This window comes from Henckelia pumila, chromosome 4 (assembly GCF_033568475.1).
Source record: "Henckelia pumila isolate YLH828 chromosome 4, ASM3356847v2, whole genome shotgun sequence".
NCBI lineage: Eukaryota > Viridiplantae > Streptophyta > Magnoliopsida > Lamiales > Gesneriaceae > Henckelia > Henckelia pumila.
In genome coordinates this window covers 77,951,896-78,023,984 of record NC_133123.1, presented here as the reverse complement: position 1 = coordinate 78,023,984, position 72,089 = coordinate 77,951,896, and the positions used below count along the sequence as shown (strand labels likewise).

Sequence of the window (72,089 nt, the reverse complement as noted above, 5' to 3'; positions counted from 1 at the left end):
TGTTTATACATAGAGTCATCAAAGCCCTTAGCCACAAGTTGGCTCACCGGGCACCCACTCTTTCAGATTTGGTATCCTTTCATACTGAATATCAGAATTGTCTTCTGAAGAATTTTAGCAGACGACAACCAGCAGTAACTCCTTCGACTGATTTAGATCGTACCACTAATGCCCTGGTAGATGTCACTCTGACATCGATAGGAGTTCTACCGAGGAAGTTTTAGTCGTTTATGTTACCGAATTTGAAGAGTACCAAGAATGCTGTTGGATGTGGGAGTTGAATAGAAGGGATCGATCAGTTGGGTGATTCTCCGAACTACACAGACGATCGGAGAATTCGGTTAGTGTGGTACCAACTTAGAGGATCGATAAAAGTTGGTAGAAATTGGAGAAGATAGCATTAGGAAATCAAGGTTCGATCACTTTTTGGAATCCGCTTTCATCCAAATTTCTTCGACAGATTCCTTTTCACCGTGTGATTAGAGTTAGAGGGACTTAGAGATCATCTTTTATCGAAGGATCTCCGAAGAGAATTTCCTTGTGTCTCTAACTCCGACAAAGATACTAGCCGTTTCATTGCTCCTTTTGGCCACAATAACAGAATTTATGAGAACTTAATCACATGACGAATCAATCTTCGAGGCAATAGATTCTAGTTGTACTCTTTTCGAGGATCAGATTTAGATTTCACCGATGACGACTGCAGGAAACAGTAGAGTATGATTTCTATTCTTATTGTGATATGATCGGTTACACACCTTATCTTTCTTCTTATTGATATTTATTGATGCATCCCAATTTGTTGAAATTTGATTATCAGTATTCGCAATTCTTTGAATTGATGGGATGAGTTAGAACCGAACAGTATTGTATTTCAGATTCTGATTTGATTGAGATTTTGATTTGATTGTAACTGAGCAATATCGTACTTCAGTTATCAGATTGTGATTTGACTGTCTGTTAGTTGCTTTATTCAGTACAGGACTACTGTGGATTGTTTCAGGAAGTTGACAGATTCAGATCCGAGTCAATAGACGAACGGAAATCCTCCGCTGATGTCCTAGAATCTAGCTTGAATTGGTTGATAAACCAGTGGTTAGAGAGTTGCTGTTATCATCCAGATGAGATTTCTGGATTACCTCTGAGTCATGAGGTTAGATTCAGCAATGACTTGAGATCAGACATCATCAGCTGAGAGTTGGATAGAAAGAAGTACTGAAGACTGAACTTGGATCGAGGTATGACTGCTTTGGAGTTTGGTCGTACTGTTTGTAGTGAAACTCATCTACAGTATTGTAGATCTTCTGAATTGAATCTATCAGAGGTATTTAGATGGAATTAAAAATTCTTATCGATCTTTTTGGTTTTGTTCGAAGAATAGTACTGATCATACAGAGTATTGGAGGATGGTCTTACAGAATTGTGTGCCGAGACGTTTCATGCTACGCTATTGAAGTCTGAATTTTGATTGTATTGAGATGTCCTTTCCTCGATCATATTAATTTTAGATCTGGAATTTCTGTGATCATTGCTAGACCGAAGCTGTTTTGATTGAAGCCAAACCAACATCTGTACCTGAGAATTGAATATTTTGAGTTCTATAGCAGATTTTCGAGAGATTCTTATCGTCATGGAGCCAATTTCTCATCTAACTCCAGAGAATGCACTTGTACCTGAATCGAATCTTATGAGATCAGTTTGTTTGTCATGAAGAAAAGATCGACCCGAGCTTCAGTATTTTTCTTATTTTCCTCTGTACTGATAATCTTCAGTGCATTGCATCGTCTTATCCAGATTCGGGAGGTATTCTTATTCAGAGGAAGTCTGTGATAGCTCAGTCATAGTAACAGCTGAAGCAGTATGAGACTCAACATCCGATTCATGATATTGAATTGGCAGTAATCTTATTATTTGTTAGATCAAACATCTCTATCTCCAGTGAAATTTTCGAAGTCTTTTCTGAACTGGGAAGTCAGAGTATGAGTTTCGCAACCAAACTGATTTTGAGATTGAGGAGAAGATTGGATATGATGAAGAATCTGATGGTGAATTCTAGTATGATCCGAAGTAGAACAGTGCAACAACTGAAGTTGAACAGAATGATCTATTATTATTTTATCTACTACCGTTATTCTCTTGAGCCGGTGAATCTGTTCTTATTTTATCTACTATCCTTGACTTCGCCGACCGATGAATGTTGCATTTCTGATTTAGAGTCTGAAACAGATAGGAAGTATATCAGAATTCTCTTATCCAAACTGAGCCAGAATTTAATTAGAAGATGGAGATAGTGCAGAAACAGATCGAATTGGAGAATTTAATGAAGAAGAGTCAGAACTGGGCACAGTCTGAGTTTCGGGACAGTGACGATACCTCAAGTTTTGAGTAATTGCTTTGTCGTGCCAGAGATTTTGATCGAGACAGAGTATCTTGAGATTGACACTTTGCAGTTATTCATTATTCTTTCAGACGACCGAAAGATATTAGAGGATTGAGAAGTCGACCTTTATAGGAACAGATGAAGAATGAGATTCGAAGTTTGATTTCGTAATTGCTAGTCTGTCCACTTTTGATAGCTGATAGAGAGAAGGAACCGACTGTCTGTGGTACAGTTAATTGTCAGAATGGAAAGAAGATTATTTTGTGACGAATACCTTTCTGAAGCTATCGATCAGTCTGGAAATTAGAAGTCATCTGAGCTGTTGTTAGACCGATTGCAGAATCTGCTGCTGTATTCCATATGGAATGAACTCCAGACTCGACCCAATGTTGATAAGTTAGTCAGAAAGAGTTTCAGATTGTTTTGCTCTGTCGCAGTTTTATCCGTGCAGAGTAGAATTGGGAGCGTTCGACATGTGGTCACGGAGGTATAGAACTGTTTGATTTTGAGATGCTATCTGACTATAATCGAGGTTTGGCTGTAGTCTGCTTCTGTTTCAATACAGAATGAATTTCAGACACGACAATATGAATGAGATTTTTGTCAGGAAAATTTTTTGATAGTTGATTTGTCAAAGTCTGTCCTTTCAGAATGAGATTTTGAGTTAACTCTCACCTTGAACTTAGCCTTTAAGAGACTTTAATTATTGGATTATAATTGAGTTTAGTTATTATTCTCAAAACGACGGACAGCCAAGAATAAGCGATATAGACCTTAAGAGGATATGTTGAGCTGTAGTGATTGATTTTGGCACTAGCTGGATGGTTTTCTCATCTTTTGCGAAGTTTCTGTACAACAGTTATCAGACGAAGATCTTGATATCAATTTTGCCAATCCGTTGTACGAGAAGGAATGAGAATCCCAGTTGAATTGGGATGATTTTCTGAGTTCTCTGACTTGGGATCGGATTTGATTCGAGTTTCGATAGACGGATGAAGATTTTCTGTCTAAGATGAAGACGACTTGAGAAGAAGGATGAACGAAGTATTTCGATTTCCAACGCAAATCTCTGTACTTATTTTCAAGGAGTTCTAGTAATTCAGAAGATTCCTCCGTTTAGAGGCTGTGGCAATTATGTTAAGAGAGAGAACTGTCTCGATGAACTCTCGAGCTCCTTTGAGATTCTAAAGGAGATAGGCGATCTCGCCTACCGACTTTTACTCTTTCAGTTCCCCTTGCAAAACTTTGATTCTCCGTATTCTTCGGGTATTCTCGACATGCTTCACGTCTTTTGTTGCTAAATTCACAGATTTTCTTTGATGTTGAGACGAAAATTGATGAGTCGCCAGTTTTGTTTGAGACGACCGATTCAGAGTTGACCGAACATAGTAACAGCTCTTTAGCGAGACCGAATCAGATGAGTTTGTGCAGTTGAGCCGATACGAATTTGAAGAAACGATACTAGTACCGGAGTTTGATTAGAACCGAGATTTCAGAGTTAATTGAAAGAAGAATTATTATAGCAGTCCTCGAACTGTATCTTGTTTTCTGAGATGGAACTGCTTTGATTTCGAGGACGAAATCTATTTTTAGAGGGAGAGAATTGTAAGGCTCTGAAATTAATTATTTTGGGATTAGTGGAATTTATTAATTTTTAGAATTGAATTGATGGGAATTAATTGAGCCGGAATTGAATCGATTTAATTTGGAGCTTTCAGGGGCCGATTTGCAATTAGATGGTTGGACTTGGTCAAAGCAAGACTATTTTTATTATTATTATTATCATCTCATCACCATCCCTCCCTCATTTATTCCTCCCTCCTTCACGTCGACCGAGAGAGAAGCCATGGCCAACGACATTTCGAGCTTTTCTTTCGTTCGATTCGCGCGATTCGACCGTTAGATTTTATTTCCGAGTTGAATTTCACGATCACCGCATCGAGGGCTTCATTCTGACGTAAGTTTTGCTACGATCCACAAACTTTGAATTTTGTTGGGTTGTTAGAATTTGATATTTCGAGTATAACGTTCTTGAGCTAGCATAGATCGTGTATTCGAAGTCTGTTCGGAAAAAGATCAAAGTTTGGATTTTATATGAATTTTTAGGCTTAAATTCGAAAATGGGTCTTTGGATTTTGTTGGATTTTGGTTGTTTTTGATGGATTGGAAGATGATATGAGATAGTTTGAGTTGTTTGATGATGTTGTTGATTTTTGGATTGACCGTTTATAGCCGTTATGCTGTCGAAATCGAGTTTTGGATTATCGATTGTTTATTCGGTTTGATTTCTGGGTTTTGTTTGAGTTAGAAGATTTATACCGAATCCGTATTTCACATTTCAGATTTGAGTTGAAAGATTCGGGTTTGGATCGAACTTGGAAGTTGAATCGATTCGAGGATCGAAGACGGTATAGTATTGAATTTCTTGTATGGCTTGTTTTGATTCGATTTGATTTTGATTGAGTTCGTTGTTATTTTCAGATTTGACTCTCCGACGAACTTGAAAAGGTAAGAAGACGACAATTGAATGATTGGGACGATTAACTCGAATTTGATTTAATTCGAGTGCCCAAAAGAAATCACATACTTGTATGCTATTTGAATTATTTGATTTTTTTACTTGGATGAGTTTATTTTCACTTGCATACATCTTGAGCCGAAGATTCGATTCGTTTTGAACTTAGACGATTTAGGGAGCTATATTGAAGTGACTTTGGATTTCGAGATTTTTCAATTGCTAGAATACTTCTTATAGTTGCTCTGAAGTCTAGGGGTTTGAGTTGAGCGACATCCACCCCGAATGGGTTGTGTCGGTGAGTTGTTCGTGAAAACTTGACCCTGGGATCCCAACTGTATACCTATTGATATTCGATTATCCGATTAGATAATCCCGAGTTTTGAAGTCATGCATTGCATTTTAATGCATTTTGAGTTGAGTGCTGATATGCCTTTTTGAATTGATTGACTCGTGGTTTTATATAGCATGATTTGTTACATTATTTGGAATTGCTTTATTTGTCTCTTTTACTGGGAATTATATTCTCACCGGATTATCCGGCTGTCGTTTTGTTTGTATGTGTACTTGACGGCAGGTGGGGCAAGATCGAGTCAGAAGCTGCATGATTAGGTCGAGTTGGAAGTGATAGAAGTGAGACACCGTGAGTCGTAGGGTTGTGCTTTTGGACTTGTATTGTTTCGTTTAATCGATCGAATTATGTTGTCGAACTTGTATTCTTAATTGTTTTGATGGTATTTCGAATCCCTTATTTCATGTATGAGCTATGGATTGAACCTTGGTGGCTTGGATTGTTGATTTTGAGTTTGTAAAGATTGCTCTTGCCCTGGTTTTTCTGCAGCTCGAATGGACGGCGCGGGCGCGCTGTGGTTCCGCGAGGCGTGAGCACGGGCGCGCTGTTCCTGGCGCGGGCGCGCTAGCTCTTGCGAAGGATTTTAAAATAATTTGCCCATATAATATTTCATTTCCACTTTTTTTTAATATTATATATATAACACATATATATACAACTTCTAAGTTCTTAAAACTTATAAGCTGGTTTAAGAACTTATAAGCTGTCATGACTTATTTTAAAAATAAATTATTAAAGTGTTTTCTATTGAACTTATTTTAAACGAATTAAAGATGTTGATGTGTTTGACATTGTAATATTTTTTATTGTCAAAATTATCAAAACAAGTATAATACTATAAATGTAAAATAATTTTTAAATTTTATCATAAACATTAAACCTATATTAAAAAAAAATTTAAATATTTCATATTTTAATTTTAAAAATTGATATTCTTTGAAAATTTCATGTTTAAAAGATATTTAATATTTAATAAGTGGAGGACATATCATGGATTTATGAAAATATAGAATGTTATTTTGGATAATTAAAATTTTAAAATAATATTTTTTTAAAAAAAAAAAAGATAGGGTCACACCAGCTTTTTTAACAACAACGTATATAAGCTGTCAAACAACTTATTTTGACTGCTTGTAAACTGTTTGATCAAATTATTGCCAAACAAATTAAAAAAAACTTATATCTTTTTTAGCTCAGCCAAAAACTCAGTATTTTAATTCAAGATGCACGATTATAAAAAAACAAATATATGTCGAAAACAAAAAAAAAATCATTGATTTGTTTCATTTTTGATATATTTAATCAATTATGTACATATATTCTAGATCACAAAAAAAAAAAATCAAAATTATGTGTTATGTTATGGATTCAAATTTTGGAAGATTTAAATTTCAAAATACTAAAGTAATTCAGGGACGTCGACGGAGTTATTTAAAGTTGAATTTGGATAAAATAATTTCAAAAATCCATACATTTTATTTATAAATTTATTATTGACAATGAAACAATATATCAAATCACTATTCATGCAATCATCCACTACTTATATTTCGCACACTAGTTATGTGAGGTATAATTGATTTCAAATGATCCACCAATTACTTATAACCTAAAAAATACATCTTCGCAAGAATTAATGGAACACAAAATCTATTTCGTACATTCTTCATGAACCCATAGTTATTAATACATCGATGGAAAGCTAGCATGTGTTTATGTGTGGAAAGTTGAAGCATACTAAATTTGAAACTTTGCATAAAAATTAAACAAAATTTACGGCGATCTCTCAAAATCAAAATAACCATGATATATGAGAGAATATATCATGCATGTTGCGGGCAAAAAACACATACAAGAACACGAAATATTCATCAACTAGCTAGTTAGCTCTTCGTGGACGATCCGATATTCCGATCGGGCGAAGATTGTATATAGATCCTATTCTTCAAATGAATGATGAAAGCTTGAGTAGTACGTGCGACTCACATAGAACGACTCCCCACTGGGGGATGCAAATTACAAGGGAATTTCTTTGGTAGAATCATTATTGACAGCTTGTATGCATGAAATCTTAAACAGTTATCTCCATTTGCAAATATATATGTTGGTATGATGCCATGCAAGAACCCTTTTTTCTTCTATTTGGGAGATATGTGTTGAGTTTTTACTCTTCCTGCAATCCTTGCTTTAATCATTCAAAAGCGTACTTTTGTTCCCAGCCTTGACACTAGCTTGCATGATACCACTAAAAGTGAAACAAGATTCTAGCGACGTCGTTTGAACGTTCATCAACTGGATTATCATAGTATTTGAAAAGAGCTTTTAAAAAATAATTCTCAGTTTTTTTTTTCACCAAATGTGAAAATTTCGAAGAACGATTCGTTAAGTACAAAGGAGAAATGAATGTTAAATCGCTGAAATAATTAGAATATGACGTCTTCTAGTGAAGATTTGCACCCAAATTATTAATTATTAAAGAAATATTTTAATGTATATATATATATATATATATATATATAAATAAGAGGTGGTTGGCAGTAAAATAATTGTGATGTCATGATTATAGAAAGTGCAATGATGTGTATCTCTGCTAGATCTTTGGTGAATCTTGAAAGTAACCTAGTAATCTGACTATTATGGGTTATTTTTGTTTGGAATTTTTCTCCCTCGAATATCTTTTAGGATTTTTTTTTTGTTCGAACTCTCGATCGATTTTAATATATATTCACATTTATAATTTCAATGTGTATATATTTAATGCAAGAAATATTGAAATATTCCATCTCGTCGCAATGACGCATAGGGGTGGTTCGATATGATATATCGTGGTATTAATCGTATCGAAAATTTCGGTACCGATATTGTACCGAAAATTTTGGTATGACATAAATTCATATCGTTTTTATCGAAAAATTTGATATACCGAAATTCGGTATATTATCGGTATGATACCACGTATACCGACATTTTAAAAAATTAAAATGTCAATATACATGGTATCATATCGATACCGTGTATACCGACTTTTTTTATATTTTTTTCGGTATACCGAAATTTTGCAAATCCTATACCGATACCGGTACCAAAAATTTCGGTTCATACCGTATCGAAATTTTTGGTATATCAAAATTTTCGGTATATACGATTTTTTTTGGATACGGTATAGGCGGTGTGATGACATTTTGGTATTTTTCCCCAACCCTAATGATGCATGAGTGGACGCTTCATATTTACTACAGTACAATAAAAATTCACGAAATCATAAAATTTTTTCTATAAAATGAATATTAATCATTTAATTTTTTTTTAATATTTTTCAGAATCAGATACATTTGCAGCAAACAAATATATGTATATATAAGTTAATTTTTGTTGTGAAAAAGTAAAAATTTATGGTAAAAAGTAAAAACTCCAAAACTCAAAATATATCAAACTCTACACTTCACAATATTTTTCTCTCAATTCAATTGTATTTTTCATCACAAATGAAGACCTATTTATAGATCCATATTTGAGATTAGTCCAAAAATAAATACATCATCATCTACATCATCACACACTAATTTTCCACATTTTACAACTCAATATTCAACATTCAACATTCAATATTCAACATAATATTAATAATAATAATATTTTTCAACACTCCCCCTTGTGATGATAATCGTGATATGATGATTGTCTTCATTACGTATTTTATACTGCCTCGTTAAAAATCTTACTAGGAAAAACCCAGTGGGATAAAAACCATAGTAACAAAAAAAGAGTGCAGCCACGTAAAATCCCCTTCATGTTAACATGAGTGATTCTTCACATATTCCGCAGATTGCGCATCCCAATGTTGTATATATGCTTTTTGAATATCTTCGTGGGAAGTGCCTTTGTGAAGAGATCTGATGAGTTCTCACTTGATTGAATATAACAGATATCAATATCTTTATTCTTCTCAAGCTCTTGAGTGTAGGCAAAGAACTTTGGGGGTATATGTTTTGTTCTGTCACTTTTGATATATCCTTCTTACATTTGAGCAATACATGCAGCATTGTCTTCATACAACGTCACAGGCTTCTTGTCTACTGATAATCCACAAGAAGTTTGGATATGTTGTGTCATTGATTTTAGCCAAACACATTCACAGCTTGCTTCATGTAGCGCAATAATCTCAGCGTGATTTGATGAAGTTGTTACGAGTGTTTGTTTCTGTGAACGCCAAGAAATTGCGGTGCCTCCATGAGTATATCCAGCATCAGCATAACCAATGATACTTTGATTGGTGTCTTTTGAGTACAAAAGTCCCAAATCTGTTGTTCCTCGTAGATAACGAAATATATGTTTAATTCCGTTCCAGTGCCTCTTTGTTGGATATGAACTGAATCTTGCCAATAAATTTACAGCAAAAGATATATCAGGTCTAGTGCAATTTGCAAGATACATAAGGGCACCAATGACACTTAGATATGGCACTTCTGGACCAAGAATAACTTCATCATCTCCACATGGACGGAATGGATCCTTTTCTATGTTTAATGATCTTACAACCATTGGAGTACTTAATGGATTTGATTTATCCATATTAAAACGTTTAAGGATCTTTTCTGTATAATTTGCCTGGTGAACAAAAATTCCACATTCTTTTTGTTCGATTTGCAAACCCAGACAATACTTGGTTTTTCCAAGATCCTTCATTTCGAATTCTTCCTTAAAGTACATCATAACTTCTTGAATTTCTTTATTCGTTCCAATGATGTTTAAATCATCAACATATACAGCAATAATTACACATTCGGATGTTGTTTTCTTGATGAAAACACAAGGGCATATTGGATCATTTACATATCACTTTTTCATCAAGTGCTCACTTAGCCGATTATACCACATTCGGCCGGATTGCTTTAACCCATATAATGATCTTTGCAATTTTACAGAATAAAATTCTCTGGGTTTTGAACTTTGTGCTTCAGGCATCTTAAATCCTTCAGGGATTTTCATGTATATATCACTATCAAGTGATCCGTATAAGTAAGCTGTAACAACATCCATAAGACACATTTCCAAATTTTCAGGCACTGCCAAACTAATCAAATATCGAAACGTAATTGCATCCATAACAGGAGAATACGTTTCTTCATAATCAATTCCAGACCTTTGAGAAAAACCTTGTGCAACAAGTCTAGCTTTATATCTGACTATTTCATTTTTCTCATTTCGCTTTCGAATAAAAACCCATTTGTATCCAACAAGTTTTACACCTTCAGGTGTGAGGACTATAGGTCCAAAAACATTGCGTTTATTCAGCGAATCCAATTCAACCTGGATGACATCTTTCCATTTGACCCAATCATGACGAGTTTTACATTCACCAAAAGATTTTGGTTCATGATCCTCATTTTCATTTACGATGTCACAAGCCACATTATAAGAAAATATCTCATCAATATCTTCTATGTCTTTTCGGTTCCATATTTTTCCAGTATTAATATAATTGATAGAGATTTCACGATTCTCGTCAGTTTGTGGTTCTGACAGAATATTTTCATCATCAGGTAATTCTTCTGGAACACCATTTTCTATTTTATGATCGTTGTGTTTCTCTATGCCTTTTATTTTCCGAGGATTTTTATCCTTGGAACCGATTGGTCTTCCACGCTTCAAGCGTTTTATGACATCATGAGTGTCTTCAATTTGTTTCTTTGGAATTTCAATTCGAGCAGGGGCATTTACAGCATGTATATATGATTTTGTTACCCCTTTTGTGTCTGCAAATGCATCTGGCATTTGATTTGCAATTCTTTGCAAGTGCACAATTTGCTGTACATCTTTCTCACATTGTTTGGTCCTTGGATCCAAATGTAACAATGATGGTACATACCATGTGATTTCTTTTTCGATGTGTTTCTTTTCTCCCCCTAACATTGGGAAGATTTCTTCATTAAAATGACAATCAGCAAAGTGTGCTGTAAACACATCGCCTGTCTGAGGCTCAAGATATCGAATGATTGATGGACTATCATAACCGATATAAATACCAATTTTTCTTTGTGGACCCATTTTTTATCGTTGAGGTAGTGCAATAGGCACATACACCATACATCCAAAAATTCTCAGATGAGAGATATTTGGTTCTTTACCAAATGCAAGTTGCAATGGGGAGAATTTATGATATGCACTTGGTCTGATGCGAATTAATGCCGCAGCATGTAAAATTGCATGTCCCCATATAGAAATAGGGAGTTTTGTTTTCATAATCATTGGTCTAGCAATCAGTTGTAGACGTTTAATCAATGATTCAGCTAATCCATTTTGCGTATGAACATGAGCTACAGGATGTTCAACAGTGATTCCCATTGACATACAATAATCATTGAAAGTCTGGGATGTAAATTCTCCAGCATTATCAAGTCTTATTTTCTTGATTGTATAATCGGGAAATTGATTTCGCAATTTTATTATTTGAGCCATCAATCTTGCAAATGCCACATTCCGAGTTGACAATAAGCATACATGTGACCATCTGCTAGAGGCATCGATCAATACCATAAAGTATCGAAATGGTCCACATGGTGGATGAATTGGCCCACAAATATCACCCTGAATACGTTCAAGAAATATGGGTGATTCAGTTTGGATTTTAGCTGGCGATGGTCTTATAATAAGTTTTCCAAGAGAACATGATTTACATTGAAACTTATTATTCTGAAAGATCTTCTGGTCTTTCAATGGATGACCATGCGTATTTTCAATAATTCTTTGCATCATTATTGAACCAGGATGTCCCAATCGATCATGCCAATTTGTTAATATTGAAGAACTATTAACCACCATATTTGATTCGATTGGCCTTATATGTGTATAATGCAATCCAGTAGGGAGCATTGATAATTTTTCAACCACATATTTCTTTCCTGATTTATATGTGGTAAGACACATATATTTCTGATTTCCATCAGTTATCGTCTCAGTATCATACCCATGAGAGTATATGTCATTAAAACTCAACAAATTTCTTTTCGATTGTGGTGAATATAAAGCATCATTTATGAGAAATTTTGTACCATTAGGTAACAAAAAATGTGCTTTTCCACAACCTTCAATCAAGTCTACAGGACCTGATATGGTATTCACCATTGTTTTTGTTGGTTTTATTTCCAAGAAATATCTTTCATCTCGCAGAATAGTGTGTGTTGTACCACTATCTGGTATGCAAATTTCCATGATATTATTTCCATGTTTGCTCATAGCATTTTCCATATCAAACTTCACAAAAAATGCAATAAAGAAAAATTAATTACAATACAAATGCAAAATATAACATGCTTTATAATACAAAAATGCATGAAAAATACAAATTTGTTACAATGTAGTCCCACCAATATTTAATCAATGTCTTCGAAATCATTCAAAAAATCTGCAGCATTGAAACTAGTTGAACCAATTAAACGGTCATTATCTTCAACAAAATTTGTCTCTTTTCCTTTCCCCTTTGTCGATTCTTTATAGAGCTTACATAGGTGTTCAGGGGTTCGACAAATATGTGACCAATGTCCTGGAGTGCCACATCTATAACAAACACTCTCAGATCTTTTTGAGTGATTTTCATTTTCACTCGTATTTTCATGCTGCCTTTTTGGTGGGTGATTCGTGACGTTCTTTTGAGATGAGTTATTGAAATAACTACCTCGATTATTTTCATATCCACGGCCACGACCATGACCGCGATAATTTTTACGTCCACGTCCACGTCCACGCCCATTTCCTCGACCTCGTCCACGACCAAAATCTGGTCTATGCCTTTTATTTTGGTTTTCATTTTTCATTACGACATTTGCTTCAAGAAATGCCGTTGATCCAGTGGGTCGGGATTGATGATTTCTTACTAACAATTCGTTGTTCTTTTCCGCCACAAGAAGACATGCGATTAGTTCGGAATATCTCGAAAATCCACGCACTCTATACTGTTGTTGTAGAGTTATATTCGATGCGTGAAAAGTGGAAAATGTTTTCTCAAGCATTTCCATCTCTGTGACTTCAAGTCCACAGAATTTCAATTGTGAGACTATTCGATACATCGCTGAATTATAATCACTGACTTTTTTAAAGTCTTGGAATCTTAACATATTCCATTCATCACGGGCGGTCGGGAGTATAACTTCCCTTATATGCTCAAATCTTTCTTTCAGTCCTTTCCATAAAATCATTGGGTCTTTTTCTGTGAGATACTCACATTTCAATCCTTCATCAAGATGTCTACGTAAGAAAATCATAGACTTTGCCTTTTCTTGTGAGGATGATATATTATTTTCTTTTATGGTATCACTTAGACCCAATGACTCAAGATGCATTTCTACATCGAGAGTCCATGGCATGTAATTCATTCCGGTGATATCGAGCGCAACGAATTCAATCTTTGTCAAGTTTGACATGGTGGTACTAGAAAAATAACAATGCATTTTATTAATTAATTTCTATTAGTATGACAATACAAAATAATGGAAGAACGTAGATTACAAGTGCGTATATAAATAGATAAAAAATCTGTGGTGGAAAATCGCCGGTGAATACAAAACTCGTGAGCATGATGATCATAGTCGTTATGAAAAATATCCTTATAAATGTCATCATCTCCATCTTCGAAAAAAACCGAGGATAAAATTTTTTGAGAGAAAGAATAAATTTTGGTGTGATTGAAAATGAGTTTGAGTGAACATATTTATAGGCAAAAAACTAGCCGTTTTGTGACCATTTGTGACCGTTGGGGGTAAGAAAAATCGAGTATGTGTTGAATAAAAATTTTGTGATAATGATGCAATGCATATAATGATAATCATAATTAAATAATTATGTATATCATATCACATTATTATAAGGTCGGTGTCGTAGACAACCTTTTATATAATATTGTGAAATTATACAAATATGATTATAATGTTTAAAAAACTTTAGAGGCTTTTATACTTGTCGTATCCTTTACCGGGAGTGTGGGATGTCGTCTTAACATCCTCCCAGGATTTATAACAAGTTTTTTAAAAAAAACATAACATGATATTATATATTAAATATATACACAATAAAAATATATAAACAGTAAAATAAAAATTCTTACATGTTGAATATTTTTATCTTCTCTTTGTGTTTTGGAGCGTCGGAAATCTTCGAGCGATCGTGCTGATAACGTGTTGTGAAAAAGTAAAAATTTATGGTAAAAAGTAAAAACTCCAAAACTCAAAATATATCAAACTCTACACTTCACAATATTTTTCTCTCAATTCAATTGTATTTTTCATCACAAATGAAGACCTATTTATAGATCCACATTTGAGATTAGTCCAAAAATAAATACATCATCATCTTCATCATCACACACTAATTTTCCACATTTTACAACTCAATATTCAACATTCAACATTCAATATTCAACATAATATTAATAATAATAATATTTTTCAACAATTTTAACATTTTTGGGGTCTGGGGATAATTTTGTTATTTTCATTTGCTTGTGTATTTTATTTCTGAATTTTTTTTTTCAAAAATGGCCTTTAGATATATTTCCTAATTAAATACAATTTTGTACTTGTATATAATAGAGAAAATAATTTATTTTCAAATTGAAAATAAAATTAAAGTGCCATATGTTTTTTTTGTTTTGAAAAAAAATCACAACATACTTTTTGAAGAAATTTTTTTAAACACAAAATACAAAATACAAATTGATAGAAATATGTGCGGGAAAAATAGTTTTTAGTCTATTGGCTAGTCCATTTTTACTTTTTTTGGTTTTGATCTATTAATATTTTAAAGTTTGGTTTTGGTACACTAATTATTAATTAATTTTTGGATTTTTTGGTCTACATATTAATGTTACACCGAAAAATGCTCATGTTTCAACGGACAATGATGATTTGACCATAGAAATGCTACATGTTAAGTTGTGAGGTCAAAAATGGACCAAAATAGCCAAAAACTAAAAATTAATGTACTAAAACCAAAACTTTAAAAAAATTAATGAACTAGAATTAAAAAAATTGACAAATTAACGGACACAAATAATTTCCCCACAAATTCGATACGATCAAGTATGGCTTGGAAAACGATATCTTTTTTCTCATTGTTTTATTTATTTTTAAGAAAGAAGATTAATGAGGTCTAAAATTATATTGACGAAGCTAGGTGTTAGAGTAGATGCCTTGCAAGCCAACTGTTGGCTAGAGATTTTATTGACTCAAGTGTAATAAACAATCTTTATTTTAATATAATTATTTTTTTATTCAATTTTGTCATTTACTTTATCTGCATACCCATGCAAGTTGTATAGACAAAGACCTTGGATATACTATAGTAAAATAGTGACTGCAGCACATGCTTTGCGTGTGCAATATAATATATATTAGCGATCGTGACACATGATTTTTACGTGCTTGATAATTCGATATATAAATTAGATAGAAGTTGAAAAAAAAAATTTAAATAATTTAATAGGAATTGATAAATGATGAAATTTGAAAAAAAGAGATAAAAATAAAAGAAGATAAGACTGTTAGAGAAAAGTGAGGATAATTTAGTCATTTAAGATCTAACATAAAAAAAGATGTGTGTTAAATTTAAAGGTAAAATGGAAAGAATTTTTGGTGTGATTTAACACTCCAAAATCGATTAGTCTAAGAGGTTGAAGTATTATAATATAGTATAGATAAATATGAGTTTATACATGTGATGACAATCATGAAACACATTTTAAATTATTATATATTCTAAATCGAGTTTCTAGTCGATTTGGCCGTCCAAAATAAGGATAAGGTTCGCTCGAGCTTGAGACTAGAATCTGTGATGTGTTGTACCACGTTTCATTGGAATAGAAATATAAATGTTCAATCATACAGATTGGTGCTCATACGATGAGTTCACTGAACTACCTTTCCTCGAACTTTTCAAGTGGTTATCATTCATCGAGTGGATAAGTATGTGGTTATGGTTATACAGCATTAGTCCTTATGACCCGAGATAATACCGAGGCTAGCTCTACATGCTAGGTCTATGCTTTGACTCATTTACCGATTCCATGAGAGTCATCAGGTGGCGAGATTGGGTATAATTACGACACACATAGGAGCCAGTGCATTGTAGTCCGGAATTCACCGCTCACCAATGGGTGTGGATATCCTATGTGATCTTATGAGATAGTAGTGCATGGAATCTCTGGCCAAAGTATAAGATATGCAGTAGGGTAAAGTGGTTCCTAGTTGCACATGTGATGCCACTATATATTCTCTAATATGCATCACAATATCGTTATCGAACTTCACATGCCACCCTAGATGAACCAATGGTTGCAGATTCGATCGGGATATATAAGATGAAGGGACCGTACTGTATGATAACTATAATCGATTGGTTCTTGTAGGCATTATCAGTGATACATAGGAAATCATGGGGCGATGCGACTAGACGCTCTTATCATGATTTGATGGGTCCAATCAGAAATGAATTCTGACATTCTTACGATCAAGGTGTTGATGCATAGAATGGGGCGAGTTAGCGTAAGTCCGTATAAAAAACAATGTCCTAAATCACAAAGAGTTGAGAACTCACGGGTATCCCTGAACCATTGAGGGTCACAGAAGCACTAGTTTCTATGTTCCTATTGAGATAATAAATTCAAATAGTTGAATTTATAATAAATAAGTTTGATAAGATCAAACAACAGGCTTATAAATAAGTTCATAAGAGCTTATAGAATTTTTAGTGCACTTCCCTAATTTTAGTGAAAGTGTTCCAAAATTAGCAATTGCCCTTCAGTGATTTCGAAAATTAAAATATGTATCATAATAACAAGCAAGTTAAAGTTTTTACATCGGTGATATTGGATCATTGTTCGGGATTATGGTGAAAGCACTATAATTAGTGCATGATTTATGGACTTGTAAGATTACAAGTCCATCATGCAAAATAATTGAAGTCTTAAAGAGATTTAATTAATTTTATCCTAGTTGAATTTGGATTAAAAGGGCCCATGATTCATACATATACATGCATGTATATATATATGGATATATATATATGTAATATGTAGTAGCCCGTAACCAATTAAAGAGATTAAAGAACTAATCGCATTTGCTAAACTTGAGTTCGGACGATCCGAAGTGGAGGATCGGAGGCTCCGAACGGGATCGGACGATCCGAAGGCAAGTTCGGATGCTCCGATCGTTCTGCCGACAGACGTCATGGATGACGTCATTGTGCTGACGTAAGCAATGATATATTATTGGGTTCGGACGACCCGAAGTCAAGATCGGACGGTCCGATCGTGTTCAGACGCTCCGAAGTGTGGTTCGGACGGCCCGAACTCCGTCTATAAATAGGAGGGCCGAGTTTCACTTTCAGTCGCACCATTCACCTATTCTCTCTCGATTCCTTGGTCTTCCAGCTTAGATCTAGGGCATTCTAGGCGTTCAATTGGGAATCCGACAGTGGCATAGCGATCCAGGCGTTGTAGCGGAGCTGTGGCCTAGTTTTGAGGCAAGCGACAGCAAAGGGCTGACGACGAACGCAGGTATAGCTTTTGCTTCCTAAAAATATTTAGGAGTATGCAATAGCCTAGTTAAGGCTTTTAGATCACTATAATGATATCAGTATCTTTTGGCATTGTAGTGCGGATTATAGGCGTAGACTTAGAGTTGGTAGAGCGCGCCTAGCATTTGAGATACGAAAGTACTGTTCGAGATATCCTGACTGAGTATGCATGTATTATGTGACTGCATGATTTATATGCCATGATTTTATGCTGCATACATTTGCATCTTGAACTATCTCTTTTGAGATGTCTGTTAGTAGGGTTTTACCCTATCCTATTAGTGGATGGACTTCCATCGATTTGGGTCCCGCGTATCCACTGGTATTTCGGTATGTGAGTAACCTCCTGAAGCGACGGCATAATTTGCTACATACCAGAGCCCGGTCTGTCTCTGTTATCTGATCCTTGACCTCGATTTTATAGGGAGTTCACTTTGCATGCATGTATACTCATACTCTCGTACTGAGCCTTTTATGCTCACGTCTCGTACTCTGTGTTTCTGGACACCCTATTTCATGGGGCAGGTTTGCGATTGGATGAGGCGGGTGGATCCAAGAGGGGCTATACCGTGGTTGACCAGCTGGATCTTCGTCTAGGTTTATTCTTTTGTATTGGGTTGATACAACGTTCGATTTGATTGTATAATATTTGGGTATTGCAGATTCCTTTTCTTGGGATTGTATTTAATTATTGTTTTCGCAGCTTAGTTCTGATTACTGTTTAATTAAGTTAATTGCATGCCTAAGTTTTGTTTAGTTGGTGATCTCGGTAAGAGTCACTATATTTATGGTATCAGAGCATGCATAGTATTCTTGGGATTTAGATTCTGCATAAGGTAACCGTGAGGTAATTTTGTAGATGGCGAACTATGATGACCAGAGTAGCCATGGTAGTGGAGGTGGACGCTGGGGAGATGATGATCGTGAGCGTCGTCGGGAACGTCATCATCATCGTCGTGATGAGGATCATTTTAGCGTGCGCCGATTCTTGCAGATGGGTCCTAAGCCCTTGGTCGGAGGAGAGTCTCCGGAGGATGCGGAGAACTGGTTAGACCGCATGGAGATGACTTTTCGGACGTTTTGCTGTACTGAGGAGCAGAAGATGGAGACGCTTGGTTATCTTCTGGATGGGCGAGCCCGGAAGTGGTGGAGATTCACTTTTGCACCTTTTGTTGCGGCGAGAGGAGTGGCCACCTGGGCCGAGTTCCGCACAGCTTTTCAGAAGCTGTATTTTCCTCCTACAGTCCGTTAGATGAAGGCGGGTGAGCTACTAAGTTTGCGTCAGGGAGTCATGTCTATTGAAGAGTATCACCAGAAGTTATTTGATCTGTTATCCTATTGCCCTGAGATTGCTGACAGCTCTGAGATGAAGTACAATCTGTTCCTTCAGGGACTTAACCCTGAGATTCATGACCGTGTGGCGGTTGGTGATGACATGACCTACAAGGGTTTGGTGAGCCGTTGTCACCAGGCGGAGGATAGCATTCGGTGGAACAGGTCTTTCTCTCAGTCTAGGTCTGCGAGTTCTTTGGGTCCCCGTGCTCAGACTTTCAAGAAGTCCGGATCTACTTCTTCTTCCTCTGGTTCCGCTGGTTTTGTCCGTTTTGGGAAGAAGGAGAAGTGCGACCATTGCGGGAAGAACCATCCGACTGACAAATGCCGTAAAGCTTCTGGAGCTTATTTCCGTTGTGGAGAGTTGGGTCATTTCCAGAGGGATTGTCCACTATCTGGGGGAGGCGGTTCTGGTTCTGGTTTGGGATCAGGTTCTCAGGCTACCGTTCAGCAGAGGTTGCAGGGACAGTCTGCTGGGAGTTCTCACTTGAAGCCGCGGGCTTCTGGCTAGGTGTTTGCCTTGAAGCATGATCAGGCAGTGGAGGAGAATGAGAAGGTCATCGCAGGTACATTTCTGTTATATGGCATACCTTCTCTTATACTTATTGACACTGGTGCATCTCATTCTTTCATTTCTGCATGTTTTGTTAAGAGACATAAATTACCCTGCATTGCACTAGACGTAGTAGTATCTGTTTCTACTCCGACGGGTCAGTCTGCTTTGGCTAAACGTCTAGTGATGGGTTGCCCTTTAGAGTTTGAAGGGAAAATTCTGATAGCGAATCTCATGGTTCTTGCGATGGATGACTTCGATTTTATTCTGGGACTAGACATGCTGACTACCTATCCTTCAGTGGACTGCTATCAGAGATTAGTACGCTTTCATCCGGATGGGAGTGATAGCTGGTTTTTCTATGGTGAGGGAGCGCGACCCCCGATGCCTTTGGTATCAGCTTTGAGAGTCTGTCGAGCTCTAGAGTCTGGCAGGGAAGGCTACATTATCTATGCAGTTGATTTGTTCGCTGAGAGCGTTGTGATAGAGAGTATTCCTGTTGTGGATGAATTTCCAGATGTATTTTTAGATGAGATTCCGGGTTTTCCTCCTGCTAGGGAAGTCGAGTTTGGCATAGAGTTGATGTCGGGTACTTCGCCTATTTCTCGAGCACCGTATCGTCTGGCTCCGTCAGAGATGCGAGAGTTGAAGAATCAGTTACAAGATCTTTTGGACAAGGGGTACATTCGTCCTAGTGTATCTCCTTGGGGATCTCCTGTTCTTTTTGTGAAGAAAAAGGATGTGTCTATGCGGTTGTGCATTGACTATCGGCAGCTGAATCGGGTTACTGTGAAGAACAAGTATCCTTTGCCTCGTATTGATGACTTGTTTGATCAGCTGCAGGGTACATCGGTTTACTCCAAGATTGACTTGAGGTCTGGGTATCATCAGATGAGAGTCCGAGATCAGGACATAGCCAAAACTGCATTCCGTACTCGCTATGGGCATTACGAGTTTCTAGTGATGCCATTTGGATTGACTAATGCGCCGACTATATTTATGGATCTGATGAACTGTGTCTTCAGAGAGTTTTTGGACAAGTTTGTCGTGGTCTTCATTGACGACATCTTGGTGTATTCGCGTAATGCGGACGAGCATGTTTCACACTTGCGAATAGTACTACAGACTCTTCGGGATGAATAGTTGTACGCCAAGTTGAGTAAGTGTGAGTTCTAGATGGATCGAGTGGTTTTTTTTGGCCATATTATATCCAGGGAGGGGATTTCTGTTGATTCGAGCAAGATTGAGGTTGTGCTTAATTGGTCACGTCCGATGACGGTTGCTGAGATCCGTAGTTTTCTGGGCCTAGTAGGTTATTATCGTCGCTTCATTTTGAACTTCTCTCAGCTAGCTCGACCGTTGACGCAGCTTACCCGCAAGAGTGTAGATTTCGAGTGGTCCTCCGAGTGTGAGGAGAATTTCTGTGAGCTTCGATGGCGATTGACTTCTACGCCGGTGTTGGCATTACTGTCAGGATCTGGAGGGTATGTGGTTTATACGGATGCTTCTCTTCAGGGGTTAGATTGTGTCCTGACTCAGAATGAGCATGTGATCGCGTACGCTTCTAGACAGTTGAAGTTGCACGAAGATAATTATCCGGTTCATGATTTGGAGTTGGCAGCTATTGTGTTTGCTTTGAAGATCTGGCGTCATTATCTGTATGGCGAAAAATTTGAGATCTTCACCGACCACAAGAGTCTCAAGTATTTGTTCACTCAGGCGAAGTTGAACATGAGGCAGAGACGTTGGATGAATTTGCTTAAGGACTATGATTGCGAGATTAAGTACCATCCGGGAGCTGCTAATCTCACAGCTGATGCCTTGAGTCGCAAGGTGCGACTATCCGCACTTCAGACTTGTTCGATGTCTAGTGCGATCGAAGAGTGTTGCTCTTTAGGGTATACCTTTAAGCATAAGAAAGGTATGCAGAGTATCCAGATGTTTGCGATTTTATCTGAGCCAACTTTGTATTCGCGGATTCGGTATGCTCAGATGTCTGACGCAAAGACCCAGCATTTGGCTCGTCTAGTCAACGAGGATAGTACATCTGGATTTCACTATCAGTCAGATGGTTTTCTGTGCTTGTCTGGTAGGCTTGTAATTTCGGAGGATGTAGAGTTGCGAGAGGAGATCTTGTCTCAGGCACATCGCACTAAGTTGAGTATTCATCCGGGGAGCAACAAGATGTACAAGGATCTACGTACTCGGTTTTGGTGGAAGGGAATGAAACACAGTGTGTATCAGTATGTTTCGAGATGCTTGGTCTGTCAGCAGGTCAAGGCAGAGCACCGACGACCTGGAGGTTTGCTTCACAGTCTGCCTATTCCTGAGTGGAAATGAAAGCTTATCACGATGGATTTTGTGACCCATTTTCCGGTATCCTCGAGGAATTGTGATGCTATCTGGGTTGTGGTGGACCGACTCACCAAATCAGCGCATTTCATTGCCTATAGCCGAGAGTACTCTGTGGATCGCACGGCCCGAGAGTACTCTGTGGATCGCATGGCGCGTTTGTACATTCAGGAGATCGTTCGACTTCATGGAGTGCCTGTGAGCATTGTCAGCGATCAAGACCCCAGGTTTACTTCTAGGTTCTGGGGGAGTGTTCAACGTGCGATGGGAACTACTCTCAGTTTGAGTACAGCCTATCATCCGGAGACCGATGGTCAGTCAGAGCGCACTATCCGTACTTTGGGGGATATGCTTCGAGCGTGCACTATGGACTTTGGTTCAGCCTGGCAGGATCATTTGCCATTGATTGAGTTCGCGTACAACAACAATTATCATACCAACATTGGGATGACACCTTTTGAGGCGTTGTATGGGCAACGTTGTCGTACTCCACTCTTCTGGGAAGAAGTGGGGGAGAGACAGACTGAGGGACCGGAGTTAGTCCAACAGACAGCAGATGTTGTTGATCAGATCAAGAAACGGATTAAGATTGCACTGGATCGTCAGGACAGCTATGCTAACACTAAGCGTAGGCCTCTGCAGTTTGATGTTGAGGAGAAAGTGTTTCTGAAAGTGTCATTTTTCCGCAGAATTCTCAGATTTGGCCTTAAGGGCAAGTTGTCTCCCAGGTTTATCGGTCCGTTTGAGATCTTAGAGAGCATTGGAGATTTGGCTTATCGTCTGGCTTTTCCACCGTATCTGTCCAGTATTCACAACGTGTTCCACGTATCTCTGTTGCGACGGTATGTGGCAGATCCGTCTCATATTCTGCAGCCGTCTGAAGTTCAGGTGGATTCGGGTTTGACCTATTATGAGAGACCTACTCGTATCCTGGATCATAAGGATAAGGTCTTGCGGAATATAGTCATTCCTCTAGTTTTGATTCAGTGGCAGCGCCGAGGCACTGAGGAAGCCACTTGGGAGCTGGAAAGCAGGATGCGTTCAGAACATCCTGAGTTATTTTGATTTTATTTCGAGTTGTATTCAGTTGTAAACACTGTAAATTTTTCTTTTGAATAAAAGATGTTTCAGCTTATTGTTTTACATTCAGTACTTAAGATCTGATTTCGAGGACGAAATATCTTAAGTGGGGGAGAATGTAGTAGCTCGTAACCAATTAAAGAGATTAAGGAACTAATCGCATTTGCTAAACTTGAGTTCGGACGATCCGAAGTGGAGGATCGGAGGCTCCGAATGGGATCGGACGATCCGAAGGCAAGTTCGGACGCTCCGATCGTTCTGCCGACAGACATCATGGATGACATCATTGTGCTGACGTAAGAAATGATGTATTATTGGGTTCGGACGACCCGAAGTCAATATCGGATGGTTCGATCGTGTTCGGACGCTCCGAATTGTGATTCGGACGGCCCGAACTCCGTCTATAAATAGGAGAGACGAGTTTCACTTTCAGTCGCACCATTCACCTCTTCTCTCTCGATTCCTAGGTCTTCCAGCTTAGATCTAGGGCATTCTAAGCGTCCCATTGGGAATGCGACAGTGGCATAGCGATCTAGGCGTCGTAGCGGAGCTGTGACCTAGTTTTGAGGCAAGCGACAGCAAAGGACTGACGACGGATGCAGGTATAGCTTTTGCTTCCTAAAAATATTTAGGAGTATGCAATAGCCTAGTTAAGGCTTTTAGATCACTATAATGATATCAGTATCTTTTGGCATTGTAGTGCGGATTATAGGCGTAGACTTAGAGTTGGTAGAGCGCGCCTAGCATTTGAGATACGAAAGTACTGTTCGAGATATCCTGACTGAGTATGCATGTATTATGTGACTGCATGATTTATATGCCATGATTTTATGCTGCATACATTTGCATCTTGAACTATCTCTTTTGAGATGTCTGTTAGTAGGGTTTTACCCTATCCTATTAGTGGATGGACTTCCATCGATTTGGGTCCCGCGTATCCACTGGTATTTCGGTATGTGAGGAACCTCCTGAAGCGACGGCATAATTTGCTACATACCAGAGCCCGGTCTGTCTCTGTTATCTGATCCTTGACCTCGATTTTATAGGGAGTTCACTTTGCATGCATGTATACTCATACTCTCGTACTGAGCCTTTTATGCTCACGTCTCGTACTCTGTGTTTCTGGACACCCTATTTCATGGGGCAGGTTTGCGATTGGATGAGGCGGGTGGATCCAAGAGGGGCTATACCGTGGTTGACCAGCTGGATCTTCGTCTAGGTTTATTCTTTTGTATTGGGTTGATACAACGTTCGATTTGATTGTATAATATTTGGGTATTGCAGATTCCTTTTCTTGGGATTGTATTTAATTATTGTTTTCGCAGCTTAGTTCTGATTACTGTTTAATTAAGTTAATTGCATGCCTAAGTTTTGTTTAGTTGGTGATCTCGGTAAGAGTCACTACATAATAAAAGTGAATATGCATATAAATATATTAATATATGAGTGTGTGTGTGTGTGTATACGTAACGTGCGAGTTTTGTTATGTTGTCTACCCATCGTACTCACTCAATATGTCCACCATGCGGTGACACTCAACTATATATATATATACATACATATTGGTGCAAAAATCGCGAGTTTGTGAGTGAATATATGATATACATTTATACATGGTAATAATATACAATAATGATTGATATCTTATAATCTTAACACACAAACTTGCTCACTAAAAAAATACATAATATATATTAGTACCCGTACGCACGCGTTGTGTGTCTTTTATTGTCTGTTTTTTAACTAAAAATAAATAATAATAATAATAATAATAATAATAATAATAATAATAAATAGTGAAATAAAAAATGAAATTTTTATAAATAAATATTCATAAAAGACACAAAAATATAATAAAAATGGCATTTTCTTAATTACATAACCATCAAAGAGTAAAATCATGAGGAAGACCATACCAAGAGACCACTAAAGTGTTCTTGTTTTATATAGTGTAGATATGTATGATTTTTGAAAAATCACTCTCGATTATTATGTGCAAGAATTCGGCCACTATCTCTAATTGATAGAGAAATTTTGTATGACGTTTTCTTGTGAGTTTGATATCTCAACGAAAAACTTCTTCATTTCTCACTAGTGCGAGTTCAAAGAAGAACGGGTAATCCGGTTGTGGACCTGAGTAGGAGATTGAAGAAATACTTTTTTAAGTTAATTTTTTGTAGAGAGTTACACAAGAGTTACCTCTGTTAATCCCGAAATAGTTGGTACCAAGTGAATTTTTCACTAAGGTATAAATTCTATAACACTCTATGTATGTTGATTAAACCATACGAGTGCTTAAACAATTTTGAATTTCAAAATTAAAATTTTAAAACTTACGCTGCGTCTTGGGTACGAGAAAAACGATTCTCCAAACACTAGAAACATATAAAAATAGAGGAAAAATTCGAAGTTGAGAGAAATTCAACGCCCATATATCAGATTGAAATTATTTAAAATCTCCATACATTTGTGGTTTTGAGATTCACATAAACTCCAAATATATTAAGGTCGTTGAATATGATAATTAAGGAGAATACTAACAGGTCAATTTGTTATCTTACATAAACTTCTAGGAGTGTTGGCAATATAGCTTGAACTTCTAACATCGTCTCAGATTTGTTCGATCTGATCTAAATTGAATTTTATTTGCTCGATTCTTGTAATTCATTTAATTATCTAGTTTTGGTATATAAAAAAAAACAGATTGAACTATGGCTCAATCTATTAGCTTGTTTAATTTTAAACATGATAAATAATAAAATGAGAATAAATATTTTAAATCTAATGTTAATTGAAATATATTTAGCCTATTGAAATGAGTAATAAGTTATAACATAAATCTCTCGAAATAAATGAGCAATGATTTATGGAGAATGGGCAAGACTTCGTCAATTAATAATGATGGTGTCACTATAGCATAAAGTACTTGATCATATTTTATTTTATCATATAAACTCATGTACATTCATTATAATTAAGTGAGAATATATCAAATTAAATATAAACTTCAAATAATCATTTTTTTTTTTGAGGAATCATAAATTTGATATATACATAGACATGACTCCCGACCTACTCTTTCTCTCTAATATTCCAATCAATCAATCAAATAATACAAAGGTGTTTAATACTTAACATAATTATAAATATATATGGATTCACATTTATTTTTCAACCATTCAAATTAAATTAATTATAAATGACAAAAATAAGTTATTAAAAAACAAATATTTTATATGTAAATATATTCCCACACAACACGTGTGTTGAAGCAGGGGCGGATTTAGTGTAGGGCGAAGGGGGCCAAGGTCCCCCTGAAAATTTTTAAAAATTTTATTAGTATATAATATTTTTTTTATTTTGGTATATATATTATTTGGCCCCCTAAATGCAAAATGTTGACATTTAGTCCAGTGGTTGGCCTTCCATGCATATAATCATGTGGTTCCTCGATTCCCTCCAAAGCTTTTTTTACACTTTTTATTTTTATTATATGTTTTCACTTTGGCACATTTAATTTAAAACTCTTTTACCATTTTTTTTAATTTGAAAACTTAGCACCTTATATTTTAAACTATCTTACAACTTTTTTATTTTTTGTTATTTAAAAAGTTATCATCATTTATTTAAAACAATAATATATGATTGTTTTTTAATTTCTTAAATTATTATTTTACTCAGATTTAATACACATCTTACTCGATTTTTTTCACATATTTGAAATGATTTTAAGGTTTGAGATTTTGAATTTTTGGTAGCTGATGATCTCATTGTTTTTAAACCAAGTTTAGTAATTTTTTTGTTTTTATTAACATCAAAATTTGGTTATGTTTTTTCATTTGGTTTCGTAAGTTCTTTAATCTATTTCGTTATGTTTTTGTTTAATTTGTTTTATGATGTATTTTATTTCCTTATTCCGTCTTGATTTTGAATCTTATGAAATTACTTGCAAGTTGCGATAGTTTTTTTTAATTGAAAAACTTACTCATCGACTTGGGCTAAAAACAAAGTCATGTCCACTTGTGTCTGCAAAATCAAATATATATATATATATATATATATATATATATATATATATATATATATAAAATAAAAGCTTAATTCATTGAATGAATGATTACATATTAATTTTTTATTGTTATTATTTTGATAATATATAGAACAAAACATCTCTGTGAATTGAGATTGTGGCTCTCGCTTAGCATGTTTTTATTGGTTACAGATGAAAACAATAAATATAAAATATAAAAAGACAACAAACTCTGATATATATAACGATATATTTTGATATATAATCGATAATATCTTTTAAGGAATATTTGGATTTCCTCTTTTGAGAAAAAAATTAATATTAACTTGAGGTATTATTATTTAAAAAATTGTATTCATGTTATTGAAGGGTTTTTTTATTTTTAATTTTAAAAAAATTACACATTTCAAAAAGAATGTAAACGTAAAAAAATTTCAAAATTACTGTAAAACGCTGTCGGTGATAGCGGATGCTCCAAATTATTTTTGCAGCGTCCGCTCCAACTGGCAGCAGACGTTGCATGTTGGCATGGGACTTGCACCTGTTTTTTATCTTTTTAAATTTGTAAATATTTTTATAAAAATTTTAATTATTTAATTTGTTTTTTATAATTTTTTTAATTTATAAAAAATGATTATGTATTTGTTATTGAAATTATGGTAATTATTTTTTAAAAAAAATCAAATTTTAATTTTAATTTTCAACTTGATTACCAATTTTTTTTAAAAAAATTGATTAATTTAAATAAACATATTTTTATTAAATTTTTTTTAATTATTATTAAATAGAAAATTTCTGAAATCAAATTCGAGTCGGATCAGAATCATCTAAAAAAAGTGAACTCGAATCCCACTAATCGATCAATCCGATTTGATTTTTTTACGAAATAATTAAATAACTATTTACAACACATAATATTAATATAATATTAAATTTAGAATTTCAATCAAAATATGTTTATTTAAGTTAACTAATTTTTTTATAAATATAACTAATCACAAATAATTTTACTTAATCAGTTTAAATTTTACATGTTAAAATTTTAATTTGTATTATTATATGGTAAGCTAGTCAAAAATCAAATTAAAAGTTTATTTTTTGAAAAAAAAATACCGTATTAATAAAATTATTATCAGATATATTTATAAAATTTGAGTCGGATCTAAATTATCTCGAAAATGTGAACTCGAACTCAACTAACCCGATCAATACGATTTGAATTTTTTTACAAAATAAATAAATAACAATTTACAACACTTAATATTAATAGTAATATAAATAAAAAATATTAATCAAAATATGTTTATTTAGACTAATCAATTTTTTTTTGTAAATATAAGTTATAACAAATAAATTTATTTAATCAATTTAAAATTTTAACTCTTAAATTTCTAATTTTTTTCTTAATAATTTTTTTACTATAATCAAATCGAAAATTAAAATTTGATGTTTTTTTAAAAAAATTACCATAATTTCAATAACAAATATATAATCATTTTTTACAAATTAAAAAAATTATAAAAAAAAATTAAATAATTAAACTTTTTATAAAAATATTTACAAATTTAAAAAGTATAAAAAAACAATTAAATAATTTAAAAAGTAAAAAAAAAAATGAAAAAGGCATGGGGACCTGCAGGTGCAAGTCCCCATGCCAACATGCAGCGTCCGCTGCCAGTTGGAGCGGATGCTACAAAAATAATTTGGAGCGTTTTTACAGTAATTTTGAAATTTTTTTACGTTTACATTATTTTTGAAATGTTTAATTTTTTTAAAATTAAAAGTAAAAAAAAACCGTTATTGAAATTTATACAAACATATAATAATTATTTTCGTAATTTTGTATGCAAATTAACGCGGCTCCCCCGAACATGGAGTCCTGGATCCGTCCCTGTGTTAAAGGTTAGTTAAACAATTATATTTAAGGCGGAATTTATAATTAGAAGTTTTGTGAAAATATAAAATTCAACTAAAAAAGTATAAAACCCCTTACTTTAAAGTTACATTATAGATTTTACAAAACCCGTGTTTTTTAAAAATTTAGTTACACGTGCCTTCATTTACATAGGATTTTATGTATGATAATGATATACAAAAGAATATAAAAATTCTTACGAGACGATCTTACGAATTGAAAAATATCTTATTCGATTAGATTTGTAAAAGAATTATCAATTTTTATTTAAATAATATTATATTTTTTTTATTGTAGATTCGATCATCTTGCGTATATAGATATGTGACACTGTATCAAAATAAGCTTATTCTTAAAAAAAAATTAATTTCATTCAATGATTAGGTGCTTTTGTAGGTTTATCAGGGTTGTTAAACACAATTCGCCCAATATATTTCTACTTATTTTGATTGTCATAGATTTGATTTACTTTTGGTATTAATTCATGGAAGAAAATACATTCAAACTCTTGTATTTTGTTTTATTTATTTATTTATTTTTGCATTGTTTAAAATATTTTAAAATTATTTTCGAAAATGAATAGAATCACGACGACCCAACCATGACCATATCCTTGTCAACTAATTACGAGTTGGAGTTTGAGGCACCAAGCCAACTAAGCCGCAAGACGAGAGTTTTGATGTTTCTTTGGGCAGAGTTTAATCTAACACATTAGTATTATCTCAATGATAATAATGTTTCATGATTTATTACGTTAACAATTTATAATCAATTACACCTATGTGTTAAAATACGAACCATTGGATGTATGATTTGGGCTTAGTTGGGTTACACTAGATTTAAGGATTAATTATAAAACCCTAGACCCCAAATCGGAACCTTAATTGGGTTAATTTCGCTAAATGACCATTATAGTGTGTTTGAATTTTTAAAAAATGAAATTTGAAATCGGATTTTGAATTGAAATTAGAATTGAAATTAGATTTCAAATCCATGAAATTGAAATTCCATTTTGGTGTTTGGTAAAAATTTAAAATATAACAACTTGAATTGATAATATAAAATTTTTAATAAATAATATTTTGTAAAATTTGCAAAAAAAAACTTAAATTCTATATAATAAATTTTTTGAAATAAATATTATTTTTTATACTCAAATCCTAGAAATCTCATCAAATGAACAATTTCATAAAAATTTCATTCCATTCAATCAAAACCCATCACATATCAGTGCCTTTTCGAAATCCCATTTTACCAAAAATAAAAAATGTATTTATAATTCCCACCGAATCTCTTGAAAATTTAGACTCCAAAATAAGTGTTAAAGTCCCTCCATATGAATTTGGAAAACTGTTTTTGTTGCGGAGTGATGGTTGAGTTTGGGTGGTAAAGTAGTTATAGATAGTGTTAATGGTGGTAGTGTGATAGTTGGGTCTGGAGATGGCCGCCCCACCCGCCGATTCGTTTCCCTCTCGGTGGCACACCAACAATACTTGAGCTCTGTTAGCTCTCCGCCTTCATGTACGAACTCCTTGCCTCCAAACACGGCTTCTGTAATTTTGGTCTTTCTTGATTTTGGAAATGTGAAATCTTTATCTTTGTCGATTAATGATGATCATTTATGTGTCCAGGAGTTGTATTTAAGATGTTTATGTTTGTTCATTGTCCTTGAGAAAATCTTTCCCATAGGCCAGCGGTCGTACGCAACTCAATTTCATTTTTATTTTTTAGAAATGGAATGTTCACCTGAGATTACACTGATTGGCAGTATGAAAATATTGGTTTTTGCTATCAGTCGAATCTGAAATTCGTAACTTTTTTATACATATGTTAATGGGATCACGTTCTGACTTGAGCTCAGTATCAGATCCCCTGTTATTTCAGTTCTACCAAGATTGAATGGAGACAGTAGTGAGACTGGATTTATACCCCTGCTTCGGTAAGGTGCTTGGGCAGATATTGGTTCTCGCTCAAGCATGGAGGATGCCTAATGTTTGTGCAGATAATTTGATGCTAAGTAATTCCAATTGAAACTCCTAGCGCATTTTATGTGGTAATTATTCTCTTCTAACGCCTTCTTAGTGAGAATCCGAGGCAGAGCTATACTATTGCCTTAATTATCTGGTAATTCACTGCACTTTTTTATTTTTAAAAAAATGTTTTTGAACTACAAAGTTGGTAAAGTTGAATGCGTGCTTTCTATGGACATTTTCTCTGCGACTTAACTGGCTATTCGCTAGTAATTGAAAGTTTTAGAGTTGTGTTTGGTTATTAAATGCTTTGCTCTACTGAATATTAAATTGAATTTCATTGACCTTTTAAAAGAAACACACTGACAGAAAGAATTATATCATGTTTCTAATAGCTTGAAGCATTTTGTCAATGTAAAACATTATCCGCAGAGCTGGCTTTCGGCTTTGGATTTGATATTTAATATCCTTTCTAGTTTGGACTTTTTTGGATTTTGTCATCGACAGATGTGAGACAAACTTCTGTATTTAACTTTTTCATTGTTCCGAAAGAAATAAACGCCACTCCTTCAAGTGTAAACAATCATTTTCTTTTAACTCATTTGGAATTCCACTTAGCAAAATATTCTTACTGATGTGCCTTCAATTGTTAATATTCCAATTCCTATTAGATTCAGCTTGTGTCGGAATATTTGTGGTGCTTTAATAATTTTTTTCCGCAAAAATATGCCATTCAATGCTTTTACCTTTGTCAGTTTTTTGATGGACATGGAGGAAAGCATGCTGTTGATTTTGCCGAGGTTCATTGTTGAGGACGAAGATTTTCCTCAGGACATTGAGAGAGTCATTGCATCAGCATTTTCTGCATATGGCTACTGCTTTTGCAGAAGCTTGCTCCTCAGACAAGGATCTTGATTCTGGTACCACTGCTTTGGCAGCTGTCGTGATTGGGTGGTAAGAGTTATTGAAATCCTTTAGATCAAACTTTGTTGATTGTTTTAGAGGTTTTTAAAACACAAGGATGATGTATTTTTTATTTCGTCATTTGCTGCTGACAATGAAAAATGAACATGTGCTATAGCACTTCTTCATCCTTGATACTATTGAAGTAACATGGTAACTAGGGGGTTTAATTGTCTCTATGTATGCGCATATGTCTGTGTGTGTGTGTGTTTTAATCTTGGCTGGCAATTCGCCATGTTTCTCCGAGTATGGCCGTATCCATGAAAGACACTGTCAGTTATATGATATATTCAATGCAGACCTCGTTACTCTTGTCAACACTTTACATCTTTGTCTTGTTTTTTTTAAAACAACAAAGATTGCATGGATCTAGGTTTATTCTTTTTTTTTTTTCTGCACTACATGAAAATTTTGCTCCGGTCCAACTCTCTGTTTGTAACGTAATTTAGACTTAGAAATCATCTGTATGTGGAGATAGGTGTGTTCGTTTGACACTTATTCTGATGTCCCTTGTCTCTGTATTGCTGTGAGCTCCTAAACTTTCTCATTTCCACTTCGAGGTCCTCGGACTGGAACTGTTTTATCTATCCAGTCACACATGTTATTTGACCATCTAAGTTGAGATCTTCTTATTTATTCGGGGGCTTTTTCTCTCCAACATCCATGGCAGGTCACTTGTGGTGTGTTGGTATGTTTAGTTTGTCCCACATCGGTTGGTTAAATAACCTGGGAGTTTAATATATAGACAAGGATAAACTTTCACCTCTTGAGCTAGCTTTTGAGGTGAGTTAGGTCTATGTCTCATTTCTTAACATGGTATCAGAGCCCGAGTTCCACCGCTATGTGTTGGACGACCCATAGTTGGCCTCGCCCGTCCTATAATTGGGCCACCCATTAATTTCTCCACGTTTCATTCCTGGAAGTGCGAGAGGTGTGTTGGTATGTTTAGTTTGTCTCACATCGGTTGGTTAAATAACCTGGGAGTTTAATATATAGGCAAGGATAAACTTTCACCTCTTGAGCTAGCTTTTGATGTGAGTTAGGTCCGAGTCAATTTCTTAACATGATGGCAAATGCTGGAGACTGTAGAGCAGTACTTTGTCGTCGTGGTAAAGCAGTTGAGGTGTCGAGAGCCCACAAACCTATTTGTTTGATAGAAAGAAAAATAGTAGAAGCTTCTGGAGGTCACATATCTGATGGTTATCTCAATGGGCAATTCAATGTTGCTCTGTTGCTCGTGCCTTAGGAGACTGGCATATGGGGGGACTGAAAGGTAGGGGTGGGGGTTCCCTCAGTGCAGAACCTGAACTTATGAAAATAAGTTTAACAGAAGACGATGAGTTTCTAAGTTTCTAATCATAGGATGTGATTGTCTTTGGGACGTATTTAATATTTATGAGCCAAAATGCAGTGGATTTTGCTCGTAGAAGACTTCAAGAACACAACGACCCGATCATGTGTAGTAAGGATCTTGTTAATGAAGCTATGAAGAGAAAGAGCGGCGATAATTTAGCAGTCGTTGTGGTGTGCTTCCACCAACAACCCCCACCAAACTTAGTTGTTCCTCGGGAAGAGTTGAAAGACTTGCAGAGTTTTTTTGGATAGCTTACATATTTGAGATGGTGACGAAAGATTTTTTTTATACTTTTCTTACCAATAATCCGAGGATGTATTTTTCCAACTGTAACATATGCGGCATCAAAATTTCTGTCTTGTTTGCGTGTCACAGATCTCAATTTCTCCAAATAATTTAAGGGTTAAATTTGCCACTCAGTATTTTTTTTATCATCCCTATAAATCATTCTGGAAAATGCACGTTCCATTTTCGGTGATCGATTATATAAAACGAAGAAAAGAACACTAAAAACGAAACATGAATCAAACTACTAATAATTTACACAATACATTATCAACTCTCCTATCTATTAATCACTAAAGCTCTCATCTTTTCTGGAAGTTAAATGCCCTAATAGAGAACGCAAAGATAAAGCCAAAAAGCACAGAAATCCCAACAATAATTAAAGCGACATATCCCACAAAATCGTGTTTAAATCCGAAATAACTTGTAATAAAGTGTTCAACTGTTTCATTGTCCTCTATATTTGTCTTGATATCTCCAAATTGTGAAGCAACCAATCCATATAAAGTCCAAGAAATTGGACATATGTAATAATACCATCTCCACCACACTGGAATTCTCTGTTAAACAAGGAACAAAATAAGCCCATTTTTGTGTTAAGTTTCTTAAAAAAAACTGGCCAAATTCTACATTGATAAATTAGATTTTTTGTCTTAGAGAAACTTGTCTCCCCACAGATATTGCAAGAAGCATACTATGTTTTATAAAATCATATGACTGATTGTTGATTTCGTTAAATGTTGCTTGAAAACTTGAAGGAAACTTACTGTTTTGGGGATTATGAATCCTGAGAATAGGTTCCACAGAGCATAAAAGGCAGACGAAACAATGGCGGCTATGTTGTGATTCGGGGTAACAGCTATTGTCATCATACCATAGAATGTGAAGTATAGCAAGGTGAAGTACATGAAGAAAAGATACCAAAAGAACTTGGAAAATGTCCATTCAAATCCAATCATGGCGTATACTATCACTCCATAGACAAGTGTTTGAATCAGAAGATTGGGAAGTTCAACCACAACCTGGGCAGAAAAATAAAATGATCAGGAATTTGTCTTTTATTGACAGCATTTTTTGAGACTATATTGTTTACCTGTCCAAAGGCATAGGGTAAAGCTGAGTACATTCCAGCAGCTCTTTCCCGGTAAAAGACCGTTCTTTCGACAGCAACAACTGGCTGTATTGATGTAGCATTTTGTACTCCAAGAAATAGAACAGCAGCATACATTGAACCCATTGCATTGAATATATCTTGCTTTCTTTCCCTGCAATGATACAAAAAATATTCACTCTTTTTGACACGGTATGTTGAAAAAGGAATGTGGACAAATGTGCTAACCTTTTGGGGCCAATATTCCAGAAAATCGTGCCGAACATCAGGGCAATAAATGTAGTGAACAGCAATCTAACAGCAGTGTATGGTGGATTTCTCCAATATGACCAGTGCTGTTTCCACAGACAAGCCATGCATTGTGTCCAGAAAGATTGGGAATAACTTGTTCGAAAGTACAAATCCTTCGAACCAGGAGCTGGTATGCTAAGTTCCTTGATCAAAGCTTTGTTTCTCCTGTGAATTTTTGTCCAAAATTTGGATGCAAGTTGAGATCAACTTCAATTATGAGCTCACAGGTGATGATGACAGTGAAGTTTAATATCTTGACTTGGTTTTACCTGTGAATTTCAGAGTTCTTGTATATTTCCGTGAAATCAACTCCTAAAGCAGCTTCTTGGGCTGTTGAACTGATTTCCAACATCCATGTTGCTGGATTATAACCATCTTTGATTTTACCAACACCATTTATTCCCTGTAGAGACGTCAGAAATAAACCCATTTAATGATGCTTTTAACAAATGGAGTTTCGATTTTGAATAGTGTTAGTCTGGTGACTTATCAGCTGACCTCAAAGTATTGAATTAGTTGAGAAGAATGCCTGCCTAATGGACCAACATATATTTCTTCGCCTCCTCGTTTTAGCAGCAGTAACTGCATAGAATTATCAATTATGGAACTTCATTAGTTTATTTTTGAAAACATATCTAAGAACTTCAAACTACTCATTTTTATGCTATACACAAACCGCTGGATCATACATTTTGGAAAAATCTACACAAGAAATGAATTTTACCTCATCAAAAGCATCAAATATATCGATGCTAGGTTGATGGATAGTGCAGACCACAGTTCGACCTGTGTCCACTGTGTTTCTCACAGTTCTCATAACTATAGCAGCAGCTCTAGCATCAAGGCCGGAGGTTGGCTCATCCATGAATATGATCGAAGGATTGGCCACGAGCTCGACTGCAATAGTAAGCCTCTTTCGCTGCTCGGTTGAAAGACCATTCACACCAGGCAAGCCTACAAGTGCTTCTCTCAGTGGAGTGAGTTCAACTAGTTCCATTACCTCTTCGATGAACATCTGCATTTATTGTCACTTTTAGAGTCAGATAAACCTAAGTTTAATGCCCTCTATTTTTTTGTAACAAATTTTGTGGTTGGTAAGAACCTTTCGTGTTGATGCGACCTCAGGAGGCAACCTGAGCCATGCTGAAAACTGCAAGGATTCGTGAACCGTAACATGAGGCGAGTGAATGTCAGTTTGCTCACAGTATCCCGATATACGAGCAAATGTTTCTTGCTTCTTCTTATACCCAGAGATAGTGATTGTCCCATCAATATATCCACCTGTTTTTCGACCTGATAATACGTCCATTAGCGTGGTCTTTCCTGCCCCACTGATACCCATCAGGGCTGTCAAAACCCCCGGCCTAAAAGCACCACTTATGCCTTTCAAAAGCTCTAATCGATTTTCTTGAACACCTTGAGCTTTCATTTCCTGCATGCATAAGCATTTTAGATTAAGCTTGCTTTCAAATCTAGGTGAGCTTAGATTTCTTGTGTAGAAATTGAATGCACCTGCGGCATATCCACTGCATAACGGATATCATCAAAAGTGATTGAAAGAGGTTCGAAGGGTAAAATCATCCCTCTCTTCCCATTTGGATCGGCTTCACTGATGCTACCAACTCTTGATGACATAGACCTTGATGATACAGTTCTATAAACACCATCTTCTTGTCCTGCATACGCTACCATATCATGTATAGTTTGTCAAAAACTTGAACACAAACGACTTACAGAAGCATTTAGCTAGCTAACTTCTTACCAGATGTGCTCTTTCCTCTGGATGACAACTCCACCGGATCTCCTCGTTTGCTAGCATTCCTCTCCGCTAATATTTCTTCTGACAGAATAGCTTGAGGTTTTCCAAATGCTGCATCATATGATGCAATTTTGTTCAAATAAGGAGCTAAAGAACGAAAGTGCATATATTTAAATGACACAAAAACACTTACGGTTGAGATAGGTTAGAGCTAAGGTGACCAAGAAATTGAATAGGAAAATATATCCAATGATTGCTCCTACACCTATCCAGTACCATCGTGCTTCTGGAAAAATCCCTCTAGACTTCAGGACCGATACGCCAACCGATTCTGTTGCGCCATCAGGAACCTGCAGCACAAATTGCCATCATTGGTTAAGTTTTACCAAGTTAATCTTCATGTACCTCCTTAGATGCCACATTATATGAAAGATTCTCACATGACTCCAACTCTTTCCAAGAAATTCATTCACAGCTATGGCATTTTGTCCATACATCAGAGGTGAGGTCCAGTATCCCCATATCCACCATTTCTTGATATCATCTGATAGAAGAACATACATAGTCTCTTGTGAAAATTCGCTATCACAAAGTATTATATTGGATTCTTGAAAAGAACCCATTTTTGTACCTACCTCTTGATAAAATGAATCCTCCTAAGACAAGAACTGTGATTAATGCGCATGATCCGAATGTGTTAGCAACAATAATGTTTCTTCCTAATGCCCCCACGAAACGAAATAGCCCAGAAGCCATCTGGTTGATACATATGAGCAGAAGCAAGTGCTTGAAAAACCTGTCATTTGCAAGAATCATTGAGATGGTACAATATAAACGGCTCCTTTTTTTCATGGTAAGATAACCGACGACATATTTTACCTTCCCACATCATAATCATATCCTGTGGCATAATAAGTTATAACGACCCAAATGAAAACCTCAACTAGTGTAATAGGAATTTTAAGGATCCATGATGGCAGAGAGTATGCCCAAGCGGGGAAAAAAAGAAGGTCCCGTTGCTTATAAAATACCGGAAGTTTCAATATGCTGAGAGCAAGTTCTGAGAATCCATTGAACATAATCATGATCAGTGCATAGAAGAGAGCTCCCATGTAGACTCCACCGTCCGTTTTTGTGTTCTTATGCATTTCAGTTCGTAGAAATACTGTCATGGATATGAAAGCCATGAGAATAAGCTGCAAAAATGAAGTAAATAACTCGTTATTTGTTGTTATATTGAACATAAATGCCTGATAAAATCAAAGGCTCAATAATCTTACTTGAGTCATCTTGAATATGTAGACGAAAGAATTTCTTTTCATAAGAAGGAATTCTCGAGATACACAAGCTTTTAAAAGCTCTTTCTTGGTAACACCGTATTTGGCTGTGGTTAAGGCAGCAGGATGACTCTTCTCTTTATCGAATGGAACAGAAAGCTCGTCTCCTAACTTCCTACCGACATGAAATGACTGAAAGGCTTCGGAAAATTCTTTATCAGAAATATAAGTATAAGGCTCATTCTTATGTATCCAGTATTGCTCTTGGTCTTTCTTTGATGTCACCTGTAATGTCAAAAATGTACCCTTTATTTCAGAATATTGGTTATATATAGATAAGCCCGAGGAACTGAGAGTGGCTAAGAGATTTACTTCTTGCAAGAAATCTGCTACCCCTTTTCTTTCAGGACATCTGAATCCCATATGTTCAAAGAATTCTAATATGTTTTGGCGAGGCCCTTGATACACGATATGCCCGTCTGATAGGAGAATTATGTCATCGAATAAGTCATAACTTTCTGGTGCAGGCTGAAGCAGTGAGATCAAAGCAGTTCCTTGTAGAATATGGATGGATTGTTTTATCGAATCCACGATCTGGTATGTAGTTGAACTGTCCAAACCTGTCGATATCTCATCCATGAACAAAGCTCTTGCTGGTCCAACCATCATCTCTCCTGAATTACATGTTTATGAAACACATGAATTCACTAAAACTAAGCTGCAAAATTCTTAAATTTTCATTTAACTCGCTTTACCTGTTGTCAGTCTCTTTCTTTGTCCTCCTGAAATCCCTCTAACCATTTCATCTCCAACCAAAGTATCGGCACATGTCTCAAGTCCCAGTATCTGCAAAAGGGATTCATTGCAAAGGCTATTCAAAGACATCATTCTTGCCGAATTTCAAGTTGTTACCTTAAGAATGTAATCTGTCACGACGCTTGCTTCCTGCCCTTCAATAGATGAAGCCTGTATAAACATTTAAACAACCCATTTAAGTTCTGTTGTCATGGAATTGAAATATAAATTTTCTAATTTTTCTACTAAGTTATAATAACCTTCATGAAAATGTCAATATCAGGATCTGGTTTAATGTTTGCTTCCTTCTCTCTTCTTGACAATTCTGCTAGCATTTCTGCAAGTTCCAAACAAAATAATTCTGGCATCCTAATCTTTAGAGATTAATCATCTGGTTCCGGTGTACATATGGTAGTTTAACATACCGTAACGAGCTCCAACTCCTTGACATCTTGCTGAAAAAGCCAGTGTTTCTCTAACTGTCAATTCACCTATGTGCAGATCATACTGACTTATGTAAGCAGATGTTCTTTGCGGCACAAACTCTGCCATTTCACTCCCATTGTACGTTACTTTTCCTGATACCTGTGAATTCAGCAGAATATTATGAACATAGAGATGAATGCTAATTCTTTATCCTCCCAAATTCAACATCATTTCTTTACCTGTAACTCTGGATCAAGTTTCCCAGCCAAAGCTAGCAGCAATGTGGTCTTGCCCGAATTCGGCGGCCCTAAAAGCAATGTCATTCTGCATAACACAATCAGTCAAATCAAGAATGATACGAATTGCAGATGGGATTCGTGATACTGGAACAGCAAGAAGAACTAAGCTTTGCAAGCTTGCATTGAAAATTGGAAGGTTGAAAAAAGTTCCAAGTATCATTTACTCACCTTCCTGGTTTGATGATACCACTAACATCATGAAGAATCGGCAATTGTTTCTTTCGGCTCGGTAGAATACAAAGATAACTCAAGAATCCCTTTAGAAATAGAGACAAAATGTCAAAAAAATGCAGTAAACAAATCTGATATTCATCAAGGTTAGAGCTGAATTGACCTCCAGGATGTTGACAGTGAAGTTGAATACAGTAGGCAAAGCTCTACTGCCAACATAAGCTTCGGCATCAATGTTCAAATGCTCGAACCGGACTTCAATGGTGGGAAGTTCAAGACCAACTCTGAATCAAGTCAAGAGACCAAAATCAGCTAAAACAGAAGGACAACAAATAAAAAATAAAACAACAACTAACAGTTTTACTTCCAAATTAATCACCTATCGATCCTCTCTTTGAGCTTCAACAAGAACTTCTCATTCCCTTCTTCTACTAGTTTCAACAGCCTTTCAACAAGATTCTTCCTTTCTGCTAATCCAAGATTCTTGATATCGATTTCGCGTGATTGACCTTCCTCTTCTTGAAGTATTCCTCTTCTTATCCGAAGATATGTCGGAAGTTTCTCTATTGCAGCCCATTTCAATGCTTCTTCATCGTCTGCTTCGAGGGAAGATCTCGAAAAAACTTCTAATCCAGTGTTCCTCCATATGTTTGAACTGCTTATACGAGCGCTGCTGACTCGGAAAATGTCGCCACCTTCCATTGATGCAGCAAGAAACAGAAGATACTTAGGCCAAAACAATATAATGGCTGATATATAATTTACATACTGTGATCAAGTGTTTCCATTCTTGAATTGAAGCTACAAAGGTATCTTCTGTTGCACTTCATTTCCATGGTTCTTTTTATAGATAACAAACAGGAAAATCCAAAACTACTTGGATTTGATATGTTTCTTGAAATTATTTTTCGGGGGGATTTAATTTTGATTCTTGAATCAGATCATAGCACGTCAGTTTGGTGCATGTACGTTATAAAATTAAAATTAATCATTCAGACCAGGCCAAATCTCATGGTTTGAGTATAAACAACTCATTATATATTTGGGTTTGATGCATGTACGTTATAAAATTTGTATTGCTGATAAAATATGATTTTGGTTTCAAATTGCTATATAAAATCGTAGCAAACCGTAGTTAAACATCCATAGTTGTGCTGCAAACATCAGGACATGAAATATACCTTGGAAAACGTAGAAATCCATTATTTAATTAATTCCTTTTAAACCGAATATTAAAATAAATATATGTTACTTATTTGAATAAGTTGCTCAAAATTTTGTTTTATATATTTGTGGTGTACAGAGTGAAATGAGGTCAACATAACCAACTATATTCTAATAATGATGTGAGGACACATGTCATGTGATATTAAGTGATGAAAAAAGAATCTTGATGGTCAAATAGGGGAGGGGTTAACCCAAAGAATGACGTACACTTCTTTGCTGTTCCGATCAACTTGATTTGCATACACTATTTTAGATACGTCGATCACAAATTTAGTAAATTTTGTGAGATAAATTTTTTAATTGAGTCATATGTTTATGTATTATTTTATATGCAAAAAGTATAACTCTTTGTGATAAATATGAGTGAGTTTGAACCCTCACGGGTAAAAATCCGTGAGATATATCGTCTCACAAGAGACCAAAAAATGAGAAGGATTATGTTGTTTTTGGAAGTAAGGATAGAGGAATATTTATAATTAATATTTGGAGACACGAAGAGAATTCTAATGAATATACAGAGAATGAAATCAAAATTTTTAATTTTATTTTTTAAAAAGGATATTAGAAGTTATATGATATTCTTCCACTTAATATATAGTAAAATGTATATATGTCCCCATTACATTACAGCTTAATTCATTATTTGTTAAAATATATATATATCGAGTCCCAATGTGACATACACTATATTTATACACTTGTGGGAGAATTCTTATTACAATTTCTTCTTCAATTCTGGCTAGCTCTTTGTTAGGGATATGTTCCTTTTCAAGATCATATAATATACGAGGCCAACTGTATAAAATAATCAGTATTTACATGAAATCTTTGCATTACACAAGAACAATCCTCTACGTACGGCGCTCTTTGATTTCTTTGTCTGCCGAAGAGTAAACAAATTGATCGAGAAAAAAGGATTTTGTGACATCCTTCAATGAAAATGGTACTGTATATGAATTAAGATTATATGATGTCATGGATGATGAATATGTTATCGTTTCACGATCAAAGCATGAGATTTGAGTTCATGATATAGATTTGAATATGGAGCGATTTATATATGTATATATTATTATATGTTAAGCGATGTACATTTGATTTTACATGTCAAGTTTAGATTTTTTTTTTTCATGATATTAAAAATAATATACATGGCATCTCATTAATTATGATGCAGTAGCAATATAATCACCAATTCTGTCACAATAATTTTCCTCTTTTTACCAAGCTCGGGTCGACATTTTTAAAATTGAATCTTTGTATTTAACTTAGCTAATTATTTTAGTTAAATAATTTACAAAATTTGAAAACCTAGTAATTTAAATATTTTATTATTAAAAAAATCGTTAATTTTAACCCTTGTCTATAGAAATCTTCATTAATAGACCCTAACCAACTCTATATAATATAAAGATATACAAGTATATATCATGCGTACCGAATTGTCCCCTATTGTGGAGAATCTTTCTCCTTGAAGAAAGAATAAATTGGATATTATAGATGATCATTAAAAGATGAGAAATCTAAGGGTAAAATCAAATAATTTTGATTAAAAGAAACAGAATCAAGATTTGAGAAATCGGAATCAAGATTTGAGAATAAGATAAAACATCATGATAATTAGATATTTTTCCTATATAGTTAATTGTCCCTATTTCCCATAACAAATGGATAATTATGTCTCGTGTTTGAATTGGTCAAGTAGGTGAGTATATAATCAATAGTCAAAATTTCGATTATTTCTCTTAATATTTTCCCGAATGAGCAGAAATTATTTATACAATACGATTTACTTAGTTAACATAATTTACAAATTATAACATTAATTCGAGTTTATCAGTTTAATACCAAAAGATAGAAACTACTGATTCCATCTCCATAACAAAAAAAAATGATAATTATAATGTAGAGAGGTCAAACATTTCGGTTATAATAAATTTCATAAATAATTATGTTAGCAAGTTTTGTCAAAGCTTTTAAAATTTATTTTATGATCCACATTACCAATGATGTCACCGATAATCAAGTTGATCATAGTGCCTACGAGATGAATGTCATAGGAATGACATTAGAGTTATGGCAGTCGACAAATAAATGGTTAAGGGTTTTAGTATGTGTTATATACCGGACGTAATATTTCTCGCATGATTTTATATATATAATATGTTCAAATGATCATCCGGTGAGTTTATGTTTTTTTTAAATATAAAAAGTCATCATTATTCAACCATCACTGATAGTGGAGATGATAAAAGTTAATCGAGTGCTCACAGGAGCATAGACGAGTTGATAAAACGTAAGAAAAAATTCTCCAGCTTTGCGGGTTCGATCCTTGTGTGAAGCATATTTCCTGCTGAAATATTGTGGGATATGCTCTGGGGGTTGACCATGTTGCTCCCTCCCTCACATCTCTGCCACTCGTGCACATCCCTCGATTTAACTCCCGCATAAGCCAATGAACCTCTGACTCATATGAGATGGGATCCCCTACAAAATCAACCCCTTTTTAGATAAAAGTTAATCGAGTTGATTGTTAGAAGTGCTTCACTTTAGAGGTTGTAAACGAAAAAAGATCATCTGCTGTAGAGAGAGAAAACAATATTAATGATGTGCATTGAAATAGTCTTGATTTGCAATATTTTATGTGTGTACTTCAATAAATAAATTATTATTTAATCATGTGATATGAATCAAAAAAGTTATTTTAATGCACAATATCTTGTGTTTTTTCTTTCTCCACATCAGAGGATCCGAATCCGTTGCAAACGTAGGTTGTAAACTCCACACGACCGCGAGAATGATTAAAGTTAAATGCTTTGTGGGGACTTGCACGAGCAATATATTTGTTGTCTAAATAAAATCACACTATATCGAATCTCGAAATCAAATTAAATGCTTGGTTGACTGAGTTCCCGAGCCCAAAATAAAAATGGAAATTTTACAGTAATTATTTATATATATAAAAAATCCATTGATAAATATTATCAATTGTTGATTTTCTTCCCCATACATGTGTCCTAAATCCCATTGAATCCACAGAGGATTTGTCGGCCCACAGTCAACTTCAATTATCTTCATATATAAATACATAGATTCACGCATCCTACTCTAACACAACGTTAAACTATTTCTGCAAAAATCTCTCGTTTTTTCCAAAATTAATAATTTAATTAACTGACAATTTGGGAATCTTTATTTTTTTTAAAAAAAAGACTTATATATTCAGAAGGTGTTTATGTTAAGGAAATTGACATGCAATTATTTATGTGATAAAAAAAAAAAAAAGAGAATACGGGTACCAATAATTAGCCAACCACTCTCACAACTTCTAGTTTTTCATTGGCTTAATTGAAATATTTAGTGGTGATTATTCCTATAATTGGTTATTATCCATTAATCAACTATATTATGGTTGAAGAATAAAAGTTAAGTTAGGACAAAATTTGGAAAGGCGAATATATTTTTGGTGGATTAGAGTTTTATTCTCAATAATAGTCAACGAAAGCTATGGTTTTGTACCGAAACCATTGCTAATTATGAATCAGAAATATTGCGGCCGAAGTACATCAAATAATGTAAAATAATGGGTGAAATTAAAATTTGGTCGTTTAAAGACAAGGGAATATGTCTCCAGTGAGTAAAACTAGGTTAAAAATTTATAACAAGATTCGATATTTTATTTTTGGTCATGTTATCGAAGTTATGTTGAACTCTCTTTTTAGTCCGAATTTAGTCGGGGACTAAATTTATTAAAGAGGGAGATATCTTATATTTATTTCTTCACCTATATAAGACCCTAATTTGCACAAGAGGAACCAAGCTACGTATAAATTGAACCGACAAATACGAATAAAATTTGATAATTATAAAAATGTATGATTGAATTTGACTCCTTTTTTTGTTCGATGGGCTATTCAAACGTAAGTTTGTGGGCTTATGCAATTACATACATACACATGATGATGTTTGATTAATCTTATTAAAAAGAACTTATAAGATCCTAGATTTTAAAAGTTGTTTTAAGAGCCTGTTAGAATTTATTTTAAAAATAAGTTATTAAAGTGTTTGGGTAAACTTATTTTAAATAACTTAAAGATGTTGATATGTTTGGTATTATAAGATCTTTTTATCGTCAAAATTATCAAAAATGGTATAATTCTATGAAAATAATGTTTCGAGTTATACGAAAATAGTTTTAAAATAAACCTTTATTAATTAATAAAATTGTTTTAGTATTTTACTTTAGAAAAATTTATGTGATTTGGAATTTTTTAAAATAATATTTAATATTTAATGAGTGGAGGATATGATGGAGATTTATTAAAATATTCAAGGATATTTTAGAGAGATAAAATGTTAAAATAAGATCTTTTTGAAAAACGTACCTCCCCTACTTTTTTAAAAACAGCTTATAAGCTGTCAAATAGCTTATTTTGACAGCTTATAAGTTGTTTTTAAAATTTTTTACCAAAAAAAATTGTAGAACTTATAAGCTCCAAAACAGATTATAGCTTATAAGCTCAGCTAAACATCCACTTATTATTGTTCCCTTTCTATTTTTTGGAGTTATTTTATCGAAAATATTCACAGAATGAATGGAATTATATCGAGTGCATAATAAAATGGTAAGGGCGAAGTACGAGAAATCTTGAAAAGGTTAAAAATTATTTTATGTAAATAAATTTGCAAAAGCTCATCATTCAAGGGCGTTTGTAGTCCAACGGTTAGGATAATTGCCTTCCAAGCAATAGACCCGGGTTCGACTCCCGGCAAACGCAGTGATTTTGATCCTCTGTAATTAAGCGCATTTATTTTTTTTTTAAAAAAAATTCAAAATTCATTATATTTTTTTATGTATATATTTTCAAAATTGATTATATTCAAAATTGATTATATTTTATGTATAAATATTTTCCACAAACTTATGAATTGCATGGTTTGTCGGGTCGACTTGTCCCACCACATAATTTAAGTAAATTGAGTTGAAATTTTTTCATCTCAACTAAAGGCGGACCTAATCGGACCAACCCGCGTAGGACGCGGGCCTAGGCGGCCTGAGTTGGCCCGCGGGCTTGATTTTTTTTTTGTGGGTGATATATACATGTATTTTTATTAATGAAAGTTTTGAATTTTTATTGTATTAATTACTTTATATAAAATTTATAGGTATGAAATCAATAATTAAAAATTTTATTAATATGTTTTTATTAATATTTGTTTATGAAAAAAATTTATAATTAATTATAATGATTTTTATTTTTATTTTTATTTTTATTTTTAGTAAGCCAACTCGCGGACCGGCACCCACCTTAGGTTGAGTTGGGTTGAGGATTTTTAGTCCGAAGGAATAGTGGGCTGGCCCACCTTCGACCACCAAACGGTGGGTTTTTGGTGAGCCGACCCGCCTCCATAGATTGATCCGTCTAACCGCTATTTGAAACTCTAACAAAATAGAAATTTAATATACGTCACATCAAAATTGTGTTATCAAAAGTATCACGAACAACCTCAGTACGCAATCAATGGCACAACAACAGCGAGCCGAGAGTTTAACTCTCTATCTTTAAGACAGATTTGCCCCGCCTAGGTGTTTACGGGTTTAGCGCAAAATGTCTCCCAAGATAGAACGCTGACAACTTTGAGTAGTAACACTACAAACTCAAAGAACTTCGAACGCAAAGTGTTTTGAAGAAACTCTTTAATGAAGAGAAATGAGAGAGATCAGAACCCTCTATGCAAGACAAGAGAAGAAATGAATGAGTGAATTGGTGAGAATGAATGCAAGTGGGGTTGCCTATTTATAGACGTTGGACAATTGCATGCGGACGGACTTCGAGTCTGTGTCTAAAATCCAATTTGCATCACAATATCCTTCAAGTACAGAAGAATATGTTTCATAATGTAATCCATAGTCCATTGAATACTTTAAATATTTAAATACTCTTTCCAACGCTTTCCAATGATCATGACTAGGATTACTTGTAAATCTACTCTATTTATTTATTGAGTATGCAATATCAGGACGAGTACAATTTGTAATATACATTAGACTCCCAATTATCCTTGCATATTGTTGTTGAGATACGGGTTCACCTCGATTTTTGGATAAATGTAAACTTAAATCCACGGGTGATCTCAACGCGTACGCGTAACATCATACGCGTTGAATTTCCTAAGTACTTTCTCAATATAATGAGATTGTGTTAGGATAATTCCTTCAGGCGCTTTTACAATCTTAATTCCTAAGATAACGTCTGCTTTTCCCATATCTTTCATATCAAAATGTTTTGTCAACATTTTCTTAGTTTTCATGATGATATCATGATTACTACCCATTATGAGCATGTCGTCTACATATAGACAAACAATTACATACGAGTCATGTGTGTCTTTTATATAAACACATTTATCACACTCATTAATCTTGAATCCATTTGACATCATTGTTTTGTCAAATTTTTTCATGACATTGTTTAGGAGCTTGTTTTAGCCCATACAACGATTTAATGAGTCTACACACTTTTCTTTCTTGACCGGGAGCAATGAATCCTTCAGGTTGTGCCATATATATTTCTTCCTCTAACTCACCATTTAAAAATGCCGTTTTTACATCCATTTGATGTATTTCGAGATTATTTAAAGCAGCTATTGCTATAAGTACTTGAATAGACGTTATTCTCGTAACAGGTGAATATGTGTCGAAGAAATCCAACCCTTCTTTTTGTCTAAATCCTTTGGCCACCAACCTTGCTTTGTATTTTTCCACCGTTCCATCAGCTTTGTATTTCCTTTTTAAGATCCATTTGCATCCTAAAGGTTTGCTTCCCGGTGGTAGATCTACTAATTCCCAAGTATGATTTTGCATGATGGGATCTATTTAACTGTTTATGGCCTCTTTCCAAAGCGGAGCGTCAGGACTAGATAACGCTTCGCTTAAGGTCCTTGGATCATTTTCTATAGCATAACTAAGAAATCAGGACCAAAAGTTTTAGCTATCTTAGCTCTCTTACTACGCCTTGGTTCTTCACTTTCATGAGTTTTCTCATTAGTGGATTCATGAACTCTTTTGGAAGAGCTCTTTTCTTTTCCTTCTTTACAAGGAAAGACGTTCTTAAAAAATGCAGCATTCCTTGATTCAATAATCGTATTTTCATGTATATCAGGAATTACTGACTTGTGTACTAGGAATCTATATGCACTACTATTGTTTGCATATCCAATGAAGGCAATCCACAGTCTTAGGTCCAATCTTCACTTGTTTTGGCTTTGATATTTCTAGTTTCGTCAAACACCCCCACACTTTCAAGTATTTGTATGAGGGCTTATGTCCTTTCCACAATTCGTAAGGAGTTTCATTCTTCTTTTTATGTGGAATTTTGTTAAGAATATGATTTGCCGAAAGTATTGCTTCCGCCCACAAGTTTTGGGGTAGTCCAGAACTTATTAGCATGACATTCATCATTTCTTTCAGAGTACGGTTTTTCCTTTCCGCAACACCATTAGATTGTGGTGAATAAGGAGCAGTTGTTTGATGAATAATGCCAGATTCATTACAAAATTCTTCAAACGGAGCAACATATTCACCTCCTCTATCACTTCAAATTTTCTTTATTCGTTTGCCTAATTGATTTTCAACTTCATTCTTATAGGGGTTAAATGTTTCAAGAGCTTCATCCTTGCTTCTTAAAAGAAACACATAACAGAATCTTGTGCAATCATCTATGAATGTAATAAAGTACTTTTTCCCACCTCTAGTTTGTACAAACTTTAAATCACAAACATCGGTGTGAATTAGTTCTAGAGGTATTGTACTTCTTTTCACTGTGTGAAAATGTACTTTTGTTAATTTAGCTTCAACACATACTTCACATTTGTAGTTTGAATCAATCTTAGTCCTTGGAATAAGATTTAGTTTTCCATGTTTTCTCAAAGTGTTGAAGTTAACATGTCCTAATCTAGTATGCCATAAATTAGAACATTCAACCAAGTAATTCAAAGCATTAACTTTATTACTTTCAAGATCACGAAGTACAGTCATTATTCATTTTGAACAGTCCCTTTTCTATATATCCTTTCCCTAGGAACTGTCCATTTTTCATGATTACAACTTTTCCAGCTTCAAAAACTATTCTAAATCCGGCCTTAACAAGCCTAGAACCGGATACAAGATTCTTCCTTATGTCTGGAACATGAAGGACATCAATAAGAGTAAGCTCTTTTCTCGAAGTCATCTTGATCACCACTTTGCCTAATCCAACGATCTTAGAAGTTGCATTGCTGCCCATATAGAGCTCTCGTCCACTTATAGGAGTATACTTCGAGAATAGATCTTTGTCAGCACAGACATGTCGCGTCGCTCTGGTATCGATAAACCATTCTTTGGGATGATCAACCATGTTAGCCTCAAAGATTACTGCTGACAGATCTATCTCAGACAAATCAATAGGCACAGATTTGTGTTGGACCACATTTTCCCGGTACTGATTGTCCTTCTTCGGTAAGCGACAATCCTTTGTAAGAGTGGGTGCCTAGTGAGCCAACTGTGTGGCTATGGGCTTTGTTGACTCTTTGTATAAACAATCTTTTGTTTAATATTATTTACACTTTTATGGCAATGACTTTATATTACTTCATATTGTTATATTGTGATATACTATTGTTGTTTTGATAAAGACCTTGAATATACTATAGTGTATGTAAGATGTGGTAGAACATGGAGATGTCTATCATGAAATACATCTTATAGTCACTGTATATTCTAAAACCGTTCCTAGTCGATTGAGCCGTCCGATAATAAGGATAAGGATCGCTCGAGTTTGAGACTAGCATTTGCGATGCGGAGTACCACGTTTCATTGGTAGGGAACATGGAGATGTTCGAAGCATGCAAATGGATATTCATAGGATGAATAGTCGAACTACCCTATCCGGACTTTCCAAGTGGTTATCACTTATCGAGTGGATAAAGTCCGCGGTTTTGGTTGTACACCATTAGTCCTTACGACTTGAAACATCATGGAGACTCTATATGCTAGTACTGTGCTTTGACTCGTTTACCGACTCTGAGGGGGTCATCAGGTGTCGAGATTGGGTACAGTTACGACACATATAGGAGTCAATGCATTGTTGTCAAGGATTCACCACATACTTGCGAGTGTGGATATCCTATGCGATCTGAGGAGATATTAGTGTGACAAATCTCTGGCCAGAGTACTTGATGTGATTTAAGAAATGGTTTCTTAGTAGCACATGCGATGTCACTAATTTGATCTTCAAGATGTATTGCATAGTTATCGAATCTTGAGCGACTCTCGATATACCAATGGTTGTTGATTCGATCGGGATATTTGGATGAAGGGACCGTACTGTACGCTAACCAAAATCTACTGGTTCTTGTAGGCACTATCAGTGATACCTAGGGAATCATGGGGCGATGTTGCTAGGCGCTTTACCATGATTCGTTGGGCAAGTCGGAAAGTGTTGTTCCGAGTCACAAGGAGTTGTGAGCCCACGGCTAGCTGTATCCCTGAACCATTGAGGGTCACACAGTGTAATGGAGTTTTAATCCCCGTTGAGATAGTTAAATTTAAAGAGTTAAATTTAATGAACTAAGGAGTTGGACTTCTTAAATAAGAGTAAGGGAGTAGGATTTCCTAAAATGACATAGGGATGGACATTTTTGGAAACCACTGAATTCGGATTCAGGAAAATTTATTTTGACTTTAAAACGTGCAGAAATGGTTTCTGTGCACATTGGTGAAATCGTTTCATCAATCGGAGTCACGATGAATTTTATATTAATTTCTGAACGAGCGGGCTTTGCTTGTCGGGCCCCAGCTTATGACTAATGGGCCCTAAGGTGTTAGTGGCCTGCATTATAAATAAGTTATTTCAGTACAGAAATTACACACAACAGGTCATTATTTTGAGAGAGAAAAATCGAAACCCTAGCCTCTCCTCTAGAATAATCGGCCGAACCCCTGCCTTGCTCTGCCCGAGAAAATTCCGGTCTGTGATTTTGAATCGCAGTAAGGAATAACGAATCAAATTCGTGTATTCTCTTCGCAGAAAACTTCTGATAGATTTTCTAGTGCAATCTATCAGAGGGATTAAACCTCTGTTCGTGGACCTGATTGAAGGCGTTCATCGGTTCCAGGGAGAGACAACAAGAGCAGAATTGTTCTGTTGGTGTCCATTAATCTCGTTGCGAGATTTGAGGTAAAATTTATTTAATTGTTATTTAAATTTTACACACACATGTAATTCAATCGATGAACGGTTGATACCCATACCATGGAAACGTTCCATGATAAAATTTTTAAACTTCCGCTGCACCGGGTATCAATCGTAATTGGTCTGGGAACTCGCCAGTTTTCCAACAGTGGTATCAGAGCCAGGTTGCTCAGATCAATCGATTGAATTAATCAATTGTACAAAATTTTTGAGTCTCGGTTTTTGAAACAAAATAAATATTTTTAATAAAAATTTTTATTTTCCGGGGGCGAAACCCGGGCAGCGATTGGATCGCTGCCCGGAAGGGGCAGCGATGGTCGCTGCCCCCAGGGGCGGCGCACGGCGCCGCCCAGGGCGGCGACCGTCGCCGCCCAGGGCGGCGCACGGCGCAGCCCAGGGCAGCGCTGTGCGCTGCCCAGCGCAGCGCTGGGCGCTGCGCAGGGCAGCGCTCGGCGCCGCCCAGGGCGGCGCACAGCGCCGCCCAGCGGCGGCGCCAGGCGCCGCCAGGGCAGCAAGCGTTGCTGCCCTAAGGGGGCAGCCGGGCTGCCCCGGCCCGCGCCCCGGGTGCGGGCCAACCCGGGAGTGTCCCGGGTGGCCCGCGGGAAAAATTAATATTTTATTAAAAATTAATTTTAATATGTTAAAATTTTATTTTTGGTCCGGTCAAAAATTGTTTTTGATTGGTTCACGAGATTTCGGATCGAATTGTTCGAGTCCGTAAATTTTAAAATTGATTTTGGATAAATTTGAATTTTTGGAAAATTTTAATATTTTATCCGTAAATTGAATTTTGAAATCAATTATTTTGGTACAATTGATGATAAGATATGATCTTATGATATATTGAGTAAAATATGATTTTATTTGTAAAATTGGATTTTATAGATAAAATATGATTTTATTTGATATGGAGATAAAATATGATTTTATATGTGAAATGTGATTTTATATATAAAATATGATTTTATCTTGTTTAAATTTGAATTGCCACAGCATGTTATCCAATAAATTAATTTTGAATTAAATGTTATTGGATAAGGATGATCGATTGCCATGACCAATTTTGTAGGTGTATGTTAGGAATTTACATTTTGTCTTTATTGTTGTTGGTTTTATTAATGGGCCTGGTTTATGGCCCGATATGAATGTCATATGTAATAAAAGTGGGCTTGGTTTATAGCCCGTTCCCACCCCCTAAAAATGTATCCCCTACTTGTCATTGTTATTTATTGTAAATACATTAGATTTAGTGGGAGATCAAGATTTGAAGATGGTGGGCCCAGCAGACAATGAAGACTGAAGAAATGTAAATTGGAAGCATATGTAATAGGATTGCATTTGCATACTGCATATTACCTAGGATTGGACTAAGACCCGTGATTGGCAACCACGGGTCAATTAGAAATGGAATCGATCATCCTATATAATATGTGATATTATGATTGTATGCATGTTTAGACATAAATTGCGTGAATCCGGCAATGCATGCAATAAATTAAATATGATGAGACAAATATTTTTATAAATGAAATCCCTCATTTTAAATATGATTTAAAATTTATATCAAGATAAATAAAGGAAATTTAAATATTGTTTAAATGTTCCTACCTTCCATCAACGGTCAATGTATGTGATGCTACCCGCGGATACGGTCCGGCTCATATTATTGGGGGGGCCCGTCCGTCGGAAAGCTGTACATTGGATCGACAAATGTTGTAAGTTGGGTGGAACTCCCATGGGATCGGCTCATATTATTGGGGGATCCACATGGCGACCGTCCATCACAACTTAATATTGATGGGTCATCTTGACATGTCACTTTAAACGGCGTCATATTATTGGGCCCTTATTGGACATGAGGTAAACACATGGGGGTTGCTTTGGAAGCAATTGGGCTCTACCTTTTGAGAATTATGGTTGGCTGATATTATTCGGGACCATAAGTTTGTCAATTGGACTCCATGTTCTCACTAAGGAAAAAGTTTCCCGTTTTCACTAGAGGGTGGTGAAATCGTTAAAATAGTGGGAGTGAGATTCATAAAATTAAATTCGCCTATTTTATGTCTTAGTAAATTGTTAAACAATCATTGATATATGTCTGTTTTCCTTTTCAGTATTTCATACAATGAATTCGCGAAATCCTTTATTCTCGATCCTCGAACAAAACAAGCTGACTGGCGCCAACTATACGGAATGGTTCCGGAAGTTGAAGATTGTCTTAACTTCGGAGAAAATGCTCTACGTGTTAGAGAAAGCACCTCCGAAGGAAGCACCAGCTGACATAAGTTCGGAGGAATTGGCCAAGCTTGATGCATGGTGTGACCATGACATCAAGACCAAATGCTATATGCAAGCCTCGATGTCTGATGAACTCCAGAGGCGATTTGAGGACACGGTGAATGCTGCTGACATTCACACGCAACTCAAGGAACTTTTTGTGGCTCAGTCGAGGGCTGAAAGGTTCTCTACTGTTAAGGAGTTGATGACGTGCCGCATGCGTGAAGGGACTTCGGTCCGTGATCATGGGGTACGAGTGATTTGGCTCATACAGAAGTTAGCGACCCTTGATTTGGTGTTGGAGCATGAACTCAATGTGGACTTGCTGCTTCTATCTCTTCATTCTTCATTTGATGGATTCGTGATAAATTTTAATATGAACAAGATAGAGGCCACCCTTGAAGAGATGGTCAATATGCTCGTTACATATGAATCCACACTTAAGAAGGATAAGCCAGCTTTCTTGGTGGGCTCCTCATCTTCTGCTAAGAAGGGGCCAAGTATGAAGGGCAAGAAACGTTCTGCCCCACCCAAGAAAGTGGAACCCGAGAAGAAGCAAAAGACAAAGGCTTCAAACAATGGAAAATCCAAGGATGTTTGCCATTACTGCAAGAAGCCGGGTCATTGGAAGCGCAACTGCAAGGAGTATCTTGAGCAGTTGGGAACTGCAAAGGGTATGTTCTATATCGAAATAAACATGTCACTTAATACAACTTCTTGGGTATTGGATACCGGATGTGGATCTCACATTTGCAATGATTTGCAGGTGATGACAAGAAGTCGCAGGCTTAGAATGGGTGAGACCCAGCTGAGGCTCGGGAATGGTTCCAGAGTTGAAGCTACGGCCATTGGAGATGTTTGTTTGATTTTGCAGAATGGTTTTAAATTATTGTTGAGAGATGTTTTATTTGTGCCAGATTTAATTAAAAACATTATTTCTATTTCTATGCTTGATAGAGATGGTTATTCTTGTAATTTTGTGAATGGGATTTGCAATATTTACAAGAATGAATGTTTAATTGGAAATGGACAACTTGAAAACGATCTATACAATTTAAAACTAAAAGACGTTCCAGTAAATTGTATTGACAAACCGGCGACAACAAACAAAAGGAAAATCGATAGTCAAAACCCGGCAAACCTTTGGCACGCTAGACTAGGTCATATTTCCTCAAGGAGGATGAACAAGCTAGTGGGAGAGGGCATGTTTGATATGTCTGATATTAACTCTCTACCTACTTGTGAATCCTGCCTAAAAGGGAAAATGACTAAATCTCCTTTTAAGGGGAAGCCTGAGCGTAGTCAAAATCTGTTGGATTTGATCCATACAGATGTTTGTGGTCCATTTAGAGTAGGGACTCAACATGGCCACACCTACTTCATTACCTTTACTGATGATTATTCTAGGTATGGGTATTTATATTTAATGAAATATAAGTCTGAAGCATTTGAAAAGTTCAAAGAATTCAAGGCTGAAGTAGAAAACAAGCTAGGTAAAAGTATTAAAGCACTTCGATCGGATCGAGGTGGAGAATACTTGAGTACCGAGTTTTTGGACTATCTAAAAGAGAATGGGATTCTCTCTCAGTGGACTCCTCCTATGACACCACAGCTTAATGGTGTATCGGAGCGTCGTAATCGAACTTTGTTGGACATGGTTCGATCTATGATGAGCTTCACTGAGCTTCCACCTTCGTTTTGGGGCTATGCGCTTGAAACGGCGGTATTGTTGTTGAACAACGTCCACACTAAAGCAGTGGACAAAACACCATACGAGTTATGGAATGGCAAAGCTCCTAAGTATTCGTACTTGAGGATTTTGGGATGTCCTGCTTACGTGAAGCGGACAGTGGGAGATAAGTTGGATAGTCGATCCAGCTTGTGTTATTTTGTGGGGTATCCGAAGAATTCAATCGGATATTATTTCTATTATCCTGCTGAAACAAAGGTATTTGTTTCACGGAATGCCACCTTCTTGGAGAAGGAGTTCTTATTGGATAAGAAAGGCGAGATGATGGAACTCGAAGAAGTTCGAGAAGAACCCGAAATACAAAATAACGATCCCACACCTCAGGAACCATTGCTGAACACGCCTGCACCTAGAAGATCCGAGAGGACTTCTAGACCTCCAGTTCGATATGGTCTTCTTCTTGAAGAGGGTCAAGATGAACCCAACATTGGATGTGATCCAAGAAGCTTCAAGGAAGCAATTTCTGATGCGGATTCGAATTTATGGCTTGAAGCTATGCAGTCAGAATTGGATTCGATGCATACAAACCAAGTTTGGTCTTTAGTAGATCCTCCCGATGGAATTGTTCCGATAGGGTGTAAATGGATCTACAAAAGAAAGCTTGGGCCTGATGGTAAGGTATTGACCTACAAGGCGCGATTGGTGGCTAAAGGTTATACTCAAAGGCAAGGAGTTGACTATGACGAAAACCTTTTCACCAGTTGCAATGTTCAAGTCCATAAGAATCCTAATTGCCATAGCTGCATGGTATGACTATGAGATATGGCAAATGGATGTGAAGACTGCTTTTCTTAATGGAGACATTAAGGAGGAAATCTATATGAAGCAGCCTGAGGGGTTCACATCCATGGGAAGCGAGCATAAGGTATGCAAGCTTCAGAGATCAATTTATGGTCTAAAACAAGCATCAAGAAGTTGGAACCAGAAATTTGATGAAACAATAAAAGATTTTGGTTTCATCAAGAACCCGGAGGAACCTTGCGTGTACAAGAAAGTAGTTAAGGATGCGGTGACATTCTTAGTACTTTATGTTGATGACATCCTACTCATTGGGAATGATGTAGGGATGTTGCAGTCAACAAAGATATGGTTATCAGGTAGATTTTCGATGAAGGATTTGGGTGAGGCATCCTACATTCTTGGGATACAGATCTATAGGGATAGATCTAAGAGAATGATAGGACTCACTCAATCAACCTACATCGATACCATATTGAAACGGTTTTCAATGGATGGGTCCAAGAGAGGACATCTACCCATGTGTCATGGAGTTTCTCTATCCAAGTCTATGTGTCCCAAGACTGATGCAGAGATAGAGAATATGACACATGTACCATATGCGTCAGCTATAGGTAGTATCATGTATGGGATGATATCTACCAGACCGGATGTAGCATTTGCTCTGAGTGTCACGAGCAGATATCAGTCTAATCCTGGTCAGATGCATTGGAAAGCCGTGAAGGACATTCTTAAGTACTTGCGAAGGACTAAGAATATGTTCATGGTTTATGGAGGACGAGAACTCAAACTGGAAGGCTATACCGACTCTAGCTTCCAAAGTGATGTGGATGACTCGAAGTCAACCTCTGGATTTGTGTTCATGCTCAATGGCGGTGCTGTCTCTTGGAAGAGTTCCAAGCAGGACACCACAGCGGATTCCACCACTGAGGCTGAATACATTGCAGCATCAGCTGCTGCTAAAGAGGCCGTTTGGATGAGGAATTTCGTCCAAGAGTTGGGCGTCATTCCTGAATTTGTTGGTCCAGTCCCGGTGTACTGCGACAACACGGGTGCCGTTGCTCAAGCAAAGGAACCAAGGTCTCATCAAAGATCCAAACACGTACTGAGGAAATACCACATAATCCGGGAGATTGTGGAAAGAGGAGACATCAGTGTCGAACGAGTGGCCTCTGCAGACAATATCGCTGATCCACTTACTAAGCCTTTGCCAGGACCATTGTTTGACAAACATCGCGAAGCAATGGGTCTACGTAGTATGACTAGTTGGCTATAGGGCAAGTGGGAGATTGTAAGAGTGGGTGCCCAGTGAGCCAACTGTGTGGCTATGGGCTTTGTTGACTCTTTGTATAAACAATCTTTTGTTTAATATTATTTACACTTTTATGGCAATGACTTTATATTACTTCATATTGTTATATTGTGATATACTATTGTTGTTTTGATAAAGACCTTGAATATACTATAGTGTATGTAAGATGTGGTAGAACATGGAGATGTCTATCATGAAATACATCTTATAGTCACTGTATATTCTAAAAACCGTTCCTAGTCGATTGAGCCGTCCGATAATAAGGATAAGGATCGCTCGAGTTTGAGACTAGCATTTGCGATGCGGAGTACCACGTTTCATTGGTAGGGAACATGGAGATGTTCGAAGCATGCAAATGGATATTCATAGGATGAATAGTCGAACTACCCTATCCGGACTTTCCAAGTGGTTATCACTTATCGAGTGGATAAAGTCCGCGGTTTTGGTTGTACACCATTAGTCCTTACGACTTGAAACATCATGGAGACTCTATATGCTAGTACTGTGCTTTGACTCGTTTACCGACTCTGAGGGGGTCATCAGGTGTCGAGATTGGGTACAGTTACGACACATATAGGAGTCAATGCATTGTTGTCAAGGATTCACCACATACTTGCGAGTGTGGATATCCTATGCGATCTGAGGAGATATTAGTGTGACAAATCTCTGGCCAGAGTACTTGATGTGATTTAAGAAATGGTTTCTTAGTAGCACATGCGATGTCACTAATTTGATCTTCAAGATGTATTGCATAGTTATCGAATCTTGAGCGACTCTCGATATACCAATGGTTGTTGATTCGATCGGGATATTTGGATGAAGGGACCGTACTGTACGCTAACCAAAATCTACTGGTTCTTGTAGGCACTATCAGTGATACCTAGGGAATCATGGGGCGATGTTGCTAGGCGCTTTACCATGATTCGTTGGGCAAGTCGGAAAGTGTTGTTCCGAGTCACAAGGAGTTGTGAGCCCACGGCTAGCTGTATCCCTGAACCATTGAGGGTCACACAGTGTAATGGAGTTTTAATCCCCGTTGAGATAGTTAAATTTAAAGAGTTAAATTTAATGAACTAAGGAGTTGGACTTCTTAAATAAGAGTAAGGGAGTAGGATTTCCTAAAATGACATAGGGATGGACATTTTTGGAAACCACTGAATTCGGATTCAGGAAAATTTATTTTGACTTTAAAACGTGCAGAAATGGTTTCTGTGCACATTGGTGAAATCGTTTCATCAATCGGAGTCACGATGAATTTTATATTAATTTCTGAACGAGCGGGCTTTGCTTGTCGGGCCCCAGCTTATGACTAATGGGCCCTAAGGTGTTAGTGGCCTGCATTATAAATAAGTTATTTCAGTACAGAAATTACACACAACAGGTCATTATTTTGAGAGAGAAAAATCGAAACCCTAGCCTCTCCTCTAGAATAATCGGCCGAACCCCTGCCTTGCTCTGCCCGAGAAAATTCCGGTCTGTGATTTTGAATCGCAGTAAGGAATAACGAATCAAATTCGTGTATTCTCTTCGCAGAAAACTTCTGATAGATTTTCTAGTGCAATCTATCAGAGGGATTAAACCTCTGTTCGTGGACCTGATTGAAGGCGTTCATCGGTTCCAGGGAGAGACAACAAGAGCAGAATTGTTCTGTTGGTGTCCATTAATCTCGTTGCGAGATTTGAGGTAAAATTTATTTAATTGTTATTTAAATTTTACACACACATGTAATTCAATCGATGAACGGTTGATACCCATACCATGGAAACGTTCCATGATAAAATTTTTAAACTTCCGCTGCACCGGGTATCAATCGTAATTGGTCTGGGAACTCGCCAGTTTTCCAACATCCTTGGCTTTGTGGTTTATTTTCCCAAAGTTCCAACAGGTTCCTTTCCACTTCTTATTTTTCCCTTGCATTACATCTTTCCCAAACTTCTTCCTCTTCTTCATAGCGTTCGGCTCTACCAAGTTTGCCTTTGCTTCCATCGACATCTTACCAGCTTTGATCTCCGCTTTGCGATTGTCTTCCTCAATTTGCAGCCTGACGATCAAGTCCTCGAGCCCCATTTCCTTGCGTTTGTGCTTCAAATAATTCTTGAACTCCTTCCATAAGGGTGGCAGTTTTTCGATTAAGGCAGCCACTTGGAAGGACTCACTGATCATCATCCCTTCAGCCATTATATCATGGAGGATGATTTGGAACTCTTGCACTTGGCTAATCACCGTCTTGGCATCAACCATTTTGAATTCGAGAAACTTACCGACTACGAACTTCTTCGTGCCAGCATCCTCTGTCTTGTACTTCTTCTCTAAGGATTCCCACAGTTCCTTAGCAGTCTTGGTTGCAAAATATACACTATACAGCATATTGTCCAACCCATTCAGTATGTAGTTTCGGCACAAGAAGTCGCTGTGACACCATGCATCGAAAGCAGACCTTGTTTGTGTGTCAGCATCCGGTGCCGGAACAGCAACAACTTCCTTCAAACCTCGCAAGATGAAGTGTTGTGAGGTAAAACAACATCTTCTGCTGCCATGTCTTGAAGTCAGTACCAAAGAACTTTTCAGGTCTCTCGGCATGCGCATTAGAAGCAGCAGGGGTCGTGATAACAGGCGGCGACGTAACAGGGGGTGGTGGTGGGGGCGTAACAGAGGGCGGCGTGACTTTGGCAGAAGGATCAGTAGCCATCATATGAAATCTGTCTTAAACTTGTTATCAAAAGTATCACGAACAACCTCAGTATGCAATCAATGGCACAACAACAGCGAGCCGAGAGTTTAACTCTCTATCTTTAAGACATATTTGCCCCGCCTAGGTGTTTACGGGTTTAGCGCAAAATGTCTCCCAAGATAGAATGCTGACAACTTTGAGTAGTAACACTACAAACACAAAGAACTTCGAACACAAAGTGTTTTGAAGAAACTCTTTAATGAAGAGAAATGATAGAGATCAGAACCCTCTATGCAAGACAAGAGAAGAAAGAAATAAGTGAATTGGTGAGAATGAATGCAAGTGGGGCTGTCTATTTATAGACGTTGGACAGTTGCATGCGGACGGATGCATCAACTGGATGCACACTCAGCCGAGGAGACGCAATGGTTCAGCCTGAAGAGATGCACTGGTTCAGCCGAAATGACGCACTGGTTCGGACCAAAAGTCACGCCCGTTCAGACTGGATGGTTGCACTGATTCGGAAGCAAAATAAATATTTATTTGATTTTTGTCCAAAAAAGCTATATTATGTCAAAATCCAGCCCAGCCCATGCCCGTGTCCATGCCGAGCCGAGCCGGCCGGCCGGTCGGACGGCGGCGCGCATGCGTGTGGCTAATGGTTCGAACCTAGCCTAGACTAGGTCCGCTCCCCTTAACAAACATGGGTACCCCTTGGGGCCCCAACCCATTGTCTCAATTTAGGCTATATATTTAGACATATATTCCCACATTTTACCAATGTGAGACAATGAGCATTTATCTCACTCACCACCAATTTCCCAACATTTGTCCAAAAAATTTTTCCAACAAATTGATAATTTTCTTAAACGTCTTATACTTTAGTGTATGATATTCAACCAGTGTATGATATTCAATGGTTGAAATGGGGATTTGTCGTGACAACTCGAGGCTTTTGATGCCATGCCAGTGCTCGTGTTGTCCCATGTACAATTTTGATTAGGCGTTTTATGAAATCGTGGATCGAAATCTTGGTGCAAAAACAAAGATTCAATGTGTGCAAGTTTTTCTTAGGGAGAATGCATTGTATATAACTAATTGGATAATCTTATGCACTTATATAATACCAAATCTACTCTAATATATTTTTTATAATAATAAAATTACAGAAATTTATTTTATACTATAAATGATCAGACTACTTTAAGAAGAAAAAAAATTGAATTCCAAAGAAACTTTTCGACAGACTCGAAAACAAAATCGCATCTTTGCATGAGAGTACTCTTAGGTTTCGTTTGGTACATCGTATTATTAATCTATGTATAAATTATCTCGTTCAATCTCGCGTTATTTGTCAATCAAATCATTACGATTTTTACCTTGTTCGTCGTCCATAAAAGAACTAGCAAAAAAATGAGCGCACACATTGTTGTATGGATGAAAGGATGGAGGTAAGAGGTGATTTAAGGGTTGAAGCTTGTATAAGTTTCAACTGATCGATCATGTTATGTTCTCTCCTCTTATCGTCTTGTATGGATGATTTCCGGTACGTTTTTCGAAACTTTTGCTTCTAAAAAAAGAATAATGGAAACCCAATTTGGGATTGATATTGATTATATATCATTGCTGGAATTTGTGCTTGGTTTTGTGTGAATGAGATTATATGTTCGTTGATCCCATGATTTGTACGTTCGAAAGAATTGACTTAGATATCTCGGCACTTTAATTATTTTCCTACCACATGAAGTAGCTAATTTTCAAGTAATTTAAAGAGAATTTTCAATGGCTTGGGAAAACTTAATTTCAACTTTTCAAGAAATAACATAAGAAATCTGTAGAATTTCTTGTTCTATATCTCTCAAACCAGTTGTGGATGACTGGATTCACATCTTGTTTAAGTTTTGGTGTTAGACTAGGCACTTATATATTGACTGTAGTCAATGTTCAGTCAATATAGCATAATCATGTTGCATACATGCAAGATTTGTTGAAAAAATTGAATGAAAAAGGGTTGAAAATGGAGTTGAAAACGTTGAAGGAAAAAAAATAAAATTTGTGCTCGAGCGCAAGTTTCTGCGCTCGAGCGCGCCTGACAAATGGCCGGCAGTGGCCAAGAGAAACTCTGCGCACTCGAACGCAAGTTTCCAGGCTCGAGCGCGCCTGGAAAGTGGCCAGTGAAAGAGTGGGTGCCCGGTTAGCCAACTTGTGGCTAAAGGGCTTTTATGACTCTATGTATAAACAATCTTTGTTTAATATAATTTATATTCATTAATGGCATTTTCTTTATCTTTCTTCATATTGTTATATTGTGATATACTATTGCTGTTTTGATAAAGACCTTGAATATACTATAGTGTAAGTAAGATGAGATAGTGAATAAAGAGAGATCACTATTATGAAACACATCTTATAGTCACTGTATATTCTAAACAGTTCCTAGTCAATTGAGCCATCCGAAAATAAGGATAAGGATCGCTCAAGATTGAGACTAGCATTTGTGATGCCAAGTACCACGTTTCATTGGTAATGAACATGGAGATGTTCAAAGCATGCAAATGGATATTCATATGATGAATGATCGAACTACCCTATTCGGACTTTTCAAGTGGTTATCACTTATCGAGTGGATAAAGTCCGCGGTTTTGGTTGTACACCATTAGTCCTTACTACTTGAAACATCATTGAGACTCTATATGCTAGTACTGTACTTTGACTCATTTACTGACTCTATTGGGGTCATCAGGTGTCGGGATTGGGTACAGTTACGACACATATAGGAGTCGATGCTTTGTTGTCAAGGATTCACCACATACTTGCGAGTGTGGATATCCTATGCGATCTGAGGAGATATTAGTGTGACAAATCTCTGGCCAGAGTACTCGATGTGATTTAGGTTACTTGGTTTCCTAGTAGCACATGTGATGTTACTATTTGATCTTCAAGATGCATTGCATAGTTATCGAATCTCGAACAACTCTCAATGTACCAATGGTTGTTGATTCGATCGGGATATATGGATGAAGGGACCGTACTGTACGCTAACCAAAATCTACTGGTTCTTGCAGGCACTATCAGTAATACCTAGGGAATCATGGGGCGATGTTGCTAGGCGCTCTTACCATGATTCGATGGGTAAGTCGGAAATTGTTGTTCCGAGTCACAAGGAGTTGTGAGCCCACGGCTAGCTGTATTCCTGAACCATTGAGGGTTACACAAGTAATGGATTACTAAAACCCCGTAGAGATAGTTAAATTTAAAGAGTTAAATTTAATGAAAGAGAAGTTGGACTTCTTAACTAAAGGGAGTGAGATTTCCTAAAATGACATAGGGATGGACATTTTTGGAAATCACTGAATTCGGATTCAGAAAAATTATCTTGACTCTAAAAGATGCAAAAATGGTTTCTGTGCACATTGGTGAATTCAGTTTATCAATCGGAGTCACGATGAATTTTATATTAATTTCTAGAACAACGGTCTTGCCTTGTTGGGCTTAAGTTATGGATTGTGGGCTTTAAGGAGTTAGAGTCCTAATGCAATTATAACTTAATCTAGTCTAGAAATTATCTATAAATATATGTACTATGTTCGAAAATTATACAAGCTTTCAGTCTAGCAATTTTCGAAAATCAGTCTATATTATTCAAGAGGTTTTTCGAAAATTCCTCTGTCCCTTTTGAGAAAATTCGGACTGTGATTTTTATGAAAAATTACAATTCAAATTAACAGATCAAATCTGTTTATTCTCTATGTAAAACTTCTGATTGATTTCTAGTGCAGTCAATCAGAGGGTTTCTGTTTTTCGTTCGTGGACCTAATTCCGGTGATTGATCGTGACGCCATCGGTTCCCGGGATTTACAAGAAGAGCAGATTAAGTTCTGTTGGTGTCCATAATCTCGCTTCGAGATTTTAAGGTAAAATATTTAATTGTGATTATTTGTTTTACTTACACATATTTAATCGTAAAAGTTTTGATACCCTTGATATGGAATCGTTCCATATAACAAAATAAAATTTTAAAATTCCGCTGCACCGGGTATTAATTCTTGATTGATCTGAACACGTTATCCAACAGCCAGGCAGTGGACAAGCGAAACTCCGCGCGCTCGAGCGTGCCGTCTGACGCTTCCGAAAAGGTATAACATTTTTGGGCCTTTTTTCGCTTTGAGTTGCATCTTTCGAAAAAAGGATACATTCCTCGGACCCAAACTTGTGGTTGTATATATATAACAATCCTCTATCTGATGAAAAAAACACACAACATACGTAACAAAAATCATCAGAAACATTCAACGTACATATTTCTGCATTCTTTTCTTCTCTTCTTCACTTGAAAAATTCTGCATATCAGAGTTCGCCGAGATCAAGTATTTGTTGTACTGCTATTAATTGATACAAGTCGTTGTATCTTAGAGAAAATTGCCTACACCCTTGAAGCACTTGGATACGGGGCAATTTCATCTTGCAAAGAAAGAGTATAATCTTGCATTAACAGTCCATATCATTCTCAAATTCAGAAGAGTTGATATCGTTCATAACAATCGCAAGACAAAATCTGAGCTATTTTGTTTTGAAAGATGTCAACCGTGTCATTCACTCCGCTGGCTACTGCACCTGCACATGGTGAAAAACCACTGAAATTTTCTTGTGCCAACTTCAAATGTTGGCAGCAAAAGATGCTCTTTTATTTGACAACACTAAGACTGTCAAAATTTCTCAAGGAGGAACCCCCTGTCGTCACTGAAGGCGACTCGATACACAACGAAAGATTGCAGCTGATGCTTGGAATCACAACGTCTTTCTCTGTAGGAATTACATATTGAATGGACTAGATGACACACTATAATGTGCCTATAGTTCTGTCAAGACTGCCAAAGAATTGTGGGATTCTTTGGAAAAGAAATACAAGACAGAGGACGCAGGCGTCAAAAAGTTCGTTGTTGGAAAGTTCATTGACTTCAAAATGATTGACACAAAAATGATTATGAGCCAAGTATAAGAAATTCAAATTATTCTACATTGAAAGAAACATTGTGTACAGTTTGTTAAATAAACGGGTAGTGTTGTGCGTGGTGTTACAACACCAGAGACAACACAGTGCAACGAAAGTAAAAGCGTAAAGTAAATAACACAAGTAAATAATTTTGCACGAGTAAAGAATACTCGTGCGGGTGTCTTAGGGCTAAATATCGCTAGAAAAGTGTATAACTGTCTTTACAAAATAATACTAGCGATTTTAGAAAAAAATCATTAAATCCTAAATTTTTCACAAAGTTAGAAATCAATCTTGCATCCTAAATAATCAGAGTAAAACAAATTAGATGCGACTCCCGTAAGCCTAAATTGAAGAAACGAAAAATATCTTCGAACAACACTATGCACTAAGTGTTGTTTCCAATTTCTTCAAGATCAACGGCAACACGAAAACAGTAGTAACGAAGACTACAAAATACGGCTTCAGCAACCTTCAGCTTCTCAAACAGAATTTTTCAAAAGATGTTCTGTGAACGTACATCTGAAGCTCTACCTTTCTTGTGCGTGGAAATCATCTTACATAGACTTGAATCCAAAGCTTGTTGATTTTCTTAGATAGAGTCTTGCATGAATAATGAAACAATTATAAGTAGGGATAAAACTCTATTTTTCATATCAAATTATATCTTGATAATATTACATAAGAATATATTTATAATATTCCTTATCAAGATATATTTTGATCAAGACAAATATTTATCCTATAAATTTCGAATAACCATAGAATATTTACAATATTTTCTATCTTGTCTAGAAAACAAAATCGAATAATAATCAATTTAGCCAAGGTTGAAAATTTCAAAGAATTAAAATTTCTTTCATGCATGACTTGTTATCCGATGGAATGGAGGTCAATGAATCCTTCCAAGCTGCATCCATTATTGAAAATCTACCGCCGTAGTGAAAGACTTCAAAAACTATCTGAAGCACAAATGCAAAGAGGTAAAACTCGAAGAACTCATTGCGAGCCTTCGAATTGAGGAAGACAATCGCAAAACAGAATCCATACCATACAAGAAGAAATTAAAAAGTGAAGCGAAAGCTAATCTAGCAGAAACAAGCCACACCCATAAAGCGCCCAAACTTTGGAAAAAAAAAAACAAGGGAAGACAAAGAAATTCCAAGGAAATTGCTACAATTGTGGTAAACCGAATCACATGGCAAGAGATTGCCGACTTCCCAAGAGACAACAAAAATCAGAAACCAAGGCAAGCCAACATAGTAAAGGAAAGGTATGTACCTTTAGATATTTCTGATATTGATCTAAGTACTGTAATCTTTTAGGCCAACTTGGTGAACAAGCCAAGAAAGTCGTGGATCATTAGTGTAAGGCCCGAGATTATTTGATTTAATCCGAGATTATTTAATTTTAATCCAAAAATATTTAATTTTAGAATTTTTAGAGTTTATATTTAAATTCTAATATTTTTAAATTATTTGGGATTGAAATTGAATTAAAATAAGGGCCGAGGACCGAATTGCAAATACTGAAGAATTGAGAGACTAAAATGCAATTTGGCTTAAATAAATCTGATTTACTTGCTTAGTCATCCTCCATATACGTTTATAGGCAGATATTACACTCAGAATTTCAGAGCAAACATCGAGAACTCATTTTCCTCTTTGAATTTGATTTTCAATCCTCCGTAACTTTTGATCCGATTGTCCGAATTGAATTCTGAAAATAGCGTTGTGATCCTCAAAATGAGGGCTTCGATTTCGTGTAAGTATCTCCATGATTCAATCTGTTTTGAGATGTTGTATGTTTAAGAAATCAGTTTATGAGCATAAATATGTGTTCTTGAGATTTCATATCTCGTATGTGCGAAATCGAATCAAAGAACGGATATTGGTTGTATGTGATATGATTTCCACCGTGTATGTAGAACTATATAGCCTTTGATATGCTGGTTTATGCTGTTAATATGCTGATATATGTGGTGTATGATTGTTGGCTCGAAGTCGGTATCATCTCGGTTATCGATTTTCAATCGCTACGCCGTCGGTTTATGATTTGAGGCTGTTTCGGTGTCCTATGATTGAGCTGAGGATCTCTTAACTGCATAACTGATGTTTTGTGGTTATAATCATTATATTTCAGATTAGTAAGAGCTTGATCAACTCGTGAAGTCCGCCTTTAAATCAAGGAAGAATTGCTTGAGGTTTGAAGTCATTTTGCTTGAAGATCTAATGATGATTTTGAACCGATTTTGGAATGATAGAATGAAATGAAGTTTGATATGAATGTTTTGATGTTATATTTCAGATTTGAAGTGTTCAAAACCAACAAAATAAGAAGGTATAAGACGACATCGCAAGTCAGGGATTTGTAACTCGAGAATGAAGCTTCTTGAGTTTTCCCGCCAAAAGCACATACTTGTTTATTGTTTTGATTACGTTATGATGTTGTCGATCCATCCCAGGTAGTAGATCTTTATTTGATAAGATATGATATGAGATATGAATTGATTCTTATGCCAAGGTCAAATGGACCTTATTTTCGATTCTGATGAGACAACTATATATGGATATTCATGTCAAGATCGTATACGAATCTTGATGGCAAAGAGTGTGATAGGAATCAATTATTTATATATATGCGTTTACTCTATTCTCGAGTTGAAATGTTTAGAGTCGATATGCTTTTATTTAACGCATGTATATGTTGTTTATACTGAGAATTGTATTCTCACCGGACATTTCCTGCTGTTGTCTTATTTTGTATGTGTGCATGACAACAGATGGGGCAAGAGCTGGCCAAAGTCACCGAGGGTAGCTCATGAGAGAGTATATATATGTGGACTCGGGTTGTGTAGCTGATTTGATGAACTTAGAAGACTAGCAAGCAAGTTGGAAAATACTTATGAATGTTGTTCTTGAGACGTTGTTGAACACTTGTATAAGTTTATGGTTTTTGTGAGATTCCAAACCTATAGCTTGATGTATCAACTTCTTGTAATCATGTTTAGATCTTGTTCTATGTATGTCTACATGTTTTAGTACTTCAATATGATGGATTGGAGTGATTGGAAGGATCATATTTTGTTGCTGAAAAACAGAGCAAAGGACTGCCTAGAGCTGAGCTCGGTCTGCTCTTTTTGGCAGACCGAGCGCAGCCCCTGAATTCCCACCCAAAGGTTGGGTTAAGAAGGGGCGCTCGATCGGCTATATTTGACCGACCGAGCGTACCCATGGATTTTTTTAAAAAAAAACTTTGTTTGATCTTCTTCCTTCCTTGTTTAATTAATGATGTTTAATTACTATTTGCCCTAAGAATGAGATTAGCAACCCGAGGCCCCACAACAGGTGGTATTAGAGCCTTAAGTTTCTCGGACTGATAATAGATGAGCGGGGTAGATCGAGTCCTTTTGATTGATTTATCTACTGATTGCATGCTCGCATGGCATATGTTTTACTGTTTTCATATTTTATTATCGCATGAGTATGTGATTAAATGGTAAGAGTATGCCGTACAGTTTGCAGAATTACATGCTAGTTGAAAACCTAAACTGAATAACAACATGTATTGAATGAGTATGAATTAGAACTCGATCTCTTGAAGATGCATGAAAGAGCTTATCAGAGGAGGGACTGAGACAGAATTGTGTATATGATATATCGTGAATTGTGCACTAATCTGTTTGATTATGAGATATGCCTCCCCATCAAGTACCGACCACTAGGCAGACATTGGCCATGAATCAACCAGAGCAGACTAATGCTGCACAGACAGTGCCACAGGTACCAGTGACAGCACCTGAACTAGGACAGGGTAGTACGTATGTTGATACGATGAGTGGTGATGCAAATCCTATGGAAAAAGCGCTGAAACGATTTCAGTCCTTCAATCTGCCAAAACTACAAGGTACTGAGAACTCCGTTGATTGTGAGAATTGGCTGGAGGATATCGAGCAGTTATTTGAATCCCTCGACTATACAGATGATCGTCGTGTGCGACTGGTGATTCATCAACTACATGGCCTTACCAAAAGTTGGTGGATAGCGACAAAGAGAGCGTTTGAAAATCAAGGTACTGTTATTACTTGGTTTGTATTTCGAACTGCTTTCTATCAATGGTTCTTTCCTGTTTCATATCAAAAAGACAAAGGAGCAGAGTTTGAAAGTTTGCAACAGGGACAGTTAAATATCGAAGAATATGTTGCAAAGTTCACTAGCCTATTGAAGTTTTCTCCACATATTGCTGCCAGTGATGAAGCTCAAGCCGATCAATTTATAAATGGCTTGAATCCAGATGTCTTCACTCTTGTAAATACTAGACGACCAAATACATTTGCCGATGCTCTGAATCGTGCAAAAGGAGCTGAAACAGGTATATTGAGGCAACGAGGAGCACAGTTTGTGCCACAACCAGTGAGACAACCGCAAGAGCAGCCACAAATTCCACCACCACCTCGATTTGATGCTGGAGGTAGCGGTAGTGGTAAGAAAAATTTCTTTAAAGGAAAAGGGAAACAGTTTAAACCTCCAAGTGGTAGCTCTTCTAGTTCGAGTGGATCTAGACAGTCTAAAGCTGGACAGAAATCTGATGTGTACTGTACCAAATGTGGGGGTCACCATACCAATGAACAGTGCAGAAGAGTATTTGAAAGCTGTCATATTTGCAACCAAACCGGTCATTTTGCGAGAGTGTGCCCACAGTGAGGTTCTGGAAGTGCACAAGGGTACTGAATCATCTAGATCAGTAGCACAGACTGAGAGACAAGGATCTTCTATGCATTCGTTTCAACCACAACCAGCATCACAGAGTAGAGGAGGAGGAGGAGGTCAGACAGTGAGTCAACCTTCGAGACAGCAAGCTAGAATGTTTGCATTGAATGAGGAACAAGCACATACATCACATGATGATGTGATAGCAAGTAATTGTTCTCTTTGCGGTTATCCTGCTTATGTGCTAATTGATACATGAGCTTATCATACCTTTATTTATGAACAATTTGTGTTATTACATTCATTACATGTCGAGTCATTATCTGCTATTGTATCTATTTCCTCACCCTTGGGAAAATGTATAGTATCCATGAAGGCAGTTAGAAACTGTTCATTGAACTATGACGGTAATAAGGTTGAATTAGACTGTATTGTTCTTGGTTTATCCGACTTTGATTGTATTATCGGTATAGACATGTTAACCAAGTACATGGCTACAGTTGATTGTGTTCAAAAGGTTGTACAGTTCAGACCTGAAATGGCTGATGAATGAAGATTTTATGGTAAGGGTTCGAAAGCTCGTATTCCTTTGATATCTGTTCTATCCATGACACGTTTACTGCAGAAAAGAGCAGAGGGTTTTCTTGTATATGCTATAGATGTGACGAAAACTAGCCCGAAATTGACTGATTTGCCAGTGGTTAGTGAGTTTGCTGATGTCTTTCCTGACGAGATTCCAGGATTGCCACCATATCGAGAGATAGACTTTAGCATTGAACTGATGCCAGGTACGCAACCTATTTTGAAATCTCCCTATCGAATGACACCATTTGAACTGAAAGAGTTGAAAAAACAGTTGGAGGATCTATTAGCTAAGGGGTACATTAGACCGAGTGTCTCTCCTTGGGGTGCACCGGTACTTTTTGTACGAAAGAAGGGCAGAACAATGAGATTGTGCATCGACTACCGACAACTGAACAAAGCAACGGTAAATAATTGTTATCCTTTGCCTCAAATTGATGATTTGTTTGATCAGTTACAGGGTTCGTCGGTATATTCGAAGATTGATTTGAGGTCCGACTACCATCAATTGAGAGTCAGAGATGAAGATGTATCGAAAACTGCTTTTCAAACGAGGTATGGTCACTTTGAGTTCATTGTTATGCCGTTTGGTTTGACGAATGCTCCAGCGGTGTTTATAGGTCTTATGAATCGTGTATTTCAGAAATATCTGGATGATTTCGTTATCACATTTATTGATGATATTTTGATCTATTCAAGGAATTTATGTGATCATGCTGACCACTTGAGAACAGTTTTGAAAACATTGAGAGAGGAAAAACTGTATGCTAAGCTATCCAAATGTGAGTTTTGGTTGAAACAGGTGGTATTTCTTGGTCATAATATATCTGAAGACGGTATTTCTGTTGATCCGAGTAAAGTTGAAGCAGTGATCAGGTGGTCTAGACCGACGTCTGTACCGGAAATTCAAAGTTTTATGGGCTTAGCAGGCTATTACCGTCGATTTATCAAAGACTTCTCGTCTATTGCGAAGCCTATTACTCAGCTTACATAGAAGAATGCACCGTTTGTTTGGTCTGAAGCTTGTGAAGTCAGTTTTCTTGAGCTGAAGAAAAGATTGACTACAACACCAGTCTTGACAATCCCTTCAGGTACTGATGATTTTGTTGTGTATTGTGATGCTTCTCATCAAGGTTTTGGTTGTATTCTGATGCAGAAAGGACATGTTGTTGCTTATGCTTCTTGACAACTGAAACCACATGAAATCAGTTATCCAATTCATGATCTTGAATTGGCAGCTATCGTCTTTGCATTGAAGATCTGATGACATTATCTGTATGGTGAGAAATTCGAAATATTTTCTGATCATAAGAGTTTAAAGTATTTGTTTTCCCAATCTGAGCTGAACATGAGACAAAGAAGATGGCTTGACTTATTGAAGGATTTCGATTGTGAAATCAAATATTATCCAGGGAAATAAAATGTAGCAGCAGATGCCCTAAGTAGGAAGATATGTGATTTATCCTTGTCTACTATAGGTGTATCTAATTTGATTGAAGATTGTTGTATTTCTGGATATATATTTGAGACAGAAAGGAGACCGATGAGAGTTTGTGCTATCAGTGTTGAGCCTGAATTATTGATTCGAATCAAAGATGCATAGAAATCAAACTTAAGCGTTCAGAAGTCGATTGAAATGATTAAATCAGGACATCAATATGAATATCAGGTTAGTACCAATTATGCTTTATATGTGAATAACCGAGTTGTCGTTCCCGATATTTCATATTTGAGACTGAATTTCTTGAAAGAAGCTCATTGTAGTCGATTCAGTGTTCTTCCTGGAGGAAGGAAAATGTACAACGATTTGAAGAATCAGTA

General features: G+C 36.2%; 1 protein-coding gene, 1 non-coding gene and 1 pseudogene across 2 annotated transcripts; 2 read left to right on the top strand and 1 right to left on the bottom strand.

Annotated features, from left to right (window-relative positions):
* Positions 1 to 30,281: 30,281 nt before the first annotated feature.
* Positions 30,282 to 33,641, top strand: LOC140864101 (probable protein phosphatase 2C 22; annotated as a pseudogene).
* Positions 33,642 to 33,737: 96 nt separating this feature from the next.
* On the bottom strand, positions 33,738 to 40,769 carry LOC140864100 (pleiotropic drug resistance protein 1-like). The gene is made up of 24 exons (XM_073268028.1): positions 40,157 to 40,769; positions 39,941 to 40,061; positions 39,775 to 39,863; positions 39,547 to 39,631; positions 39,307 to 39,466; positions 39,142 to 39,218; positions 38,999 to 39,052; positions 38,842 to 38,932; positions 38,459 to 38,760; positions 38,090 to 38,371; positions 37,689 to 38,005; positions 37,445 to 37,605; positions 37,250 to 37,353; positions 37,003 to 37,159; positions 36,813 to 36,920; positions 36,563 to 36,726; positions 36,153 to 36,482; positions 35,775 to 36,065; positions 35,549 to 35,632; positions 35,320 to 35,453; positions 34,988 to 35,215; positions 34,742 to 34,913; positions 34,416 to 34,670; positions 33,738 to 34,208 (listed from the first exon to the last, which is right to left on the bottom strand). The coding sequence occupies exons 1-24, from the start codon at positions 40,477 to 40,479 to the stop codon at positions 33,951 to 33,953; spliced, it is 4,347 nt and encodes a 1,448-aa protein (XP_073124129.1). The 5' UTR covers positions 40,480 to 40,769; the 3' UTR covers positions 33,738 to 33,950.
* Positions 40,770 to 45,710: 4,941 nt separating this feature from the next.
* On the top strand, positions 45,711 to 45,782 carry TRNAG-UCC (transfer RNA glycine (anticodon UCC)). Its single transcript has one exon. It is a non-coding gene; the product is annotated as a tRNA-Gly (tRNA).
* Positions 45,783 to 72,089: the final 26,307 nt, after the last annotated feature.

What these genes read in the sequence shown, in the direction of transcription:
- LOC140864100 (XM_073268028.1), bottom strand. Translation starts at nt 40,479, where the DNA reads ATGGAAGGTGGCGACATTTTCCGAGTCAGCAGCGCTCGTATAAGCAGT. An exon ending in TCACTGTCAACATCCTGGAG is followed by an intron (nt 39,864 to 39,940) that starts GTCAATTCAGCT and finishes CTATTTCTAAAG; the next exon opens with GGATTCTTGAGTTATCTTTG. An exon ending in AACTAATTCAATACTTTGAG is followed by an intron (nt 35,454 to 35,548) that starts GTCAGCTGATAA and finishes ACGTCTCTACAG; the next exon opens with GGAATAAATGGTGTTGGTAA.